The 67,963-nt window shown below is 58.0% G+C and overlaps 3 protein-coding genes across 6 annotated transcripts; 1 reads left to right on the top strand and 2 right to left on the bottom strand.

The window, feature by feature from the left end:
• Positions 1-10,101: 10,101 nt before the first annotated feature.
• Positions 10,102-42,417, bottom strand: PTPA (protein phosphatase 2 phosphatase activator). Of its 3 annotated transcripts, none has more exons than XM_046643853.1 (10): positions 42,195-42,417; positions 36,231-36,328; positions 32,991-33,077; positions 26,531-26,656; positions 24,702-24,819; positions 22,807-22,906; positions 21,782-21,906; positions 20,686-20,786; positions 15,584-15,691; positions 10,102-11,641 (listed from the first exon to the last, which is right to left on the bottom strand). In XM_046643853.1, the coding sequence occupies exons 1-10, from the start codon at positions 42,400-42,402 to the stop codon at positions 11,564-11,566; spliced, it is 1,149 nt and encodes a 382-aa protein (XP_046499809.1). In that variant the 5' UTR covers positions 42,403-42,417; the 3' UTR covers positions 10,102-11,563. The 3 variants fall into 3 exon arrangements, with proteins under 3 accessions (XP_046499809.1, XP_046499826.1, XP_046499817.1); XM_046643870.1 differs by lacking the exon at positions 42,195-42,417 and adding an exon at positions 40,920-41,180; XM_046643861.1 differs by lacking the exon at positions 42,195-42,417 and adding an exon at positions 39,483-39,610.
• Positions 41,647-55,118, top strand: CRAT (carnitine O-acetyltransferase). 2 transcript variants are annotated; one of them, XM_046643839.1, is made up of 15 exons: positions 41,647-41,891; positions 44,095-44,232; positions 44,926-45,189; positions 47,315-47,433; positions 48,661-48,714; positions 49,250-49,415; positions 49,799-49,973; positions 50,466-50,644; positions 51,177-51,277; positions 51,673-51,792; positions 51,941-52,063; positions 52,162-52,297; positions 52,663-52,725; positions 53,468-53,605; positions 54,232-55,118. In XM_046643839.1, the coding sequence occupies exons 2-15, from the start codon at positions 44,206-44,208 to the stop codon at positions 54,445-54,447; spliced, it is 1,881 nt and encodes a 626-aa protein (XP_046499795.1). In that variant the 5' UTR covers positions 41,647-41,891; positions 44,095-44,205; the 3' UTR covers positions 54,448-55,118. The 2 variants fall into 2 exon arrangements, with proteins under 2 accessions (XP_046499795.1, XP_046499785.1); XM_046643829.1 differs by lacking the exon at positions 44,095-44,232 and having other exon boundaries at positions 41,650-41,891.
• A 3,385-nt stretch (positions 55,119-58,503) lies between these two features.
• DOLPP1 (dolichyldiphosphatase 1) lies at positions 58,504-67,367 on the bottom strand. Its single transcript, XM_046644978.1, has 8 exons — positions 67,170-67,367; positions 63,949-64,049; positions 63,621-63,705; positions 63,424-63,523; positions 63,117-63,215; positions 62,438-62,566; positions 61,853-61,942; positions 58,504-59,979 (listed from the first exon to the last, which is right to left on the bottom strand). Exons 1-8 carry the CDS (start codon positions 67,243-67,245, stop codon positions 59,943-59,945), a joined length of 717 nt encoding a protein of 238 aa, XP_046500934.1. The 5' UTR covers positions 67,246-67,367; the 3' UTR covers positions 58,504-59,942.
• Positions 67,368-67,963: the final 596 nt, after the last annotated feature.

Raw genomic sequence — 67,963 nt, 5'->3', positions numbered from 1 at the left:
TCGTGTTTTTAAAAAGGTAAATCTCCAGGAAGGTGTTGGGCTATTTCAGGGCCTGGCTGTGCCTGCCGGTCAACACGGACTCCGTGCGTGTCTAACAATTTCATACAGGACGTCTGCCTAGCGAATGAAGGATGGATGAATGAGTGGATGGGTGGGTGGATGGGTGAGTGGACTACTTGTTTGTTCCGGGGAGTGGTGTAAAGGGGAATCAGTTGGTGAGAGATTGCCTGCCTGCTCTGCCATCCCGGTCAGGACCTTCCCCACCCCCAGCCCCCTGGGTCTCTAAGTCCTCCCCCTCCTGCCCCCAACCCAGCCATTTCCTGAACATTGCCAGGCACCCTTCCCACTTGCATTCCCCAGCTCCCAGCCACCCTCCAGGCCACTATACACACACACACACACACACACACACACACACGCACACACACAAACCATCCCAGAGTGGGATTGGAGGCTCTCCTTTGACACCCACATCAACCAGCCTGGAGAACTCTGGGAAGGCTGAGGAATAAAGCTTCCCTTTGTTTGGAGAAAGAACCGGAGGCCTAAGATAAAGGACCTGGCTGACAGCAGAACAGGTCCATGTGGGGATGGGGCAGTTAGATCTCCAAGTGACCTGCAAACATTCCGATTGGATGGACGGTTCCAAAATTCTTTGTCAGGAAAGGAAGCAGGGCGTCCGGATTCCCAGGCCTGGCTCCTCACCTCTGTGAGTCCTGCATTGTTCGGGCCTCAGAAACTCAAGGAAAGCTGGCTTAAGGCAAGAAGGGATTAATTGGCTCAAAAACTAGGAAATCCATAGTGTCTTAGCTCCAGGCACAGCTGGACTGTGAGGCTCACATGACGTCATCAGGGCCGCTCGCTGCCTCTCCTTGGCCTCTTTTTAGGTTTGCTCTGGGGCGGGAGCAAGATGGCCATCGGCCAGGCCTAGCCTCACAGGCATGTGACCAGAGCAGCCCACAGGCTCCCTGTTCAAAAGACCCCATGCTTGGAGTGGAATGCTCTGCAGTTGCTGTCTTCAAATCCATAATTCTTTTGTCTTTGAATCTGTGTTTTTAAGCGATGGCTGATGGGATGATGAGCCGAGGGGTGTGAGCCTCACCTCACGTGCCGTCCTGCCTCCTGCCACCTCCCCAACTCCCTGGGACAGGTTTTCTGTCGCCACAACCCTATCCCCTGGCACCCCAGCCCTGCCTGTCCTCCCCCTCCCCGTGACCACTGCCCCCTTTCACACTGGGCATGGACACAGGGAGGGTTATGGTCAGGAGTGCATGCCCAGCAGCGTCATTGGGTGTGGTAGCAGCCATCGCTGCCCTGTGTTGGCAGCACTACAGCCTGTCTGCAGCCAACCAGCGACTGTGTCTAGGCAAGGAAGGGTCTCACCTACCCTCACGTGTGGCCTGAGATCCTTGGGGATCAGCCCTCTGCCTTGGGCTGAGGTATGGGCCTGTGGAAAGAGGAGCTGCCTGGTCAACTGCCCCAGGCCCAGTCCTTGGGCCAGGGCTCAAGACATCAGGCTGGTGGTCGATGGAAGGGGTAATTCAGCAACTGGCATGTCCAAGGGAGTGAGGGAGCATGCACATGGGCATGCATGACAGGGGGAGGGGTGCCTGGGAGGGTCTGCCGTATCCCCAAGCCCAGGAGCACCCCCTTGGCAGCACCACGTGCCTGGGGACCCTCTCCTCCTCTTACAACCTTCCTGTATCTGGCTCGTGTTTATCTTCTCTGGCGAGTTCAAGGCACCCTCAGGGACAAGCCACAAAATACAAATTGTGTAATTTCAGTGATTCTGCACATGACTTAAACGCTCTGATATTTGCATTTAAAACCAATATTGCACAATATAAAGATGAATGATAAAACGTGTGCTAAACATTTAAAATTTTGATTTTTCTTTACTTGGGATGACATTAAATGGCAAATAAAAAACACCATGTCGAGTTGAGAGAGTCTGTGGAAGGAAGGAAAAGCATTCTGTATGCCTTTAATGGCTCTGTTTCCTGCTTTTTTGAGCAAGGGGCCCTGCATTTCCATTTTGCACTGGGCCCCACAATTACGCAGCTGGCCCTGCCACCAGCATCCCCAGGACAACACCCGCCCAGCTTAGCAACCCTGGCAGAAAGGGTATCTTCCCAACAGCTCTGACAGGAAGTACCAGGGCTGGCGCTCATTGGCACAGCCTGGCTCACATGCTCACCCCTGAACCAATCACAGCCAAGGGGGAGGCAGGTCTGGGCCTGTGTCCATCCCTAAGACTAGAGGGCCTGTCGGCTCACCTCACCCCTTCCAATGGGTTCTCCATAGAGAAGAGGGATTCTGTTCCCAGAGGAATGAGGACTGCACAGCCGCCAAACCCCGCTGTCCTTTCTCTACATACTCTTCATGCTTAGTTTAAAAAATAAGAAAGAAACCACTGGGCAGGGGAGCAATTTCGTTCCACTCTCCTGGTTCAGATCACCCCAGTCTCCTTTGCAGGGTCCTCCTCTCCTTCCTCTATGTGCCACGGAGGCTCCTGGCTCAGGCCTTGGCCGCCTTCTCCCTTCTGGCCTCCTTCTCCTGGACAAGCTCGTGCTGTGCATCAACCCGCAGACACCTCCATCTCCAGCCGGGACCTCTATGCTGAATGCAGCTCAGGGGGCCCGGCCCTGCTTGACCTCTCCTCTTGGGGTACCGGGCACCTCAGAGCTCACCTGTCTGGACCCAGACCCCTGAGAGCCACCCCAGCACCTGTTTCTCCCCCGTCTTTCCCATCCAGTCGATGGCATCACCAACCAGCAAGTTGCTGAGGTCAAGAACTTCAGAACATCTCCACTACTTCTTTGCCCATAAACCCAAATCTGGTCCCTGGGAAAATCCTGGCGGCTCTCCTTTGGGAGAGATTCACAACCCACCCTCTGGTCACCATCACGGCTTTCGCTCTCCTGGTCCAGCCACGCCGCCGCTGCCTGGGTTATGGCTCTAACCTGCTTGCTAGTCTTCCTAGTTTCACCCCTCCTACTGTCCATTCTCTCGCACGTGGCGGTGTGTAAGTCAGCTCGTGGCAGTCCCCAACTCGAATACTGAAAACTGATTGGGAGGCAGAGTTCAGTCGGAGCATTTGCCCATCTCTGTGGCGTACGTACTCCCACCTTGGCAATTTCAAGCTGCCAGTGTGACATCGCTGGACGTGGAGTGGGAAAGACCCACTAGGACCCATGTCAGACAAACCCGGTTCCACCTGGCCCCACAGGAGGAGCTGGTGGCCCCAGGCTGTCCCTGAAACCTCCAAGCCCCGATCCGTCATCCCCACCTGGAAGGTGATGCCGCTTTCTCAGCTCGCTGGAGGGACTCCATGAGGGAGCATGGAGAGCCTGTCCTGCAGGCTGGCACACGTGTGGCCATCACCCAGAATGGTCACCATTGTCCTTGCTATCCTGCTGCTTCGTCATCTTTGAGCACCAGCCCTGCCTCCCGGAAAGAAACCGAGCTCTGCGGGAAGGAGCCTCTCAGACAGGACACAGGTCTGGGGCGGGTCCAGCAGGGGGAGGACGAGGGCTCCCCAGCCATCTGAGGTGGGACAGCACAAGGCAGCCAGAGCCACCCTGAGGCTTCAGGTCAGGCCCCAGGGAGGGGCTGCAGGTGCGTGAGCTTCCATGGGAAAGAGACCAACGCCTCGCCTATCCAGCCACCTGGGCTTCCGTTTCCTCCTCTGTGGAACGGGGACACAGGCGGCCCATGGTGAGGAAGAGGCGAGACATCATTTTAAGCACTTCACCCGGGGCCAGACGCAAGGCTGGGCTCAGGAGCCCCCCGCACCCAGGTCTCTGGGGACACCCCCAGGGGTCAGGGTGCTGGCGGCTTCCGGGGCCTGAGCAGCGGTGGCAAATGAGGGCGCAATGGTGCAGGAATTTGCATGGAATGGGGCAGAAGCAGCTCCTAAAGGAGCTCGTTCAGCCCGGAGGGCTTACCAGGCCAGCACGGTCCAGCCTGGAGGCCGGGCCTGGGGGAGCAGCAGCAATGGATGCCCAGCCCCTGGCTACACCTCAGAGCCTTCCCAAGGGGTCCTCTCTGCTGGGGCCATCCCCCCGGTCCTCTGCAGTGCCCATGGCCCCCTGCAGGCCCTCTCATGTCCTCCTGAAATCTCCATGAGGAACCAGAGGCCATGACTGAGCTCAGTGGTTAGAAGTCTGTGTGGGGCCGATGGCCAGCTGTGAATACCTCTCACCAAGGCAGTCTTCACCTTGCTGTGCCTTGGGCACCACACGCCCACCCATAGGGTGGCTTGTAAAGAAGAGATGAGATCGTCAGGTGAACTTCTGTGGGTCGTGCAATAACCCTGTAAGGCTGTGTTTATTTACCCCAATTTCTATCTGAGGAAACTGGGGCCCAGACAGGTTGAGGAACTGACTCAAGGTCACACAGCAGGAGGTGCAAGAGCTGACCCCAGAGCCCACACACACCTTGACCATGACACTCCCCACCCCTTGCAGAGGTTGGGGGCAGCTCTAGAAGGGTCTTCACAGGCAGCAGAGCCGACCCAAATGTCCCCCACTGAAGGTCTGAGCAGTCTGTCTACCCACGGCCTCCCACTGGGGCTGGACTCTGGTTCTCCGGGGATGAGGCGTCCGCACTCTGCCTGCCTTTGCAGTGTCCTTTGGAAAAGCCCCAACCTCGTCCCAAGCAAACACAGAGGGAAAAGGGATTTGTCCACACCCAGGCTAAGAGATCTATCAAGAGGTCAGCAAAGGTCCAGCTGGAGAGGGGGCTAAGTGTCCTGGAGCAGTGGCACAGACAGAGGGGACAGCATCGAGACAAGAGCCAGGGACACGGTGGGCCGCCCTGTGGGAAGGGACCCACCTCCCACGCCTTTCCATGCATGGAGCGCCGACTTCGTGCCAGGCGCCATGGACACTCCAGCTCAGCGTCACGGTTCTGGACTGCCATCCACACTCGCAGATGAGAGAACAGAGGGGCTCAGAGAGGTGAAGGCCCTTGTCTGAGGTCACACAGGTCTGCCTGATTCCCAGATCCTTTCCACTATCACGTGCCCTAGAGACCTTGTGTGTCCCTGGTGTCCCTGGTCCTGGGCACAGTGCCCTCAACGCCCCCAGCTCAGAGGAGGGTGATGGATGAAGCAGGGACTCAGGAAACTACCCCCTGCAGTACTGCAAGCATTGGGAAGAATGGAACCACTTGTCCCTTGGTTTATAAGCTCCCCCAGTCCAGGCGATAGGCAGGAGAAAGTGCACCTCAACTCCAGGGTTGAATTCTGCCCCTCATTCATGTCTGCCGGGGTCCTGAGAGCAGGGACTGGCTCCCAGAAGTCACCAGCGGGGACCTCAACTCTCCCGGTCCGAAGGCTTTCTGAGGAAGCCCAGCTGCCTCCTCTCGCTGGGTGCGGCCTCTGGAGTCCCCATCACTGGTCCCACAGGTGCTTTACTCCCAGAAGCCCCAGCCCACATGTCTGCCTCCCTCTCAGAGAGGCTCTGAGCCAACCCCAGGCTGAGAGCTCCCTCCTGCCCTTTATCCTGATCCACCTGAGGAGCTCTCCCCTCCCCTCTCTCCCTCCTGCCTCCCGGCCAGAGGTATACCACACTCCAGTGCTCTTTAGGGAACATTTCTTTTAATCAGTTTCTCTTTTTTTTTCTCATTATAAAATAATATGTGGACATTGTAGATTTAAAAATCAATTACGGAAAACAAAAGCAAAGTTAAAACATACCACAATCACTTTCTCTTTCTTCCGGGGTTCAGGAATGTTTACCATTTTCACAAGCATCTTTGGGGAGTGGGAGAAGCAACAAGGATTTCTCAAAAACCCTCACATCCTCACCACCCAGAGATAATAAGCACATTAACTCCTGGAGAAACAGCCTTCTGGTCCTTTGTCCATGGAGATGGGCAGACAGACAGATAAAAAATGTAGATATTTTACCAAAAGGGGTTGTACTTTACCTACAGTCATTGTAGCTGTTATCCTTGCTTCACAATAGGTCATAAGCATCTTTCCAAAAGAGTAAACGGATAAGCGCGTCATCTGATGGCCCATTGTATGACTGCTCCATCCGGCCTCTAACAATCCCCAACTGCTGGACACATAGGGTATTTCCAATGTTTCATTAGGATAAGTCATGCTAGAATATGTGCCAGGAGGGAGGGTCCTGTCTGTCCTGTTCACCGTAGCATCCTGGTGCCTGGCACAGAGAGGGCTCCAGCGATGTCTGCTGGGCAAGTGAACCAATACGAGCCACAGTAAGCAGCCTCCCGGCTCAGCCCTGATGGTCCCCACGAGGACTTTGGGTCCTCAGCCTGCAGTTGCTCTCAGGTTCCCCAGGGCTGCTCCAATAGGCTGCCTTGGACCCTGCTTTTTCCTCCCTCTGCTAGTTTCTCTCCCCTCCGCCCTAACCGCACCCTCATCTCTCCCCAGCCCACTGCACTTCCACTTCAGCCTCAGAGCCCTCAGAACTGCTCTCTCTGAGGTCCCCAGCACACCCCAACTTCAGTGCTGGCGGTCTGGCCTCAGGGCAGCAGTGGACACACTGAGCACCCGCTTCTGCCGCTCAGTGGCATCTCTCTGCCTCCAGACGGGGTGCCACCGCCTCCTCTCCTCCACCGGCTTCTCCCGGGTGATCCAGCCCACTCTGTGCCTCCATCATCCCTCCACAGGAAAGGCCTCTAACTCTGTTACAGCCACTCACAGACTGTCCTGAGCATCTGCAGTGTGAGCACCCTCCTAGGGATGGCAGGAGACAGGACAGCCGTGCAGGGAGGAGCGGTGCTGGGTGCTGAGCACAGGGGGTGGGCCCCAGCCGCCCACCAAGGAACCCTAAGTAAAGAGAAGCTGTGTCTGCAAACAGCCCGTATCACACCTATCTTCCAATGAGGTGGCTGCACCTCTCCCCCTCCCACCGGCCCTGAAGATCCCGGAGCTGCCGGGCTGCACAGACACGTGCAGCTCCCATAGCTGGGTGCCACGCGCTCAGAGCGGGGACAGGCATGCGGCCATGTGAGCACATCCAGGACACCTGCCCTGGTGTGGGGGCCAGGTGAGGACTCCCAGAGGACGAGAGGCCTCAGCCAAGCCCTGAAGAATGACCAGTGGTTCCAGTGAGGAAAAGGGTTCTGGGAAGAGGGCCAAATGCTAAGTGTGCAGTGGCCCGGAGAGTCTGAGGAAGAGAGAGGAGGCCGGTGCACCGGAACCTAGAGCGCAGGGGGAGGGAGGGAGCCTGGTGGGGGTTCTGGAAGTCCCTGCAGCCCGGCCCCCCACTCCACTGGGGGTTGGGTCTCAGCAGCCCTGCCAGCCTCAGCATCAGCCAGGCCCAAAAGCCTACCCCACAGAGCTCCTCAAACCAGCTGAGCGACACTCCCGCTGAGCACAGCATCCTCCCTGAGGCCTGCTCCTGCCCCTCGGCTCCTCCCAGGCACAGACGGCAGTCCCCAGAGTCATTGAGAACTCCTCCCTCTCCCTCAGCACCAAATCCTACCTGGATCTCCCCGTTCCCAGCCCGGGGCCTCTCTGCCCTGCACAGGGCCGTCAACATCTCTTACCTGGGCCCAGGCACCAGCCCTGTCGCTGGCACCCAGCTTCCAATCCAGCACCCAGACAGCTGCCCCAGTTTCCTGAAACCCAATCTGGGTGTCTCTCTCTCTCTCTCTCTCTCTCTCTCTCTCTCTCTCTCTGTCACACACACACACACACACACACACACACACACACACACACCAGTTAAACATCCTCCCTGGTCACTGATTCAACGTGTACCGGGTGCCTCTCTGTGCCAGTCTCTGCTGGCACTGGGATACAGCAGCAAGCGGGTCCCTGCCCTCCTGTGGCATCTTCCAGCAGAGAAGACATTCCTTCAACGCATACATTCTGCAGGTAATTAAAGCAGTTGTGCTGTGTGTCGAGGGGATGAGCTGAGCGCTGTGGGCGCCCCTCACAGAGCCCTCCGCAGGCCAGCCTCCACCTGCCTTCCCAGCTCTGCCTCCTGCGGCAGCCCCCACACCTCTACTCACACAGCCTCCCACCAAAATGCCCTCTGTCTGTGCCCATCATTCAAGGCCCCGCTTGAATGCCACCTCCTCCACAGAACCTTCCCGAGCTCCCCCTGGAGTCCATCGTCCCCCTTCTTCCATGGCTAGTCCACTGTCTCTCTGTTTCCCCCACTAGGTTGGAAGGTTCCAGAAGGCAGGATTCTCACCTTTTTCATCTCCACATTCCCCCAAATGCCTGTGACATAATGCTTGTTGGACTCAAGAAAAACATGTCACCCGACTTGGGTGCAAGCCTTGGGCACACCGAGCCCTCACCATGTTCTCCTTCCACCCCCAACTCCTGCCTGGGGTTCCTCCCAGGAAAGGCCTCTGCCCTCACCTCCTGGGAGCACAGCCTGGCTGCGGCCCCTGCGAGCCAGGAGGGAACACAGCTGGAGCTCACCTTGCTCTCTGGGGCCTCTGGGGCCCGGGATGGCGGGAAGCCTCCAGCCCTGGGGAGCCACCCCATTCTTGGTTTCCCTTCGTGGCCCCGCTGACCCTCAGGGACGACAGCAGTGCAGCCATCCTGCAGCAAGCACAGCATGAGCAGGAGTGTGAACCCTCACCACGTCGCATCTCCCAGGTCCTGAGTGGGCTTCCCACCCAGGCAGCCCTCTTCTCTCCCTCATCCCCACTGCTCCCTCGGGGAGCCCTGCAGACCCCTCCCTGACCCCCCGGCTGCCCCGCTCTGGACAGCACAGCCAGCTGCCTCCTCCAGCCCCGAGCCGCCAACAGCAAATCCCTCTCGCCAGTCTGCCCAGCTCCGTAACCGGCATCAAGAACTGGGTTGCTCTTGGCTGCTCCTTTCCCCTCCCACCTTCCCTCCTGTGGCAATACCTCCCAACACAGCCTGAATGGGACCACCTCTCACCACCTCCACTCTGAACTCTAATCCAGGGCTCCTCCCACACGGTGCCCACCTCCCCTCTTGCCCCACACACCCCAAGCCCTTCTCAGGTACAGAATCCTCCAGGAGCTTCCCAGAGAACACTTAAGATGAGACCCCTTGGAGCCCGGCCTGCTCTCCCCAGCTGCCCCTCCCCCTGCGGCTCTCCCCAAGGCTGCTCCTCCTCTTGGGGGTCTCAGCTCACACGCTGTCCAGGGTGTCTTTCCTGACCCCGGTAGCTCCTGTAAACCCCCCTCACACCCTAACTGCTGGTATGCTCTTCATAAAATACGCACCACTACCTACCACTCTGGGATTCAGGGATTTACTGGTGTCGTCTACACTAGAATGAGGAATACACAGCCACCACTTGAGAAATGAATGAATCTCACACTCCGTGACCTAATTGTCGTCATGCCCATTTTTCAGATCAGGAAGCTGAGACTGAGTCAACCATCAGGGTCTCCTGCTACTAAGTGATGGGCCTCGGGTTGAACTCAGGTCCGCCTGACTGCAGAGGCCGGGCTCTGGGCCCCAGGCTATCCTGGGCCCTCTGCAAGGCCTCCAGGGCCAGGAGGAAGCTCTTGTTGTCTGAGGAGACTCATCCAAAGACAGAAGCCCAGGAACAGGAATTCCCAAGGAAGTGTCCAAGAGTCTTAGGCAGAGCAGCACGTCTCCCGACTCCAGCACGACAGGGACACAAGGGGTGGCGGGACAGGAGAGCACCCCCTTTAAGAACTGCTGGGACACGGTTCACAGCTAGGTCCAGGCCAAAGGCTCCCATAGGCCAGTCTGGGGCTGACTCCAGAGTCCAGAGGGGCTGCTGTCACCGAGGGCAGCCGCAGTGACCACGGGCCCTGGGCTGAGGACTCTGCACCCTTCACTCACTGTTGTAGTCACCCTGTGACGGTCCCCACTGTATCGATGAAGCTGAGGCTCAGAGATTCAGTGACTCACCCAGGACTTTGCAGCTCGGGGTGGAGACAATCAGGATCTGAACCCAGATCTCTGCTCCGAGCTCCTCGAGCAACATCACACATTCAGTTGAGTGCCTTCCTGGCGCCCAGGAAGGAACCAACCCAGACCCCACCGCAACCACCCAAGCCCCAACCTCAGGGCCAGGGAGGGGACTTGATGGAGGAACAAACAGTCATGCGGAGATGGAACAAGCATGTGGCATGAAAGGACGCATCTCACACAGGTAACAGGTGCAAAACAGAGGCTTTAATCGGAACAGCAATGAAGGCGCAGGGGCTGGGGGCCCGAGGGGGCACGGAGACAGAGGAGCCAGGAAGGCGGTGGTCTGGGTCCCGGGAGGGAGGCAGGTACTGGGCCTCTCCTCAGAAAACTGTTTCTGTGACTCTTGTGGCTCCTGTCCAGCCTCTGCGCAGGCCACTGGCCCAGATCCAAGGGTCAATGCCCTGGACTGTGCTTCTCGGGTGCTCCCCCTTCCCAAAGGGTGTGTGGACCCAGCTATGGGGAGGGGGCTAGAGAAGGCCGGCCTTGGCTTTGGCAGGGGAGAGGCTGCAAGAGCCAGGCCCGGGAGCAGCCCTAGAAGATTCTGGAACTGGCCCGCTGCCGCCAGCACCCCGTCACCCCTCAGGTGGGCCTGCCCAGCCTGGCCCCCGTCCATCCTCAGGGCCCAAGTCCAGGCTTAGGGCGCCATCACTCCCTCATCCTGGGATGCTACAGGGCGAGGTCGGGGGGCTGGAGGAGAAGGGCTGCTGCTTTCTGAGCCCTGCTGTGGCCTGCTCACCCACCGCCCACAGGGGCCGGGAAGCAGGGCCAAGGGCACTGGAAGCAAGCAGAGTGAGGAGGGAACAGAAGCTGCCGGATGTAAGACTGCCAAGAGGAATCAGGGTTCTCCACAACCACTGCTGGCCCCAAGCCCCTCCCCAAGTCCCGGCCCCCTCCCAGCCAGGGAGAGCTTCGGAAGGGCAGGCCTCACCCAGTCAGCCGGTGAGCAAGCCCTGTGGGGCCCTCCCAGGAGCCCAGCGGCCGCCCAAAGGGCAGCTTCCAGAGGCTGCCCTTGGGGAGGGAAACAGGTGTGGCTGTGGCAGGAAAGTCAGAACAGAAAAGCCAGGATGAGGCGCTGGACACAGGTGTCCAGAGGCCCAGGGCAGCATGAGGGGAGCTGGGAGGGGTCACCGGAACAGCTACTGCTTCTTCCTACCTGACCCCCGCCCCCAGGCTGGCCACCAGCCTCAGCCTCCAGCCCTCAAATCCCCCGATGCCTACCAAACACGGCTTGGGGACCCACCCATCCTGCGGGGAGCAACTGCTCCACCCCTAGAAAGACAAGGGGCCTGCGAAGGGAAAGAAGCAACAGAAACAGCGAAATAGCCCTCCCCAGAGGAGCGGAGCAGCCCAGGCCTCAGGGTGCGCTGCACCAGAGGGAGCGGGAGCCGGGGCAGGCCCAGGGACCCTGGCCCAGGCCCTCTCTTCTTGCCTGCCCACCACAGGAGAAGTCACTTGGTCACTTCTCCCAACTGGGGTCCTTCAGTCTCACGCCCTGAGCCTCCCTCACACCATGCTCACCCCCCACCCCAGGAAAGAGCCTCTTGTCAAACAGAAAGAACAGAGGGGGCGGGGAGGGGGCCATGGCTGGGGTCGGGGGCAGGCACAGGAAGTGCGGCCTGGATGGCTCTGGCTGCTCAGCCCCTCCTAGCTCGACGTGACAGGGTGGATGGGCAGCAGGCTCCCGAACTTGAAGTGCTGGATCACAGGGAACTTCTCCAGGCACTGTGAGGAAGGAGGGGGGAGAGCAGAGAGGTGAGGGCTGCACCACACCCCTGCCGTGGCCTGCTCGGCCTCTCGGGCCTCCAGGGGCCCCTGGACAGCCCCGAGGCTCTGTCCAGTGCAGTTCTAGGAAGTTTCCATCCAGGACCCAAGAAGTGGCCATCTCAGAACAGCCCCCAGGCTTTGGAGGAAGGGGCAGCTTCCTAGCTGTTCTCAACCACAGCCTCCCACCCAAAGACCCCACTCCATGACAATCAGATCCACCAAGTAACGAGCATGAGAGTGACAGAGGGAGGGGGAGAGAAGCAGCCCAACCCCACAGAGCAGAAGCCAAGAGAGGCAGCCAATGACATCACTTGGCCCAGAGGGAGAAGTTGGACACCAGAGGTGAAAAGAACCCTCCAGATCACTGGGGACCCTGTAGCCAGGTCCCAGGCCTGGAGAAGAGGTGTGAGGACACTGGACACAAGCCTGAGAAGAGTCCCAGGCCCGCTTTCTCCAATTTTCAGTTCTTTGGACTGAAAAAGGCATCTTGGCACTTCAGAGCGAGACAATAAGAACCAGCTGAGAGCCCCCACCCCCACCCCCGGCAATTCCCAGCAGCCCAGTGCGTGGGGCGAGGGTGGCAGAGCTGGGGGATGGCCCTACTCCCCAAACCCAGCCCAGCAGCGGCCTCAGCCCCAGGGCTCTGGCAGAGAAGAGGAGATGGAGAAATCGGCAGGGCCTGCACCCCAGAAGCTGGCCTGGTCCACAGGCAGCCAGACCCTAGACCCACACGCCTCTGCCCTCCGGCCCGGGCACGGCGTCAGCACCGCACAGGACCAGGAAGGGGAGGAGGGCCCAGCTCCCAGCCTCCCGCAGCAGCCCTGCTGTGCCTGCCACCCAGGCCCTGGTCACTAGCTGCTTCTCACAGGCAGCTGCCCCAGGCATGTGAGAATCTGCCCCTCTAACACTTTTGGCCACAAAACAACCAGAATGTGCTGGGCACCCCCTGGCTGGCATGGAATAAGACTTATGGCCTTAGAAGGGGTGACCGTCCCATTCTGTGACTGTGGTCTCAACTAACTTTGAAGGACAAAGGCCCGCCATGACCGGCCAGGCTCCCTCACCTCAACAACCGGCTGCAGAAACAAGGAGATCTCGGTCCAGTGTGTGTGTCAGGGTGGGGTCAGTCCACAAGGACAAGGGGGGCCAGGAGGGGAGCAGGAAAAGGGAAATCTTTGTGTGCAGTGGAAGAAGGACGGGAACCCAGCTCAGTGTGGGAGCAGAGCTCCGGGCCAGAACCAGGCTCGTGGGCCTGGGGCAGAGAAAGCGGGGCGCAGGAGCCAGGAGTGGTCCCTGGGGGAGGAGGAGCAGCAGACCAGGCCAGAGGCAAAGGCAGCTGCCATTGTGCTTATGTCATGGAGGAAGTGGTGGGAGTTGGTAAAAGGGGGGGCCCCCCCAGGGCCCTGGAATTCCAAAAAGGGTCAAAGGTCAACCTGCTTCTAGCTCTTATTCACAGAGGCTGTGAGGGCAGGAAGCTTAGGGGGAGGGGCAGGGGCAGAAGTTCTCTCCACTCAAGCTTCCCCAGGGCCACAGGAGAGGCAAGGAGCAGGGTCAAAGGCAAGAGGAGGTTTGGGGCAAAGCAAGTCCCAGGCTCAGGGGAACAGCAGAAGGGGGCCTCTGGTCAGGCCCTTTGCCCAGCTAACAGTGCCCACCCCACCCGCGTATGGGGCAGAGCAACAGCCTCAGCCTGTCGCCACACACACACACCAGGTCCCGGTGACTGCGGGGAGAAGGGGCCCTCTGGGCCCTGACAAGGCCTTCTGAAGGGAGTGCCAACACAGTGACAGCCCTCAGCAAAGACAGGCCCCAGCCCCAGGGGCCCCGAACACATCTGGCTCTTCATTCAGGAAGGCCAGGCCAGGCAGTGTGGAGATGCAGACAGCTGGGCCCAAATCTGGAGGCCACCTAATGCCAGGCCTGGTCAGGCCTCTGTGGCTGCTCAGGGACAAGGCTGCCCTCCAGCAGCCAACTCTGGCTAGCGGCCCTGGCCCTGCTAACCCCCTTCTAACCTCCTTCTGGACTTCAAGACTGGTGGGCCTTGAAGCGCCTCCCTGTGGGCTGAGAACGGGAACGAAAAAGCAAGTCCTCTCCTCACACCTTGGGCAGGGAGAATGCGACCCCCTGGGCTCTCGGGGACCAGAGACTATGGGCTACCCGCGGGAGGCTGTCAAATGAGTGCCAACACCCCAGAGACGTGGTGTTCCCAAACTAGTCAGAGTTCCAGTGCGGCCCTACAAAGGAGGCTGGCCGCCCCACAGCGCCAGCCGGGCAGCAAGCTCGTGCCGCGCCCACGTGCCCCGAGTGGGCTTGGCCCTGCTCTCAGGAGGGCACTGTCATCCACTCGTGCTCCCTGTCTGGTCCTGAGCTGGGGGAGTTTTCAGTGGAGCCCTGCTTATGTTGACCATCCGTAGAAATACAGACAGCGCTCACCCCAGGAACCTTCTGTCCCTGCCTTCCTGTCACCACCTCAGATCTGAATTTGCTCCTCCCTCCTCCTGTCAGCCTGGACCTCTCCTGCCTCTGGAAGGGGCAGGTAGGGAAAGGTGGCAGGGTCCCCTGTTCTGCCCTCAGGGGCCTGGGTCAACAGAAGTTTAGTCACTCAAATAAGAGCCTGCAGGAAGGACAGTGTTTAAGATCCCAGCGAGCTCTGCCTGGGACACGCTGGGTGGGGTGGGAGGCTGGAGGGCCGTGTGCAGGAGTAGGGAGGGCTCGGCAGGGTGACGGGGTTCCCCATCAGCACCCACTGTGAGCCTGTGGGAGTGGGGGTGTCAGGAACAACAGGACACCCAGAGGGCAATGGCCTGTGCTCTCCAGGCGGGACAGGGCCAGCGACTGCAGCGGAAGGGGCCTGCGCAGCCCCAGCAAACGCTCCTCTCCGATTAGAGAGGTATGTGGGCTGGAGCCTAAACACAGGATGTGAAGTCCAGAGGAAGGGACTGAGGGGGAGGGGCGGAAGGGAGAGGGGCCAGGCCGCCAGGGCCAGCGCCGTTAACCCCTTCAGGCAGGCAGAGGAGCTGGCCAACTGGAGGCACTTGTCCTACCAAGCCACACCCAGCCCTCTACCACCCTTTCCTCCCCGCTCCCCACCTCTGGAGACCGGGTCTGAGTGAGATCTGGGCGTAATGAAGCAGACCAAGCACCTCCCTCCCTCCACGGGAGAGGGATGGCCCAGGGTCAAGAGGTGGGCACCCACAGGGCATCTGAGACCACCAGCCCGAGGGCGAAAAGAGGGGACTTCGGGGACCCATTGCTCCAGGTGAGGGAATTCACACCCAGGCCCTCCCCTGGCCAAGGTGAAGCAGTTCCAGGACTGGTCTGCCCAAGATGTGGAAGGAGCTAGTGCAAGGGACAGGATGGAAAGAGAATGTCCCCTCCCTACTTGCAAGAGAAAAAGCCACGTCCTTGGCTGGGAGAAGAGTGCCAAGCAGGACAAGGAGAGAGCATGAGATGCCCCAGGAGCCCAGGGCCGCCTCCCAGCAGGGGGAGCTCTGGGAGACCAGCCTCTCCCTGCCTTTCTGAGGGGAGAGCTCCTGGGCCCACAGACCTCCCACCGCCCAGCGATCAGACACACCAGTGTGAGAAGCGCCACTTTGGATGAGGCATCCAAGGGACAAAACCATTTCCGAGCGTGTCTGGGTCTTCGTGTCCCCAAGAGAGACAGAGCTGCGGGGGACCAGGTGGGAAGAGAGATGATCCCCACCCCCACCCCAGCAGCAGGGCCCTGCTCAGTCACAGCGCAGAGCTGGGCCTCAAGCCAGTGCTTTTTTGACAGCCCATCCCACAGACGGAGACTGAGGCCTCCAGTGTCAGAGGGGCTGGCCCAAGATGCAGAGCCAAACAGCAGAGCCAGGGTGAGGGAACAACAGCCCTCAGACCAAGAGCAGCGCAAGCCCCGCTCACCTCGGCCTTGTACATGCGGATGAGGCCCTGGTTCACCTTGGACCACGAGGGGACCGCGCTGATGTTCCACAGCTGGTTGGAGTGCTCTGCAAAGGGGCCCGTCTTCATCTGCAAGAGAGAGTCCCTCTGCTGGAGAACGGGCCACCTGGGAGCCCAGCCCCTGCTCCCCTGCAGCAAGGTCATGCTTGCACACATGCACACACATGCACGCAGATTCACGCACACGCACACACACACACATGCATGCACAGATTCGTGCACACACACTGCACACAAGGGGACCAGGCTACAACACCTGCCTGTGGGGAGTGCACACGCACAGGCACACATAAGTGCCAAAGACATGGACCCTCCTGGCCTGTAAGACCCACCGGGAAAATGTGAGCCCCGCAGTCACCCTCTTTCTTCCACAGCCAAAAAAGGGAAATGATTCCCACTGTCCACCGCATCCAGCAGCCTCAGAAAAATCAACGCTCCACCCAAGCTTCTGGTGCGCTCCCACCACTCGCCAGAGCCACAGAGAGCCCGCCAGCACCGGGACCCCCTCCCACTCAGGTAAACAGCAGCGGCAGCAGCCTGGACCCTGACCCCCAGGCCCGCACACAGGGGGCTTCCACCATAGGGTACTCAGTCTGCATCTGCCACAGGGGGAGTGGGAAGAGCCAAGGGAGGGGCCGTTCAGGGGAGGGCCGAGGCGGGTAAGAGCAAACCACACATCCCACTGGCCTGTGCACTGCCCGCAGAGGGGAGGAGGAAGAGGGGCAGACATGGCCAGGGCCCTGCAGCAGGCTCGGGAGGAGGGTCTGCTTAGAAAGCCAGCCTGACCTGGGAAGGGGAGGGCAACCAGGTGGCAAGGGACAGGCAGGAGGAAGGACAGCTCCATTCCTGGTCCCTCCTCTTGCCAAAGAGTTTGAGTCTCTGAGAAGGAAGAGAGAAATTCTGCAGCGAGCCCAGTGGAGTTCCCATGACATCAGAAACCACAGCACCGAGACAGGGAAGCCTATGTGCCTGAGAGTCCCCGCAGACAGCACACCTGTATTTACTAACGAGCAGCTCACAGTCCCCCTCGGCACGTCCCCTCCCGGGCTGATAAGCAGCCCTGACGCTGGGGTACAGGGCTCAGCACCCCGAGCCCCAGAAAGCGTCAGAAGAAGGCGCCTGAAAAGCAAAGAGGCTGAGCTGGCAAGGAAGAGGAGACTTGGACCCAAGCGGGTAGAAGGTTCCAGAAGAAGCTGTGTGTGGAGGTGGGGCTGGGGGAGAGCTGGTCCAGGCAGAAAGGATGGGCCAAAGCCATCTCTCCATACTGGACATTTTAAGTGTAAAGGCCCAGAAGTAAATAAGCCCCACCCTTTGGCTGTAGTCTCTACCTGGTGGCCCACTCCTGAAGGCCCCTCACTTCTCCAGCAGGCCAACTCCAAAAATGTAAGACTTAAGTCAAAAAAAGCTGCCATTCGGGGCCAGCCCCATGGCCTATTGATTAAGTTTGACGGCCCAGGGTTCAGTTCCCCAGGTGCAGACCTACACCATTTGTCAGTGGCCACACTGTGGCGGCAACCCACATACAAAATACAGGAAGGCTGGCATGGATGTTAGCTCAGGATGAATCTTCCTCAATCAAAAAGAGTAAGATTGGCAACAGATGTTAGCTCAGGGCGAATCTTCCTCAGCAAAAAAAGAAGAAAAAAAGCTGACATTTACCCTGGTCACCTCCCTCCCCTAGTCCAAGTCCCCAAAAAGCCTGTCTCTTCCCATGGGTTCAGTAACAGGGACAACAAGTACTTTCCACCAACTTTGAGGCCACAGCCCAAGGTGCCAGAGACAAAACCCACTCTGGTCCCGGAAGGGCTTCTCCTGGGCTAGTCCCTTCACCCAGAATCTTTCCCCTCCTCTCTTTATCTAAGGCTCGCTCCTGGCTCTAAGGCTCCCTCCTCCTACTGGGGCCAGGCCTCCGCGGAGCTTGGTTCCAACAGTCCCACTCAGTCAGGCTCCACCCTCTGGCCACCCCGCCCCTTCCCCAGGATCTCTGCCACGGGGGCAAGCACCAGCTCCAGCTCTCTCTTGCACACTTCCAGGCGCTGAGGAGCTCAGGGACCACTGGAGCTGTGTAACCAGGTTCACTCTGGACAGGGCCCATGACACACTACCCAGCAGGGACCCTGACTGGCTTCATCCCACAGCAGCAGCTCCAGGGAGCTGCTTAGCAAGGTCTCCCAGGCCAGGGCCGGAGGGTGGACTCGGGGAACCAAGAGGTTCTGCTTCCTGGGCCAGCCTCACTCACTAGGGGCATGGAAGGGGGGCCCCAAAAGGCCCCTCTGGCCTACTGGCAGAGCCAGGGGAGGCCGAGCTCCGGCGGAGCCCCATGGCTGGGCCCCCACCGTGGAAAGGCCCGAGATGCTGTTTCTCCAGAGGGGCTGCGCACCCCCTTCAGGGTGCCAAGGTCTCCCTAAGTCCTTCAGAAGGAGACTGTGCAACTCTGGGAAAGGGAAACAGGGAAAAGAGGAATCAGGGGTGAAAAGACAAAAAAAATCTAGCTCATTCTAGCCACAAAGGGAGAAGAGAAAGAACGAGAAGGAGCAGGCAGCCGCAGTCCCGCAGTGACCCCAGGGGAATCGTGTGAGTCAGAGCAGCCATATTGAGCAGGAAATTACTCACAGGCGCGTTCCTGCCTCTCCACTCCCGGGAGAATCGGCCTTTTGTAAATGGCTCCTCTGTCAGTGACGGGGGATGGGCGGGGGTGGGAGGCTGCACAGCGCCTTCCTGTCAGCTCCTTCCCTTCCAGCTGAAATCCGATCCCTCCCTTCCCAAAACTCCAAATTTAGAAGCCAGATTGAGGCTGAAATTCTGTTCCTGCTGCCCTGGGCTCTTAAAGGCGCCAGGGCTGCGTTTCCCAAGGCGGCAGAAGCCCTGCTGGGGCGGCCATCCTCCGGGATGCCCTGGGCTCCCAGGGCGGTCCCGGCCGTCCCTGGGGTGAGACCAGGAGGAGAAGGCGGTTCCATTTCCAACTTCTTCTTGTTTTGTTTAGCCTCCTAGTGGCACGGGCCCTGGAGACCTCCGGTCTGCAGGGGCAACCGCCCCCTTGCCGACCCTAGCATGCAAGACTGCACGCAGGCCTCCAGGTCCCTGGGCCCCAGGGTCAGGCCCTCGGCCTCCCTTTGTCAGGGGAAGCCAGGCCAGGTCACCCACCCACCGACGAGGGGCTGCAAACGTGTCTGAGGTGGACAGGGGCGGGGGGGGGGGAGGGGGGGCAGACAGAGCTGAGAACTAGCGCAAGGTGTGCTGGCGTGGGCGCCCTGGCCAGGGGTGGAGGGGACCTCATCACAGCCACCCCGGCTCTGGGGCACACCGCCAGCACCCAGTGGCGGACCACCAAGCCTGAGCACCCAGCCCCAAAGAGAAAACCAGGCCTTGCAGAGAGGGTGCGGGACCCCCAGGAGCTCTCGGCCTGCCCCCTCCCAGTTCACGCCTCTCCCCAAGCAAAGGTCACAAAACCCTCTCCTGGTTCAACGTGCCTTTAACGCCACCTAGTGGCCACTGGAGGATTTCCTCGAGCAGGGGAACTGGGTCCCACACTTTGGGAAAGCTTTTGGTTTTTTATACCGGCACCATCAACCAACCAAACAAAAATACAAAGTTTTAACCTGGAGTCAGCTCCCACGTCCCCTGAGGCCCGGCCTGGCCTTCGTCCTTGTCAGTCACTGACGGGGACCAGGCGCTCGGCCAGCCACCAGAGGGAGCCAAACCAGCGCCGCCTTTCACCCCTACCGGAGCAGGGGTGAGGCCGCAGCTCCGCGCAGCACACGCACCCGTCCCCCTGCTCCTCCAGCTCCTCCCGGGGTCTCCCGGGGCTCCGCAGACCCCGCATCCCACTCTGGAGGGAGCGCACGTGACTGCGCTCCCGGCAGTGAGCCAGGCCGCCCTGGAGTCCTCCCGACCTTGGGCCGGCTACTCTGCTGAAGGCAGCAGATCTCGCAGAATGAAGTGGTGGCCCCCAGCGCCAGCCCCGCGCCATTTGCTGACTTAGAAAAACGTGTCATTCCCCTCTGGCCTCTGGAGTTTGGTGGAGGCCTGAGCCGAATGCTGACCAGCAGGAGCCTGGAGCCCCGGCTGCTTAACCAGGCTTCTACCCCTCTCCGGGGGCTCAGAATGGGCAGCGGAGAGAGCAGCCCCCACGGGGGAGGGGGCGAGGTCCATGGCTGTGCCAGGGCTGTCACTGGGCCAGCAGACATGCATGCCGGCATCAGGGAAGAGAATGGGGGAAGGACTTCTCCAGACAGCAGAGCTGGGGTGAGCTTCAGGAGTTGTGCGAAGGGGGGGCGGCACACACAACTGTATACCAGGAAGGGAGGATGAAAGGTCCCAACACCTCCCGAAAGAGAGGCCCTGAGAACAGTGGGTCCCCACCTTTCATGCACAGTCATGTGGCCAGTGTGTTTAAACATAGGTCCAGCTCTCGTTCCCTAGGATTCTGATCCAGAAAGCTGGGGTGGCGCCCAAGAACCTGCTTTTTAACAAGCTCCCCAGGCAATCTTGAGGAAGTGGTCCAAGGCCGCACTGTGGGAGATCCTGCCTTAGCAAGACAGCACCACCCAGTTAAACGACCCCCACGGGGTGGGCTGGGGGACCAGGCCTGCTCATTTTCACCTCCGGCACGTCCCCTGGCCCATGTCCTCCAGCACTGACAGAGATGTGTCCCTTCAGCAGAAGTCTGTCCTGTCCACTCCAGTCCCTCCCACTCCTGCAATGGGTTCACCCTACACATCCACACACACACACAGCTCCCAGACCTGTGGGCCCCCCCACAAGATGCTGACACCCACGCACCCCCAACAATACCCGCCCTCCCTTCAGACCCGCTCTATGGATAACCGAGTCCGCCTAGTGACTGAGTCTTAGTCCTCGGCTCAGGTAGGGACCCCCAGACCACTGATGCAGGAGGAGCTCTGGGATGGTCAGAAGCTGTTTAAGTTCCCGGAGAGGCTTCCTTGCAAGAAGCCGCCTCCTGCGGCCAGCCCACCACCTTTGGGCAGCAGCTCTGGCTCGTCTACCTCCTTTCGCCCAGCCCGGAGGCGGCTGGCGCTTCTTGCGCACCCCCTTGCCCTCACCTCAGTGATGAACAGGATACACTCCAGGAACATGTAGTCCTTGTGGTTCTCATTCACAGCCTTCTCGTCGACGAAGTGCCTGGGCTCCAGATACGGGTGGTCTGGGAACAGCACAAAGGCCTGGGGTTCAGAACCAGGCGCTCACACCTTCAGGGCGCCTCAGCCCAGGGTGGACCACACCCAGCCCAGGGCCACAGCCCGGCCCACACCCCTCAACACCTGGCCTTGCAGGAAGAGTAAATGGCCACGTGTGTACTCTAGTGTACTAAGCTGCAGCTCTGCTTCTGTCTAGCTGTGTGACTCAGTTTCCTCATCTGTGCGCCGGGGCTAAGAGCAGCACCTCCCTCATAGGCTGCTGGGTAGCACCTGACAATCACAGCCACCGTAAAGCACTGCCATGGGGCCTGCACAGGAAGTGCTGCTCAGTGGTGGCAGGGTCCCGGAGAAGATTCCGGGAGCCAACTGACCTGAAGCCGTCAGAGCAGCGCCTGGCCCAGAGCCAGGCCTCCACAAGCAGTCACTTATTAGCATTATTGTGAGGGGAGTTAACCTACCCCAAACCAGAAGTTAGCACCTGCCTCGCCCACCGGCAGATCCCTCCCTCGCTCCGGCTTGCCTGGGGAAAGTGGGGGGCAACCCCCAGAGCGGGCCCACAGTGAGCGGCCCACCGCGCAGCACTTGGTGGCAGCTCCCTGAAGGGCTCACTTGCTCATGGCTCCATAATAACAGCAGATGACACTGGTCACCGAGTCAAAGGAGCCCCTCATTTTCAACATTAAACCCCGCAGCTGCTGCCAGGAGCTGGGCGCACTGCACAGCAGTCCATTATGCGCCAGGCGAGCGCCCTGCTCCAGCCACGTCACTTCCCATTATCTCGGAGGCGCCCTGCCCCCACCGCCCCCAGCCTGCCACACTGGCTGGCAGCAGCAGGTGGACAGCGAGCAGCCCCCATCAACAGCCGGTCTAATGGCTGCTTTACAAGCTGTCACTGTCCGCGCTGAGCAGGAAGAGAAGGGAGGAGAGAAGAGAGAAGGGCGGGGCAGGGTACAGAACGCGCCCTGGGGGGCGCAGGGGTACGCCTTCCCCGCTTCAGTACCTATCAGCTGCGAACTGCCCCAGATAAAGGGCAGAAACTGGAAGTCATCCAGGCCCCACACGCCCTGGCTGCCGGCTGGCTCCATCCTGTATGTTTTCTGGAGTTTCCGCATAACCTCAAGGTACCTACAAAGGAGGAGGGGGGACGGGGGAGCAAAAAGGAAAAAGCCAGTCTCACCCTTCAGAGATCGAGGCCAGAAGGGCCCAACTCAGATTGGAGCTGGCCTCCACTGCAGCGACAACCCACGTGTCCAAGCTATGCCTCAGCTGGGACTCTCAGATCACGCAGCTGTTTGTCTCCCCTACTCAGCCTCCTCCTGGCCCAGGAAAGGGGCAGACACCGACTGGGATGGAGGGGGCGCGGTTAGTGCCGTCAACTCCTGACAACATGTAAGGCCCTGGGCAGGAGCCTCAGCCTCCCCCACTTCGGCTCGCCTGTTGGAGCGCTGGCGGGGCAGGTCACCTCCTAGGCCCTCGCAGCGCCGAGCTCCAGTGTCATCAAAGGTGCATCAGACTGCCCCAGGAGCCCCCGTGCTGGCATCGCCAGGGGAGCCCAGAACAGGCACTTGTCACTCTCTGGTGACTGAAACACAGCCGTGCTGCCGGGCAGGCAGTCTGGGCGGTGAGGGGAGCAGGTCAGAGCTGGACTGGCTGGGTTCAGATGGCTGCGTGACCTCAGGGAAGAGACCCGACTTCTCTGTGCCTCGGCCTCCCCATCGATAAAATGGAAACGAGAGCTGCTCCTTCCAGGGCTGCAGTGGGAATTACGTGAGCTGCACAGAAAGCGCTCAGAACGCGCCTCCTCATGGCATCCGCCACGGGAGCACAAGCCGTCATCACGCGGCGTTCCCTTCACTGTCTGGACTGGAAGTTGAACCTGTGAGGAGTCTGGGACACCTGTCCACAGCCAGAGCTTGATGAAGACAGGACGAGGGAACCCTGGCACCTGTCCCCAGCCGGACAAGAACAAGGGCAGAGCCCTCGCTCAGCCACCAGGTAGCCACCCCCCGCCCTCCCCGCACTCACCGATTGAACACCTTGAAGACGATGGCTATCTGGTCGTCCACCCGGAGCACCCCGATCTTGCAGAGACAGCAGAGGAAGGCAGCAAAGGCAGCTTCGTGTCCTGGGGAGGAACCGCCGAGCTTGACAGCCTTCCAGAAACAGCAGTGGGACATGCCCTGTCTCACTAGAGCCCAGGCCGCTGATAGCTGCCCTCAAAGGGGGGAGGCCGACATGGAGACCACGGGGCCTCCTCCTTATCCAGAAAGACCTTTTAGGAGCTTTTAGGAGCTCCTAGCACTGTAATTCTACTCCTAAAAGGGCTGGGCTGTTGACTTCTTTAAATAGGCATTTTCTTGAATTTTGTAGATTTAAGTCAGTCATCAATGCCACCCTATTTATTGAGCACCCACTGTGGGTCACTGTCCACGTCAGGCATTAGGGGGACAGTGGGAAGAAGTCCCTGCCCTCGTTTGATAGTTTATGATCTATCAGGATGACAGACATTAAATATACAGTCACTTCTATGACCCCAGCTCTGAAGGAGAAGTATAGGGTGATAACTGGAGGATATCACAGGGAGATCCTGATATAAGGGCTCAAGAATGTTTCTCTAAGGAAGTAATATTTAATTTGAAATCTGAAAGATGAATAAGACTTGGCAAGGCACAGAAGGTGAGGGGAGCAAGAAGAGCCTTCTAGCCAGCAGAAACAGCATGTGCAAACGTCCTGAGGCAAAAAAAAAAAAAAAAAAATGATATATTTGAAGAACCCTAAGAAGGCCGGTATGGCTAAAGCAGAGCGAGCAAGAGAGAAAGTGTAACAAGATGAGGCTGGAGATCAGATAGGCCTTCATAGCCAGAGTAAAAAGCTCAGATGTTTTCCTTAGAGCAATGGGGAGCCACCAAAGGCTTCTAAGCAGGTCACCTTCTAAGCATGGTCACATTACAGGGTCAAAAGGCACCCCCTTCCTTTCCCAGTCATGTCAAATAGGAACGGTCAGCAGTACAGAAACCACCAACTGGACTTTGGACTGAATCCCACGGTTCACGGCATCATAAAAACACATTTCGAGAGAGGTGGGAAGAGAATCTTTCAGTGAGTTCCTGTCCCATTTCTGCAGAATGAAGGCCCCTCCAAGGGCCTAGAAACCTGTGAGCTGTAGCTTTCACCTGCACGGCTTCTGATCATGAGCAGCCCAGTCCAGGCCACCCTCGCTCAGGGGCAACCTCCACTCCCACACCCGGGAGCGCCTGAGGGCAGAGGGAACCCACCCTGCCGGCCGGCTCTCCTCACAGGGCGCCCGCTGGCCTGAGTCTAAGCCCCACCATGGAAGTCTCAAAACCCTTCACACCCCTGCTCCCCAGCAACAGGGGGAGCAGACGACAAACCTCCCCCAAGCCAGGCCGTCCGCCCCGGGTCCAGGCGCCTCTTGAGGATCCTGAGCCCCAGGCGAGGGGCGGGCCCAGAGCAGCAGGTCTTGTGCAGCCTGCTGTGGGTGGAGGAAGGAAAGGCAGGCCTCCCATGCAGGCTCCTCCTCAGCACCCTGGCCCGGAGAATGCTCCCTCCACAGCCCTCCGGTCCCTCCCTCTCCCTCCACGGCTCCACCCCTGCCTCCCCACAAGAGCTCAGGAGCACAGAGAAGGTGGCCAAGAGCAAGGGGCCCAGGGAGAGGGTGCGCCGCAACGCTGCCAGAGGCTCCCAAGCTCTTCCATTTCTCAAGGCTTCTGAGAGCGGTGGCCTCGAGACATAGTAAGTGCTCAGTAAGCTATTGTTTGGGTGATGATGAGCTCACAGAGCATCTTTACAAAGAACAGAAATCAGCTCTGTACAGACAGGCACCACACGTGTGGTGCCAGCGCCCCCTGGTGGAGCCAGCCAGAGCCGCAACCCAGAAAAGACCACAGCAAGGCAGGTACCTGTGCCGTAGTCAATGCGCGTGGAGTTCCCCACCGACTCCTTTAGGTAAACAGCCACCTCAGGCACAGCAGCCGCCAGATGGGTGGGGACCACCGTGGCCACCAAGCTTTCTGCTTCCTGATAACACAAGAGACACAAGGTGGTGGCAGCAGATTAGGCAGCATCCGATGGCAAGCGCCCAGGGGCAGCATCTGGCTGGAGCCCAGGATGCCATGCGAGCTGGGCCTGGCTCCCTGCTCCAACTGGTCACAGAAGGAAGAGGAGGGAGAGCATTTATGTGTACACAACAGAGGGACTACCCTGGGGTGGCTTTTTGTCTGCTGACACTTTCTCGAGAGGACAAGGTTCCAGGGGCAAGACAGGAGGGATCTGAAAAAAACCCACTCAGCTCTCCTATCACGTAACTCATTGACACTCCATAGAGGTCATCTTTCTTCATACTTCCAGCAACAGAATTTGTGCCATATGTCCACCAAAAGACGTATGCAAGGATGTTCATAGCAGCATTATTTACAGTAGCCACAACATGGAAACAACCCACAGCTGAGATGTCCATCAACAGTAGAATGGATAAACTGTAATATGTTTGTACAATGGAATACTACACAGCAATGAAAAAGATCCACTGCTACACAACTATGTGGATGAATTGCACAGACATAACATTGAGCAAAAGAAGCCAGACATGTATATGATGTTCGAAAACAGGCAAAATCGATCTATGGAGCAGAAGTCAGAGAAGTTTGGGGATACCAGCTAGGAGGGGCACAAGGGCCCTGCTGGAGTGCTAGAATGTTCTGTGGTTTAATACAGGTGGTGGGTACAATGGTAAAAACATATGTTAAGTTCTATCAAACTATACAGTTATGATTTGTCAACTTTAAGTTATAATTCAATAAAAATCTTTTAAAAAACCAAGAGTATATGCCATCTTAGAGTCCAGAGGCAGCCCCAGGCCGTTCTTAGGCAGGGACAGCATTTTTCTGGGTCCTTGGGACTCTCCTCTGCTCCATGTGAAAACACGGGGCCAGAGAAATTAGGACCCAAGTTTCTCTGAGTCCAGTCTGTGGTGGCCCAGGCATGAGAGTGTCTTGGAGACCTGGGGAGAAGCTGGACTCCCAGGCCCAGCCCAGACCCACAGACTCGGCCTTTCTAAGGATGGCATTGCAATCCTGCATTTTTATTTTTTGTTTGCTTTGAACAGGTATCACCTTCCTATGATTCAGAAATAAACATATTCTAAAAGGGAGGCATGAGAAGTCTCACTCCACCCCGTCCCTGTCCACCCCCCTCCCCTGCCCTCAAAAAGAAACTGCACCTGCCCATCGTGTGTCCTTCCAGTGAGGCTTCTCTGGGCAAACTGACAGATACAAACACACCTCTTTATCTTTCCTCCCTTCCTATCAAAAGGCAGCTTGCCGTGCGCATCCTGCCCTGGCTCCTCTGACCTAACAGTAAATCGCAGAGCCCTTCCCTGACTTCCCTAGTCGGTCTCCTTATTCTTTCTTACAGACCCTGGGGGGAGAGTGGCCAGCTGGCTGGATTTTATTTGACTGATCCCCTATCAGTCTATTTAGTTCTTCCCCTGAGAATGGACACCAGGGACACTTCCACCTGTTGTGAATACAAACGATGACCTAATGAACAGCCCCGAGCAGAGGACTGTGCATCCACATGGTGATTCCCAGAAGACGGCTGGGGCAGAGGGTAAATGCATTCATACTTTTGGTAAATGGAATTGCCATTTTCACAAACCCCCCAGTGATTTTGATCCGCCTGCAAGCTTTCCCCCTGCCCCGCCCCCAAGCCTGTCCTGCGGCAGCCTCACCTGGTCGAGTTTGGCATACCAGGTCCTATAGGCCTTGTTCCCAAACCGAGAGGGCTGGTCCACCGGAGGGGTCTCATCAATCCACTTGTCCAACGTGTTGAGAAGAGCAACCAGTTTCTCAATGGCCTGTGGAGGCAAAATAGAGGGGGCCAAGCCACAATGACCAGGGGCCCCGAGCCAGAGCCACAGAGGAGTCCCAACAGCTGCTGGCCAATGACCCCAAGCCACGGCACTAACTCGCATTCTCCTTGCTCTCCCCTTTCTTCCCAAACGTCCTGAATATGAAGGAGGGGCTGGGGGAACAGAGGGAGCTTTACAGAAAGGGACAGCACTAGGCTGAAGGGACAGGTGTGGCTTCAGCACCTGGTTTCTCCAGCCAGCCTATCCAGGAGGAGCTGGACAGGCGGAACGCAGCCCTGACCTTCTCTAAGAGATTTTATTGAGGTCTGCTGTTCAGCACACAATATCTACGCATCCCAGAAAACAGATGAAAAAGGAGAAAACAAAAATGACCAGTAATCCTGTCCCAGAAATAAACACCACTAACACTTTCACATCCTCTTTTATTTCATCTTTTTACAGTGTTTTCTCTTGCTCACCATGGTAAGAATTTTCGAGGCAGCTGGACCTGATTCAAAGCCCAGCTGAAACACCATTTAGTCGCTGCGAGACCTCGAGCCAGTGACTGACTCTCAGAGGCTGCTCCCCATTTCAAAAATGGGTGTGATGATAAGGACTTCGCAAGGCCCCTCCACGAGGCGCGCCGAGGCGGCGGCTCGCAGGCCTGCGTATCCCGGTGTGTCCACGCCCCCACCACACAGGGTGGCAGTGGGTCACTCCGCGCCAGTCCGGCCAGGCGTGGCCACTGGACGCTTTGCGCTGCAGAGCTCTTTGTTGTTCATGGTTGGGAATGGAGACTCGGTGTCCAAAGAGTTTAGGACGGGCCCCAGGCACACAAAGAGCAGGCCATGGGACTGTGCCACTGCTGCCACTGCGTCAGATGGGAGGTGACCCGTCCAGGGCCCTCCTATAGAGTCCTCCCGCCACCACCCACCCTCTGGGCTGACCCAACTCTGGGGTCGTGGAGTCCCGGCGCACCCATCTCTAACACAGGGAAGCGCCGTGGCCTGGGGGTGGGCAGTGAAGCTCCTGTCCCTTTGTCCCTCCAAGTCCCACGGGCCCCTCTTGCTCAGAGCCTAAGGACATTTTTGAAAATATAGGACATTTAGAAGCAAAACTGAATGTGAGTGTGTGATCACTGGAGCAGAGACCGTCTGTAGTCCTCTCTCTCGTCGGCCCTTCTCACCACAGAGCCTTTGCATAAGCTGCTCTTTGTGACTGACATGCCCTCGTTATGTCCTGGTCTTGGGCCGATGCCCCCAGCGTGCCTACTGAATTCTTCTCAGTCTCTTGCTACAGTGTTTCTTCCCTGAAGCACCCCCCCCCGCCCCCCTGCTGTGTCCCCCCCCCCCCCCCCCCCCCCCCCCCCCCCGGCCCTGCGCTTGTCACAGAGCCTGCAGTCTTCTCACCCATCAGAATGTCAGCTCCCTGAGAGCCAGGGCCCCACAACACAGCACATTCAAAGCAACTGCTTACAGTTGGACAAAAACGTTTTCAGATACACAGAGGAAAAAATTCAGAGTACAAAAGGGTGTGGGGAAAAACTCAGTGTCTTCCCACCCCTGACCTCCACGGCCTGGCTCCCGTGCCCTGGGGAAGAGAGAAGCCAGTTTCTCGGGTGTCGACAAAGAGAGTCTGTGCGTGTGCATCTAACGTGTTGATGTGTGAGCCTTTTACTCGGCACAGGTTGCAAAGTGTTCTCCATGCTCCCAAATCTAGACCAGACTCATCTGTTTGAACGACTGCACTGTACTTCGCTAGCACTCTAATTTATTTATGTTTCCCTTTGGTAGAAATTCGGGTTCTTTCCAGTCTTTCGTAACAAGCAGTGCTGCACTGCCTATCTTTGTACAAATGTCTTTGTACCCAAGCAGGCATATTTCTGTAGGCTAAATTCCTTAGGGCAGAAGTGCTAGGTCAAAGGGCTTTCCTTGGGGCGGGCCTTGTGGCCGAGTGGTTAAGTTCAAGTGCTCCGCTTCAGCGGCCCTGGGTTCGCCCGTTCAGATCCTGGGCGCGGACCCCAGGCCGTGGCAGCGTCGCACACAGAGGAACTAGAAGGACCTACAACTAGGATGTACAACTATGTGCTGGGGCTTTGGGGAGGAAACAGAAGGCTTTCCCTGGATCTCTAAACGGGTAAGTGATCCCTAAACAGGTTGTACCAAGCTACCCCTCCTCCAGCAAAGGAGGGAGCTCATGCCCCCATTGCCAATCAATGCTCGATCCTGCAGGCCTGGGAGGCGTGAAACCACACTTCACTGTAGCTTCATTTGTGTTTCCTAGAAGTGTAGTCGAACATCTCAATGTCTTTCTCTGATTTATTTTCATGGTGATCATCTCTACCACTAACATACTCATTTGTAAACCGGAAAAATCTCAATTTATTATAAACATGTATATATTTAAAAGCCATTCGTATTTCATATTCTTTGCCCATTCTTCTACTGGGTTGTTGATGTTATTGTTTACTAGGAGCATTTTACATACTAAGGAAATTACCCCATTGTCTGTTCAAAGTGTTTTTTTCCTAATCTGTCCTTTGTCTTTGACTTGGATTGTGTTTTTTCGTTTGTTTGTACTTATTTATTTTTGTCAGGTATTTAAAATCGCTATTCATTATTACTTTTTTCATTTATGGCTTCTCCATTTTGTGTCATGCTCAGAAATATCTCCTCTACTCCAAGATTATAAAACGTGATGTTTTCTTCTGGGAAAAAAAAAAAAGAATGCCTAGTGCAGCACCTGGCAGAGGTGATAGTATAAATTTATACACATCCGGACTCAAAAACATAGGTCACGGGGCACACACTGCTTCGCAGCCTGCTCAGCTTCCTCACGAACCTCGTTGCACGTGCACACGCAGACACAACGTCACGATAGCCTGTAACAAGTGAACAGCACTTCCTGGGCCGAAGCGCTGCCGTTTACTCACTGACTCCCTCTCTGGTCAATGTCTGGGCTGCTTCCGATTGTTCACCACCACAAACAGCACTGTGATGAACAACGTGGCATCCCAGCCTCTGTGGAGAGGTCCGCTCAGAGGAAGGGACGCGGGAACGCTCTGCGGGTGTGACAGCCTGCTCTCGCCTCACTGACACCTTTCCCACAGAAGGCAGGACAAAGGAGTGGAACCAGTGTCACAGGCCGACTCGTGCATGCGCACACAAAATGTCACTCCATGAGGAAATCAGGGGACACTGTCCACCCAAAACACAGGTCTGTGAGGGCAGCTAGGAAAGCGTTCCTCCCAGAGGAGGCTTGCAGCACGGGCCAGGAGGAAGGGCAACGGAGGGCTCGGGGAGCGCACGGTGCAGACGCAGGGACACTGGGAGTCAGGCAGCCGTGGGAGGAGAGACCCTGCCCAAAGCGGACCTGGCCACATTGACTGGCACAGATGGTGCAAGGAGACACCTCCAGGAGCTGCCGACGCTGGTAGGACCCAGCAGGGTGGTGCCCACAGGAAAAGTCGTGACCAGCAGGGCCATCATGGCGGGCCTGCCATTGCAGAGACTCCGCAGAGAAGTGGTCTGAGAGCCGGCCGCATATTTGTGGGGAGGGGAGAGGAGCGCTCGAGCTAAGGAATGCATGTCACCCCCGGCTGCACAGCTCCAGGAGGCATAAATCACATCGCAGTCCTTGTACAGCCCCCCTGGAATTGTGCCACAGGACAACGGCCCTGAATGCAGCCCGTCCTCACCCCTCTTACCTATCAGAGGAGAAAGGTCCCTCTGCGTCTGGCTGAGGCAGGCGGTCAGGGGACATAAAGCCGCCATGATGAAATGTGACAGAAAGTGCTGCCAAAGCCTGGTTTTATGAAGAACCAGGTCACCAGGAACGGCTGACAAGGACAGAGCAAGCCCAACGCCACGCAGCAACTAGGACTGAGGAGGGCTGGCCCAGCAATCCTGGCCCCAGGAAGCACCGGCAAGGCCCGAGGCCCTGGAGAGCTCAGTCTTTGGTGACACCGAGGGCACAGAGGTGGCGCTCCAGAGGCTGCCCCAGCTGCTAGCTCAGCTGGGCCACTGAATCATTAAAAGGCTCCCAGCTCCTCTTTCTGGAGAGGGCTTTCTGAACGCAAGGGGCTGCCTCCACTTTTGGCTCGCTGGGGCAGAGGGGTGGGGGGACTGTGGGCTGAGACCGCTAGGAGGCCGAAGCATCCTCTGAGCTCCCCTCCTTCTCCCCAGACCAGGGCTCCTTTTTGGATTTCATGGACCAGCAACATTTTCTCCAAAACTTTACTTGCCAATTTTTCATTTTGCTCTCACTTAAAAATTCAAACAGAACAACAACAAAAAATAAGCCTCCTACTGCCTATCACTTTTATGTTGCAAAAACTTTAACCCCCAAAGAACAGGTCAGACACAATTTCAAAATGAAGGAGAGCCTTCTACATATGGGCCTAGGCAATATCACTACACCGCCCTTCCTTGTTCCCTTTGCCGCTGGTCCGGAAGCCGCCACCCGAGGCCACCAGAGGCACTGGGCCCTCTCTGCGGCCACAGCTGCCATCCCTGCAGGGAGGCCCAGCAGCTGCACAGGCGGGAGGAGGCCCCCACCTGTGGGCCGAGGCCCTGCTGCCCCTGCCAGCTGTGGGCAGAAGCTGTAAGACCTCTGGAGACCAAACTAGTCACCTCTGTCCACCGAGTGAGGAGGAAGCCACCACCCGGCAGTGGGAGGAGCCCCAGCTCAGGAAGAGCCCCAGCTGAAGGAACAACAACGCTGCTGGAAATTAGAACTGAGGACAGTTAATGATAACAACAGCTAATAACGATAATGCCATCTAGTGTGTGCCAGGTGCTGTGCTAAAGAAAAACTCAGCGTGCAGGAGCTCAGCGAATCTCCCCAGGGGCCATGAGCAGGCCTGCGGCTCTTCCCACTCTACAGATGAGGAAACAGAGGGTCAGAGGGGACAAGGCGACTCAGCTCAGAAGTGAGAGGTCATCAAAACCAGTCAGCCTGCCTCTGGAACCCAAGCACTTAACCACGCTGCAACTCTGCCAAAAGAACAGCTCCTGAGCCAAGACAACACCTGGTGGGTGTGGACCGCCTGCCATCAAAGCCTCAAGGGCAATTAAGGGACCTGAGAGGGACCTGGCAGCTCAGGATCGGCTGGGGTAATTACAGTATTCTCCTTTAATTAGCCGTCCCACACCACATTCCCCAGCCCACTGAGCACAGCTGGACATCCCTGCCATGGGCTCAAGGAGGAGCCCTCTCCCTCCCCAGACATCTGTGCCAGAGCCAAAGTCCCAGGGCGCTGGGTGGGCCCAAGAGGAACCCAAGAAGTCATTGGTGGGTCAGCTCCCAAAAGAAAGCTGTGAATGCCCGGCTCGCCAGAAGTGACAGAACAGAACCTCAGCCACCCAGCAGTCAGCTAGGACCCAGGAGCAGGAGGGCTAAGAGGGCACTGCTAGCCTCAGGACAGACGGAGGCACTGGGCCAGCACAGACCTTACCCAACAGGCCGAGGCTAGGGCTGGAGAGCCGGGTGGGACAAGGAACTGCGAGAGGCCCTGATGTCTGAGATAAGAGGCTCAAGGTGGCTCTGGGCCAACTGTGACAGGAACCCATGAGGCCACTGAAGGCCTGGGACCCAGCCCTGGGAGATGGCAACCAGCCAGAGCAGACGGCCTGCAAGCGCACACTTTCCCCTGGGTATCGGCCTCCTCCCAGCTCCGCCCTCCCTCCAGAAACAGGCCCCTCTCTGCAGCACGGCCGTGGCCACGGAGCAGCACAGCAGCATGCACCCTGCCACTCAGTATTTCCGCTTCTGGGAAGAATCCTCAGGAAAGGACGCCCACAGATCTGTGTGCAAGGATGTCCAGAGCAGCGATGTCTAGGGAAACAACCTAAAAGCCCACAGTTAGGGGGCAGTTTAAACAAATAAGGGCTGGCTCAATGAGGCAGCCATGTACACAGCAGGAAAGGCACTGGGGGGCAGGTCTGGTGGCACTCCGCACACCACGAACGGGACTGCCCCTGGGAGTTAGGGAGGAGGGCTGTACGGGAGGCTAGTGTCATGCACGTCGCTGTCAGTCATCTCTTCAGTTAGCACATTTACTTCTTTGTGATCTTTTTTAATTTAAAAAGTCATATAAAGACATCAGTGAGCAAAAATGCAGGCTATAAAACAGTATATTTACTTTGATTCCAATTTTATAACTACCCACCTATTTGCAGATAAGACAGGATTAGCAATAGAGACACCAAAATGTCAACTGCACATGTGTTTGGGCAATCTCATTTTCTGCATTGGCCCCGTTGTGGGCACGAGCACACGTGACCCTGGAGCTATTTTTGGAAAGACCCTGCCCAGGAGGTGCCCGCCCACACCGGCCTACCTCAGAGACTGTGTACTCGAAGGTCAGCTTCTTCCCCTTCACGCCTTCGTTGAGGGTGAGGATGAATCCGATGTAGTCAGCGTACGCCTACCAAATAGAGCGGGTGTGGGGATGCGGAGAGTGGTGTCAGAGCCGGACTCTATGCCCTGGCCAGCCCCCAGCGCCCCCCGGTTATCAAAGGGCTCCAAGCTACCCCTGGCTCCCAAGCCAGCAGCAGGGGCCGTAGAAAGATAATGCCGAACAGCCCGCCCCCACCCTCCCTCCCACACTGCTGGCAGGCCGGGGACCACAACGACACCGGGACCTCCAGCCAGAGTTTCCTCTGTGCTCACTGATGCTGCCAGCACTTGACACAACCACCCCACAAGGCAGCCACTATCACTGGCCCCATTTTACAGATGAAACCAAGACTGCAGGAGAAGAGACTTGCCCAAGGTCTCCTAAGACCAAGATCTCATCAGACTGGAGCAGGACCCAGCCAGCCAAACTCCAAAGCAGAGTGGCCAAGTCTTCGGCCATTACTACCAGCCCACCCGGAGTCCAAGGAATACTACCAAGGGTCCCTCCCCGGGCATCTCCCGGATGTTTCCCCCATCAGACGGGCCAGACTGCCTGCTTGCAGTGCAGCTGCCATACTCCCAGGAGAAATTGTCTTCTGTGCATGACCAGGTCTCCCAACACACCCACCAGCTTCCAACAGGGCACTCTCCCCGCTGCAGGGCTGTAGGTCACACACAGCACAGGGTGAAGAAAGCACGGAGGTGCAGGCCCCTGGAGAGGCGGGTCTGGGCGCACGTGACTTCCCTTCCATCTTGTTTCTTCTTCATCCCTTTCATCTCTCGCTTTTTCCTTCCTCCTTATCCAAGCCTTACGGGTGCCAGGGGCATCCACAGCCAGCCCTGAGATGAGCCCTGAGCACCAACCCCCAGTGTCTAGAAGGGAGCATCCTTCTCTCATGGTCCTCCTGCAGCCCATGGAGTGGCCGCAGGGGAAGGGGGCGTCACCTGGCCGCCGGGGGGCACCCACAGCCACTCTCCTAGCCCAGGGCAGTCTGAGCCCTCGTCCTGACTGCAGCCAGGCTCACCATCATTCCTGCAAAGTACACTGGGGCGCAAGGAGAGGGAGCAGCAGGGGCTGCGTCACCCTCCACAGCGCTGGCTCCCACACAGGTCTGGGGCTCTTGGTGACTAAAGCTCAGGACGTTCCTAGGAACCTGACTGTGGCGAAGTCTCCACTGACACCATTTCGTCACCACGAGAGAACGACGGTCACGTGTGCTGCTCAGTAGGGCTCCCTGGAGGCCTGGCCCTGAGCCGCGTGCTTTGCGGCCTTTCAGTCATTTAAGCCCCCAGACGATGTTATGGCAGCGGGAACTGAGGCTTGGTCAAGTTAAGCACCTTGCGTAAGTCACAAGAAGAGAAAATGGAAACCCTGGGCTTGAAGCTCTGACCTCTCTGACCCCCGGCCCTTGTTCTTGACCACCGCACAGAGTCACCTGCATGGCTGCAACAGGTCCATCCACTTGAACGATGAGCTTCCCAGCGAGTGAACACACAGGCCAGAAGAAAACGTGGCTAACACTCCCTAAAGCGCGCTGGCCCCTGGAGAGGGCTGGCCAACTCTGTAAATATGTGAGGCTCCACAGGCCACACAGTCTGGCGCACAGGTCCTCACCTCTGCCCTCGCGGCCTGAAAGGCCATGGACAACGTATCAATGAAGCAGTGTGGCTGCACTCCAGCAACACTTTCTTCACAAAAACAGGCCCGGGCCAGGTGAGGCTGACAGGTGCTCCTCTGCTGACCTGCAGCCTCTGGCACAGCGGCTCCCCCGACGGGGCTCCAGAGCCAGGCCACCGGGGCGTGAACCTTTGCCATGTCACACTCACTTGCTCAACCACTCGTAGCCTTGCCACCTTGCTAAATTTCTTGGCCTTCTGGCCCAAGTTTTCTCACCTTCAAAATGGAGCTGAGTAGAGAGGCCGCCTCCCACGGTTCTGGGAGCATGAACTGAGCTGAAGTGCTGGCACAGCCCAAACACCCAGTCCTCTCCGGAGGACGTCCGGGGGAAAGCAAGGGGCTGAAGCCACGTCTGCATTCAGACAAACCTGCAAGCTCAGGGCAGAGCAGTGTTCTCCGCCTCCAGGGGACTGCTGACAACGTCTGGAGACATTCTAGGTTGTGCTAACCGGGGGCAGGCGTGCTACTGACATCTAGCGGGTAGAGGCCAGGAGGTTCCTAAACATCACGCAGCGCACAGGCCAACACAGAATCCTCCGCCCCAGATGTCAGCAGTGCTGAGGTTGGGAAACCCTGAGCTACAGCAACAGGACGACGAAGTATTCAAATGATGTGCTTTGAGCAAGAAAAGGGGCTAAAGTGTTTACCCTGGTGAAGCCTCGGCGAGGAATACAACTCAGAAAAGACAGGATAACCATCTCTGAAAGAGAAGCCAGACAGGCTCCACGGCCCCCAGGCCCAACAAGGACAAGGCCTGGCAGCTGTAGGGTTTGGGCTCGAGGCAAGCACAGCAGACTCCTGAAAGAGAGCCCACCAAGCTTGCTGGGACCCTGAGCCTGCCCTTCTGACAAGTGACAGTCCCCACCCCAGCTGACCAGACCAGGCGGAGGCACCTGGCTGGAGCGGGACCCAAGGCCTTCCCTGGGAATTAGAAAGTGGCTTTCTTTTTCTTAGTCCCAGTCTTTCCAGAAGCCTGGGAGCTACAGGCTGTTATCTTCTGCCCACCACGTGGACAGAGCAGCACAGAAGGCTGGTCCGCCCCCAGTGCCCTCAGTCCCAGTTCCCTGGCATCTCTAGGCTCAGCCCCCTCCCTGGCGAGGCTTCCATATGATACCCTCTCCCTTTGATACGCTGGCTCCCAGACTTGCTAGTACTTGCAACCCCAAGAATCAAAGGGACCCACCCTGTGACTGAGGACACTGGCGTTCAATCAGTACAACACTCAAGGAGCGGCAGCTTATGAGAGCCAGGAGCAGAACCCTCCGGGGTTACTCCGGCCCCGGCCCCAGAGAGTTCCCCACTAACGCGTCTCTGAGTTCTGCCCTGAGGAGGAGGGACAGCCAGCTCCCCGTCACCTCTCTCCCCAGCTTCTAACAGCTCTGCACCCAAGAGCAAGAAGGGGCAGGAGCTCGCAGCCCCAGTCATGCCCAGAAAACCACAGGCTTTGAAAAGCCTAAGCTTCTCATCCCAGTTGCGAGCCCACAGGGCAGACCCCTCCGGCACCTGAGAACGCTTCCACTTGCCCATGTCAGGAACCGTGTGGATCTCCTTCTTTGGAATGATGAAGTTCTGAGTGGCTGCAGGGGCATCCTCCGAAGAATCTTGATAAAGAAAATGCAAAGGCAAACAGATCAATAGAATCCTCCCCCCAGCACGCACACACGCACACACACACACGCACGCACGCGCACACACACACACACACACACTTTTAAACCAAGACTCCAACACGCAAGGCCAGCATAAACGAGATCAAGCTCCCAGGACAGAGTAGTGACTTGTTAAGCCAAACCCACCGGCCTCCTGCCTCTCCCTGCCCGACAGGGGCCAGGCAGTAGTGGCAACCCCTCAACAGCTGATCCATTTGGGGGCTCTGCCATGCCCTCACCTCCTGCTGCCCAACCGGCAGAACGGTTAGAAAAATAGAACCAAGTTGATCTTTTAGACAGAAACAGGCAATTCAAAGAAGAAAAAGAACAACAACAAATGGCCAATAAACATTTGAAAAAATTACCAACCTTCCAAATAAGCAAAGAAATGTAAATTAGATGAGATCACTTTTCCAAACCAGGTTGGCAGATCAAGAACATCGGGCAGTGGCTGCAGAAGGGGGAGCAGGAATTCTCCTGCACTGTTGGGGGGAGTCTCAGGTGGCAGAAGCTGCTAAGGGGGCAACTCAGCCCCGCCTGCATTCACCCACTGAGCCGCCAGTTCCACCTCCAGGAATCAACCCTTCAGATGTACTCGCAGAAAGAGACACACGTGTAAAAAGGTGCTAACTGCATCGAAAACATCAGAAACAACCCAAACGTTAGTCGATCAGGCGATGGGCAAATAATGATATGCCCACATAATGGAAATCTTCCTAGCTTTTAAAAAGAATAAAATCTAAATTACTGACATAGGAAAAACAGCCTAGATCTTCATAAGTGAGGAAAGAAAATTGTACTATATCAAATGTAATATAATCTCGCTTTTGTAAAAACAACTCTACAGGGGCTGGCCTCGTGGCCCCGTGGTTAAGTTCATGTACTCTGCTTTGGTGCCCCAGGGTTCGCCGGTTCAGATCCTGGGCAGGGACCTACACTCCGCTCATTAAGCCAGGCTGCGGCAGCATTCCACGTAGAACTAGAATGACCTACAGCTAGGATATACAACTCTTTACTGGGGCTTTGGAGAGAAAAAAAAAAAGAGGAAGATTGCCCACAGAGGTTAGCTCAGGGTCAATCTTCCTCACCAAAAAAAACTAAAAAAACAAAACCCCAACTCTACATACTAATATAAACAACACATATACTTATTAGCATATGCCTTGGGAAAACCTAAAGCATTAACCACCAAAGTTAATAATACTTGTCTCAAGGAGGTGAAATTTATAAAGGACTTCTGTTTTCTAACCTACATATTACTATTCAAAACTAGCATATAGTACTTTTATAATCAGAAAAAACCTTCTTCTTCTTCTTCTTCTTCTTCTTTTTGCTGAGGAAGATTGGCCTTGAACATCTGTTGCCAATCTTCCTCTTTTTGCTTGAGGAAGATTAGCCCTGAGCTAACATCTGTTGCCAATCTTCCTCTATTTTGTATGTGGGACTCTGCCACAGCATGGCTTGATGAGTGTTACATAGGTCCACACCTGGGATCTGAATGTGAACCCAACCACTATGCCACCAGGCCAGCCCCCACAAAAAAACCTATTTTAAGTGGAGTTTCTATATATTCAGAAGTTGAGGGAAAGGAAAACACGGGGCAGTTTAATGAGCCGTCCTAGACACACACTTGGCACCAAAGCTGATTGCTTACTCCGAATGGCCTCCCTAGCCAAAAATATCTTCCCCACACTGCAGGATCCCTTCACGCCGTGACACTGGGAGACGCAGCCCTCAGTCTCCTATCCAGAATTCCAAAATCCGAAAGGTTTTAAAAACCCAAAGGTTTTTTTTTAATAAGTTTGGCACAAAACCATTTGGTACTAAACTTAAACCTAAAGTGACATGAGAACATTTACAGGCTTTGTGTATCCCACGTAGGAAACTTATGTTTTGCTGCAGAATATTTTTGTTTGATTACGGGGCACTGCTTTCTGAAATCTGAAAAACTCTGAATCCCAAAATGCACCTGACTCTCGGGTTTGGGGTTGGGATTTGCGGACTGAATCTACTATTGGAGATTTGTTAGAGTAATAAGCATCTTCCTCTAAAAACGAAAATCTCCCGGAAGAGCAAAGGACTACCAGTCACTCACAACATAGTATAAATTTGTCTCATCCCCACCGTCTTCCTAAAACCGAACTGACATCAGGTGCATGGAGAAAAGGGGACAAGGACCTAAGAAGATTCTGGAACACATGACATTTGGGGGAATAGAGCCTGCCTGGAGAGGCCCTGAGGAAAGGAAAAGTGCCAGGAGACCTCAGGAGACAGACAGAGAATCTGAGATAAGAGCCATGCAAACCTCTGCCTAATTCAAAACTCAAACCAGGGCCCCAGAAAGAGACCAGAAATTCTCTTCCTCCTCCCACCTGTTCTGCAAGTCCTGTTCCCAGAACCCAAAATTGAGGACGCTGCTATTAGTAAACTGCTACTCTAAGTAAGATGCTAAATAAAAAACTTTATTAGGCTGGGAACCTAACCGCATTGTTTTTATGGGAAAGCATGTTCCACATTTCAACTAATCAACTTGCAAATGATCTTTGGGAATGCCCTTTCGGGAACTCGCTCTTTCTCTGAGAACCTGCAAGGGGATGTTTCACAAAGAGGAAGACCTCCAGGCCATACCCAACATGGTCCCAGGGGAGAGGCCACCTTGTAAGAAGCAATGTAACAAATCACTGATGAAACACACACAGGTCCCCAGAACATATAATCCCAAATCAAAAAAGAAAAACAAGCCTTCAAACTCGCAACTGTGATAAATGAAGTCAGACCCACAGTCTCTTCAGCCTCAGACTCGGTCTCTGACAAAGGTGCCGCAGGACAGCTGGATCCCCCTACGACATCTCAGTATAAGATGGAAACCTGCAGAGTCTTAGAGATGTTCCTTAAAAACCCCAGAGAGGATAATGTGTTATCATCTACCATTTGGGATCTGGTCTACATGTTCACCCTGGACCACCTCTGAGAAGGGTAACAGTAAATCCGCCTTTACTGACTGCCCACCACGCCCACGTTTCAGCCACATCAGCTATGGAACACACACTACAACTCTGAAGAAGGTATAGTCGCCCTATTTTAAGACAGAAGAAAACAGACTCACAGAGGCTGCGACTTGCCAGGCAAAGCCAGGTCTGTGTGACTCCAAAACCGAAGATTTTCACCACCACGCAGTTAAGTAGCTCTTTCCATTTGTTCCAAAACATCCTGTTTCAAACTTCACAGACAGACCCCCTCCAGGGAACCTGAATCTTCCCAGCCATAGACAGCCCGCCTGAGCCTTCGTCTCTCTGCAGATTCTCTCCCGCCACCACCCATTATCAGAGACAGTCACCTCCCTGATAATTCACCTTGCCTTGTATCTCCTGATGTCATTACCAGGATTTCTAAGGGGACACGCACAAAAGTTTTTGAACCACATAAAATAAACGTGTGGTTCCGAACGCAGTAACAGACCATAACAGACCTAACAGACTGGGCCGGCCCCCTCTGACAAAATTTTAAAACTGATCTGTGATCAGTCCTTTTTAGCTCAAGATAGGGGGTGGGCAAATAGCTTGTCCCTTCTCCAGGTTAAGGATCTCTATGAGACCCCTTCCCTAGCACCTCCACCAGTCATTTGAAATGAATTAAAAAGAGGCCACAGGGGCAGGCCCGGTGGCCCAGTGGTTAAGTTCCCGCGCTGCGCTTCAGCGGCCCAGGGTTTCACTGGTTCGGATCCTGGGTGCGGAAATGGCACCGCTCATCAGGCCACGCTGAGGCGGCGTCCCACATGCCACAACCAGAAGGACCCACGACTAAAAATATACAACTATGTACTGCAGGTGCTTTGGGGAGAAAAAGGAAAAATCAAATCTTTAAAAAAAGGAAAAAGAAAAGAAAAAGGAGATTGGCAACAGCTGTTAGCTCAGGTGCCAATCTTTAAAAAAAGAGGCCACAATGTAAATGAAAGCTACAGATGGTGATGCCAGAGGCTCTCGTATCTCCTTGCACAACCAGCCTTTTTAAACTACTGGTTTAGACGAGCAGGGGCAGTTTCTCTCCATAAATTCTCAGCCCCGCAAACTCCAGAGCCCGGCCTCCAAGAGGGAGAGAGGGGAGGCGGATGAGGGGTGGCAGGACGTGCGGGAGGCTGGAAAGTGGGTCGAGGAGGCCCAGGCCCACGGAGCATCACCCCGTACCCCGGGGGTAAACGGTCTCATAAAGGCGGCGGCCCCATCCCGGCAGCCTCCCCACCAGGTCAAGAGCTGACTTAGGCCCGAGCAGCCCAGAGGTGGACAAGGCCCCCCTTCTGGCCTCGGCGCTGCCCACCCGGCCCCGGGCAGCCCGGGCTCCCAAGTCCACCCACCAGCCCTTCGCGGCCCCGGGTCTTGCTCCCCCGTGAGCGCCCCTCAAGCCCTGTCCCGCCTCGGGGCCCGCGGCTCTCGCCCCTCCAGCTCCCGCGTCTCCCGACCCTCCCCTGCCGAGCCCCCACACCACACCCCTTCCCCGCCCCACGCCTGGCGCCGCCCCCGCGCCCCCGGCCCGCAGCCCGCCCTACCTGGCGGCGCCTGCCGCTCGCCCTCTGCCATCTTCCTCCCGCCGGAGCCGCCCGGATGCCTGCAGTCCCCGCTCACCTTTCGCCCTGGAACCCACCCTTCCTTTCTCCGGCCCCACGACGCGCTCACAGCTTTGTGAAGCGCGATGAGCACCGGCCGGCTATAACCGAAAACCGAAAATTAGAGTCACCCCGCGGAGACGCCCGCCATGTTGGTGCGGGGCACTCAGGGAGCATGCCCGGCAACGGCCGGCGCGCGCGCGGCCTCGCTCACGGGGCGGCGGCGGCCATGTTGGTGCGGGGCGCCCCGGCGCATGCGCGCTGACGGCCGGCTCGGGGGGGGGGCCGCCCCCCCCCACCGAGTGCGGCGGCCATGCTTTTGCGGGGCCGTCCGCGCCTGCCATCTTTGTGCGTGGCTCTGACCCTATCTCGAGGAAGAGCAGAGGACATTGCCCTGTCAATCTGGTTGTGCTTTCCTATCACTGTGAGAGTAACGGAATGAGAGGGGCGCACACCACTGCCTCCAACGGCTTGGACGGCGCTGGGAGGTGGGAGAGAGCGAGCTGGACATCACTCCGCCCGCCCCTCGCCCCTCGCCCCTCGCCCCTCGCCCCTCGCCCCTCGCCCCTCGCCCCGGGCCCCACCGCCTCGCGCGTCCGCCAACTGTTCTCTGCGCCGGGCCCCGGCCCCGCCCCGCGCCCGCGGTCAGCCGCAGGGTTCGCCGCCAGCGGGAGGCCCCGCCCCGAGCGTCCTCTGCCCCGGGACTGCCAGTCCGCCGCCCTCCGGGCCCCGAGGGTGGGCGCGGGGCCGCCTCTCCTGGGCGGCGGCGGTGACTGGGCGATCTTGGCCCGGAAGCTCTAGCGGGGACCCACCGACGGCGGCGGCGGCGCGGACTTTGTCCCGTGCGAGGGGCGGAGCGGACCGTGTGTCCGCGGGCGGGCCGCAGGGATGTTGGCCTTCGCAGCCAGGACCGTGGTGAGTGCGGCCGGGAGCCCGGCCTGGCTGGCCCTGGACGGGGCGGGCGGGTCGCGGGCCGGGCCAACCGTGCACCTGCGCCCGAGTGGGGGAAACGGGCCGTCGAGGCGACGCGGCCGGGCAGCTGCCGCGCAGCCCAACCTGCAGCCGCTGGGGTGGAGTCGACAGGTGGGCTTCCCCCATTTGGCCGGGCAAGAGGCTGAGGCTCAAGGTCAGAGGCCGGATCGAACCCACGGCCGATGGCGCTAAATTCCAACGACCCGGAAAAGACAGTGGGCACCTTGGTCTCAGGCAGCATCTCACCTTTAGACCCCGAGCCAAGGAGCAGAGAGACGGGGAGTGCCTCTCTCACGGTTGTTCTCTGACACACACCCTTCGCACGCTCAGCCTGGGCCGTTTCTGCCAAGGCTAGAGCCACTTCTCCAACCCCATCCAGCTGGTCAGCCTCCTTTGGCTTGTCAGATGGCTCCTGGGGAACTGTGTGTGGCCAGAGAAACTCACGTGGAGGCATCGGGCTGGGCTGCTCAGACATCTTCAGCACTGGCGGGAGGCAGCAGGTGGCAGCTCCATGCCCTCCCTCTCTACCAGTCTCTCCCCGAACCTGGCCACATCCAGCCTCCAGTCCTCCTCCGAGGGCAGCCTGGAGCAAGCAGTGCTGCTCTCCTGATTTGGATTCCTGCTCTCTCTACTCCAAGCATATCTCCGCTTGTATCTCCCTCTGGGCCAAGAAGAATATTCCGGTCCCAGAGGGCTGAGAGTACCCATCTGGGGCCAGTAGTGGAGAGCCTGTTGCAGGTCTTCCAGGACCCTAAGGCTCCACCTCGCCCTTGCCACTGCCACCTGGGTTGTGTCCCCCATCCCACAGACAGCCTCTAGGCCATTGTCCAGGACCTGCCGGGTGGCCTGATCACTTGTTCTGTTGTTAATACTGTCAAGCCAGTTTCACCTCCTGTGTACAGCAGAATGGGACACTGGCCCATCTTTCTGCACCATCCTCTCACCTTCTGGGCTTTATGAGGCAATGCTCCATTGCTATTGACAGGGTTTTCATGGCCAATTTTTCAGAAGTGGGTGGCCAGGTCCTTCTTCGTAGTTTGTCTTAGTCTGGAAGCTCTGCTGAAACCTATCCACCGTGGGTGACCCTGCTGGTATTTGAAATACCGGTGGCAGAGCCTTCACCATCACAGCAACATGCAGCCACCACAGTGTCACAACCGACAGATGGAGGGTGGAGTTCCCTGACCGGGAAACGATCCCCAGCTTGAGAGCACCAAATCTTAACCACCTAACCAGGGCTGGCCTGATCACTTTACTGCCAGGGAAACTGAGGCAAGGAGAGACTTAGCCAGAATCCCCTGGATCTGGTGACTCAAATCTAGCCCGATCCCAAAGCCAGCATCCTTTGGTTTATTTTGTTATTTTTTCCTTCTTCTTCTCCCCAAAGCCCCCCAGTACATAGTTGTGTATTTATAGTTGTGGGTCCTTCTAGCTGTGGCATGTGGAAGGCCGCCTCAGCATGGCCTGATGGTCAGTGCCATGTCCACACCCAGGATCTGAACCGGTGAAAACCCTGGGCCGCGGAAGTGGAGCGCGCGAACTTAACCACTCGGCCACGGGGCGGCCCCTCTTTGGTTTATTTTTAATCCCCCAAGTCCTCTACTCTTGGTGCCCAGCTGAATAAGCCAAAGTTCGAGAGAACCAGGCTTTGGTGGAAGGGTAGCCTGGAAGGACCCCCAGGAGTCCTAGAGGGAAACGGGGCGTGGGCAGGGCTCTTTGCAGCCACTGTGCGCTTACGCCCTTCCCCGTGTCTGCTCCCCTGCACCAACCCCAATTTTCAGGACTGATTTCAGGGTTGTGGTTTAACTTCAGCAGCCAGGCAGTTTCTGCTCTCCAGCCAAGTTTTCCCTCATCAAACAGACCTTGTAGATTCCAACAGGTGGACTTTTTAATACCTCTTGGCTTGTCTCCCTGGCACTGGGCCCATCCAGAGAAGAAAGGAGAAAGTTTCCCAGGTTTTCTCCTATTCCAGTGCCTATAGCCAGCCCTCTCACCTGTTCCTGATTCCTCCGCTTCTAGAAGCTGGGGCGGGTGGAGCAGCTGCTCCTGCTGCTGCCACAACCCTGGATGCCACCACAGCCACCAGAGTCAGTCTCCACTGCCGTCTCTGCCTCCCCCCTGAATCTTGACTCTTTTCTCTTTCCAGCCGGGGCAAGTGGCTGTCTCTTGCTAGGTTCTGCTCGCCCACTTGGTAGCACAGTTAGTCTTAGTGATCCAGCCGAGGCAGACAGACAGGGCTCAGAACCTCAGTCCTGCCATGGAGGACGGGCAGCAGAAAGAGAAGGTATGGAACGGAGCCTCTGCTACTTGCCTCTCCACTGCTGCCAGCAGCCTCAGACCCTCCTGCCTCTCTTTCTGCCCGCCTCCAGAGTCTCCTGGATTCTCTCGCTCTGCCACTTCTCACCCTCCTTGCCAGGCCGCTCAGCTCTCTCTTGCTGCAGCGCTGTCCCCGTGGCACCCCTACCCCTACCCCACAGACAGGAGAAAGGCCAAGGCCTCCACCCTCGCCGAAGCGTGCTGTCACCATCTGGCTCCCTCTGATTTTCTCTTCTTCCTTCTTATTTCATAACCTGGCAAGGGTGGGAGAAAAGGAAGTGGGGACCTCTGGGAGGGAGCAGTCACCTCACTGCTGGCTGGCTCGTCATCCCAGGATGAGAAAGGCAGGGCCCTGTGCATCCAGACAGGTGAGAGATCCCTCACCTGTGCCATCCACAACAGGTGCCATTCGTCCTGCCTTAGTTCCACTGAGCCCTGCCAAGATCAGTGGCCACACTCCCCCGCCCCCTCCCCACCTGCATCTCCAAGCCCCTGAGAGGCGGGGACAACTACCGCTTCTGGGCTGGGAAGCCAGGGCGGGCACCACCCAAGAGGCTGGCCCTGCCCCCAGGGATGGACGCATAAGTGCCAGGACTGCAGCTTTGGGATTGCCAGGGCCTCCCAGAGCCGAGAGAGAATGATCAAGATGTTCCATCTGCAGGTGAAGCCCCTGGGCTTCCTCAAGCCCTCCTCCTTGACGCGGGTTTCCGGCCGCTTCAAGGCGCACCAGGACTCCCTGCCCCGGCTGCCCGTGCCCCCGCTGCGGCAGTCCCTGGACCATTACCTCAAGGCGCTGCAGCCCATCGTGAGCGAGGAGGAGTGGGCCCAAACCAAGCAGCTGGTGGAAGAGTTTCAGACCTCGGGGGGCGTGGGGGAGCGCCTGCAGAAAGGGCTGGAGCGCAGGGCCAGGAAGACGGAGAACTGGGTGAGTGAGAACAAGGGAACACCGTGGACAAAGGTGCCAGCAGCCCGGCCTGCTTGGGGACAGAGGCTGGAGTGGAGAGCAAGGGCAGGGGTGCCCGGAGAAGTCACTTGGGCTTGAGCTCAGAGGGGGCCACAGGCTGGCTTCAAGCCGGGCATTTGCGGTGTTTGTGACAGATCGCCCTGGTTCTGTGTCTCAATCTGTCCGCCAGTGCGTTCAGCTTGTGGAAATGTGTCTACACTGATGCTCCATGCACTTTTCTGTATGCGTCTTATGCCTCAACATAGAGTGAAAAAGACCACCCTGGCTGCCGGGAGGGAAGCGAAAGTGGGGTGGGAGGCAGGTGGGGAGGCTGGTGCCATCGCCCGAGGGAGAGGCTGGCGCGGACAGGGTAGAAAGGCGTTCGGGCCAGGACGTGTGTTAGAAGCAGCACCAGTGGCCCTTGCTGCTGGGGGCCGGGGGCGGGGGGAGCAGTTCTGGCCTGACTTAACTGCACTGGGGGAGGGAGAGATGGGGATGGCCGGGAAAGAGCAGGTGCGGGAGGGAACCGAGCCAGTTCTGGAACAATAAAGTGGGAGGCGCTATGAGGGGAGTGGGGGCTGCACAGAGGAGGGTGGGCCATGCGTTCTGAGCCTCGGCAGGTCCGGGCCTCAGTCTCCGGAATCAGGCAGCTGGCCCCAGAAGGTGCTTAGAGAGTCTGGGGTCCGGCAGTTTTCCAACTTTGTTTAGCCCAGAACTCCTCTTCAAACAGAAGCTTCTGGCTAAAGGGGTGAGGTCCCACCTTCCACACTCACAGGGCCCCTTAAGGGGCTCTGCCACTGCCCAGCAGATTCTCTTTGGGAGAATGCCCACATCTGCAGGGTTCCCCCCATTTCCTGAACTGTGGCCAGAAGCTCTGAGATCCCTGGTGGAGGGGGGCCCCTGGCTAAAGGGCAGCCCAGCTGTCCCCAAGGGGAAGAAGCTCCTAGCTGCCCCTCTCTGATCTATAGATGAGGAAACAGAGGCCCAGAGAGGTAGATTGAAAGCCCAGAGCCACACAGCAGCTCTCAGGGAGGTCCCAAGCTATAGAGGAGATCTGGTTGATCAGGGACCATGTCCTCTGGCCACAAGTCAGCAGACAGCAGTTGCCCAGTGATCTGCTGTGCAACCTGGGCATGTTGCCCTCCCTTGCCTCTTGCCAAAGGCTCAAGACTAGTGGCCTGGTGCCACAGGCCATCAGGTCCCCAAGGGGAATCTGTGGTGAAGAGGCACGTCCCACTGCTGTTTGAGATGGGATGAGGAAACACAGTGGGAGCCCGGTCTCCAGGGATTGAGGGACCTGCCAGAGAGGCCTGTACTGGCCCTGTGCTCTGGGGCACAGCGAGGGGATGTTGCAGTCAGCACATAAGGCCCAAGGGTGAGTTACACAGCCCCAAGACGGGAGCCTGTCACAGCATGTCCATGGCTGGTCCCCAGAGAGACACTGCTCACCTGGTGGAAACAGCCTCACCTCTGGCAAAGGCCAGACCGCTGGGTGGAGATGCAGAGTGTGTCACCCACATCTTGTCACTAGTGCGATGATTTATGCTCACAGTGAGCTTCCTCCAGATCTCCCTGACCTTGAGGTCCAGGCGGGTGTCCACTCCCCACTCTGCCGCCCACGACACTGAGGCCACAGAGGACCAGGGTCCCAAGGGCCGCACTGAGCCCTGGGCTCCTGTCTCCATGGAGACGCCTTCTGCAGACTTCCTTTTTATGTATCTTTCTTTTTTCCTTTCTGTCTATCAGACATGCATTTTTATTTCTAAAAGTAGTAAAATCATTGACTAAAGATTTGTAAGATAAAGCAAAAGGATTCACATTGCTGCCTCTTTCCTCCTGCCCGCTCGCCCTCCCCACCCGGTTCCCTGACAGCCCTTTTCCCTCACTGCTTCTCTTGCTAATGCTGGTTGGCTCAGGCTGAGGGGAAGATGATGGAATGCTGCTGGTGGGTTTAGGCGGGTGGGGGTTCTAGATCTGAGCATTCACTTTGAGAATCTGTGCTCCATAGAGAGGCCAGAGGGGGCCCAGCCTGGTCCCCTGGGCCTGGTGGCTATGGGGCACCAGGTCCCTGCCCACCCCTCCTCACAGGCTCTGGTTCTTTGCCCAGCTGTCCGAGTGGTGGCTTAAGACAGCCTACCTCCAGTACCGCCAGCCCCTGGTCATCTACTCCAGCCCTGGTGTAATGCTGCCCAAGCAGGACTTTGTGGATCTGCAGGGACAGCTCCGGTGAGTGGCCGAGGCTGGGGCAGGGCCAGGGGGCAGCAGGAGCAGGGCTCCAGGCATTTTCAGGGCCCTGAGGGCCACTTCCCCCAGGAGACTGGAGGGGCCTCAGCCCTGTTCATTGTCTTTCATCCCCACAAACAGCCTTATGAAGTAGGGAACATCATCCCTATTTTACAGATGGGGAAACTGAGGTTCAGAGCAGTGAAGGGACCTGCCCAAAATCACTTCTCAGAATTAGCCAATCCGGGACAGGCAGCAAGGTTTTCCCGGCTCCAAAGCTTCATAACTGTTAACCACCAAACTGGGGACCAGGTCCCTCCCCTCCCCCTATGCCTGAAGCTACCCCTCTCCCCAATTCTGGCCCTTCACCCCTCCTTCCCTCTCTTCTCAGCTGGCTCCAGGGTGACCTTTGTACACAGTCCCTTTTTCCACATTCGGCCATGTCACTTGCCCTGGCCTCTGTTCCAGTCCTACCTAGGATAAAAATACCAGTGACGGGGATCTCCTGCCCAAGGGCTAGCCACTCACAGCCACCACCTGCTTCTCTTAAAGGGACCAGGGCTCCCCGGGAAGGGCCAGGGGTTCAGGGCCAGGAACTCTAGCCCATGTTCCCCATGTTGGGGGTCAGGGGCAGCCCCAGGCATTAGGCATGGTTGGTGTGGCCCAGACAGTCCAGGGAGGAAGGCCAGCTTGAGGGAGGTGGCCTGGGGGACACAGAGGCCCAGAAACAGGAAGGGACATAGCTAAGGGGACACCACAAGCCACTGCCCTCCCATTCCCACTCCCCCTGCCCCGAGGTCCCAGGTCCCTCCATAACTGATGCTTCAGAGCTGGGTGACCTCCTTCCAGACTCTAGGCTATATGGACCAGAGCCTCAGGCCCTTTGGGGTGGACTCAGCCAGTACTGACTCGTAATCCAGCCATAATCATGCTGCCATTTATTAGCACCTAAATCCTGTTAGGTGCTTGGCCACCAGCATCTCCCTGAGCCCTCCTGACAGTCCTCCCACTAGAAATTAGAAGAAAGCAGGTTCAGAAGGGTGAGCTGGGACTTGAACACAGGTCCTGCGCCTGGACTTGGCCCAGCATCCTGCAGCAGCACCTGAGGAGTGGAGCAGTTCGTCTCCTCTCCTGCCTCGGCCTCTCCCTTCACCCAGCGGGCGTCTGACTCAGGGACCTCCTTTGGTTGGAACGTTCACACAGCTTCTGATCTCTGATTGGTTTCCCCAGGTTCGCTGCCAAATTGATCGAGGGTGTGTTGGATTTCAAGGCCATGGTTGACAAGTGAGCAGCCCTGCCCTGCCCCTCCCACCTAATTATTCACCCAGTGACAGCCCAGCCCCGAGCCCTGGCCCAGGACGTCAGCCCGTGTGCTGGGCAGACCCAGAGCCCGGTGCCTTTCTCTTCCTGTTGGCCTGGCCTCTTTTGGGGTTAGGGAGACAGAGCATGGGCATTGGGATGCCTAGGTACTCTGCTCCAGCTTCTGGGACCTCTTCCTGATGACATCCCGAGAGACCCTGGAATTGGCATCCCAGCCAAAGAGGACCTCGGGAGTTGACTCGCTTCTTCATGTCTTCTGTGTCAAACTGAAGTGCAGAGAAGGGAAGGGAGTATCCGGGGTGACTCACAAGCAGGGCCTGTCCAGGGTGGAATGCAGGCCTCCTGACCCCAGCCCAGCCCTGACAGACCCCCTGCTCATGCTGAGTGGGAGTAGGGACGTGAGGGGCGCGACACTGCTATGTGAGCCCCCGCGGCCTGGCCCAGCAGCTCCCTGTTGGTCCTGCCCTCCTCCCCGCTGACCATGCCCCTGCCCCCACAGCGAGACCCTGCCCGTGGAGTACCTGGGGGGAAAGCCGCTGTGCATGAACCAGTACTATCAGATCCTGTCCTCCTGCCGCGTGCCGGGCCCCAAGCAGGACTCGGTCATCAACTTCAGCAAGACCAAGAAGCCGCCCATGCACATCACCGTGGTGCACAACTACCAAGTGGGTAGGCCCCCTGAGGCCTCATGCCCACGCCGCTACCAGGGAGGAGGCCGCCAGGCCAAAAGTCAGCTTCCCCAGTTCGCCTGCCCCTGGACTCCCCAGGATAGGCATGCCCTGGGCGTCTCCACTGGGGCCCGGCGAGGCCCTGGCCTGACGGAGGGCAGGAGGGGCTGTGGGCCTACCCCACAGCCTGGGGAGAGCAATGCAGGGACGTCCTCCCCGTCTCACCTTTGGCCCAACCCCATCCCCTCCTCGGGGCCTGGGACGGTGCTGGCTGTGACCTCTGGGCTGCCAAGGCCAGGAGGCGGCTGGGGTGGGAGGTGACTGCTGCCAGTCTGAGACCCCACCAGCCCCCTTCTCTCCACCTGCCTGTACCCTGACAGTTTTTTGAGCTGGATGTGTACCACAGCGATGGGACGCCCCTGACTTCCGATCAGATCTTCACGCAGCTGGAGAAGATCTGGAACTCGTCACTGCAGACCAACAAAGAGCCCGTGGGCATCCTCACCTCCAACCACCGCAACTCCTGGGCCAAGGCGTACAACACCCTCATCAAAGGTGCCCCCGGGAGGGCATGGGGAAGGGAGGGAGGCCCACATCCCAGCCTCTGCCCACACTAGGCCCGGGGCGGCCACATTTCTCACTGAGTCCTCTCAACTCAGGTTGGGTGTTGTCGGCTCCATCTCTCAGATGAGGATCCTGGGCTCAGTTGGGTTAATTTAGTTTCCCTCTATTAAGTAGCAAGTTGCAATGAGAGTCCAGTCCTCAGACTGAGGAGCCCACCTTTACCTCCACATTCCCCCCAAATCCTCTGTTGGTCACGGGCGTCATCCCCAGAGTCAGACTGCCGCACTGACCCTGGGCTTCTGTTTCCTCGCTTCTAAAATGGGTCAGGTGTTGGGCCCTGCCTCACGGGGTGCTGCAGGGCCCTAGTGAGTATCCAGCTCTGAAGCCAGCTCTTAGCACTCGGTGAATGTTCTGGAGGCCTCCGAGGCCTCCCCAGGCCTGACACTCTCCCCGTCTTGCGTCTCCCCCACCATGCCTCCACAGACAAGGTGAACCGAGACTCGGTGCGCTCCATCCAGAAAAGCATCTTCACCGTGTGCCTGGACGCGCCCGTGCCTCGGGTCTCAGAGGACGTGTACCGCAGCCGCGTGGCCGGCCAGATGCTCCACGGCGGGGGCAGCAAGATCAACAGTGGCAACCGCTGGTTCGACAAGACGCTGCAGGTGAGGACCAGGCTGGGCCATGACTCCCACCCCAGACACACACCCAAATTCAGCCCACTGCAGCCTCGGGACTTCCTGCCCCTCCACCTGAGCATCCCGGCCTCCCAGCTTGTAAAGCTGGTGGGAAGCCAGCAGGTGAACGCGGCTGTAATTACCAGACCATCAGCATGTCATTACTGGGCCTGGCCCAGAAACTGCTGTCACCCCCAACTCACCCCTGCAGCACGTCAGAGAGAGTCTGCGATGTGGGCCAGGCAGAGCAGTGCGATCTCAGCCATGACTTTCCGTCTCTGCATCTGTGAAATGGGGTGGTGGTAGGACTCCCGGAAGGGTAGCTGCAGGGACTCAGTGAGGTATGTCAGCACGGGACGTGCGTGGCATGGCCTGGGATGGGCCCCCGCTGAGTGTTAACTGTTGTTCATAACAGTAATGTCAGCACAACCCCTTAGGTGGCTTTAGAGAGGCTCTTCCCACTGGACCCAGCCAGAGAGCGGTTCCGGGGGCCTGGCTAATGCCCCGTTTCCCTCCGCAGTTCATCGTGGCCGAGGACGGCTCCTGTGGGCTCGTTTATGAGCACGCAGCAGCAGAGGGGCCCCCCATCGTTGCCCTTGTGGACCACGTCATTGAATTCACGTGAGTGTAGTTCTGCCACTCTCCACCCAGGTCCCCAGCTTCAGTGACAGGTGACACATAGGCAACAGACTGGCTCCTCCCTTACACCTGGGAATCTGTTTCTTCCAAGGGAGCCAGAAGAGGGCCTGGGTTTTAGAGTCAGTCAGACCTGGGTTGGAATTCTGGCTTTGCCACTTCCCAGCTCCGTGACCTTGGACAAGTCTCTTCCCCTCTCCTGGCCTCCTCCGTTTGGCCACTTGAAAGCTGGAGTGAAACAGTTTTCAGAAAAGCAAACCCAGGAGTCTCCTGGGGCTGGCCCCCTCCAGCTTCAGGGACGCATCCTCCCCACCCCAATCGCAGGGGTGGGCTAGGGACCCAAGCACCAGCACGAGCCTGAGGCCCTGTGTCTCCTGCAGGAAGAAGCCTGAGCTCGTGCGGTCTCCCATGGTGCCCCTGCCCATGCCCAAAAAGCTGCGCTTCAACATCACCCCTGAGATCAAGAGCGACATCGAGAAGGCCAAGCAGAACCTCAGCATGTAGGTGCTGGGCGCTGGGCCGCAGGCCTGACAGCCTCCCGTCGGGGCTATCGTTATACCTGGCTCATTCTGAGACCACTCTTGGGCCCTCCCTGGGGTTGGCAGGGCCACCAGGTGCCTGCTCCTCACCTGCCCTCTCCCGCCCCAGCATGATCCAGGACTTGGACCTCACTGTGATGATGTTCCATCACTTTGGGAAGGACTTCCCCAAGTCGGAGAAGCTGAGCCCAGATGCCTTCATCCAGATGGCACTGCAGCTGGCCTACTACAGGTGCGCCCTGCCCTGCCTGCCCGTGAGGGAGGGCTGAGACCTGGGGCAGAGGTGGGGGCGACCTGCCAGGGGTGTGCTTAGTGCCGTCTCCCACCCAGGATCTATGGGCAGGCCTGTGCCACGTACGAAAGCGCCTCCCTGCGCATGTTTCACCTGGGCCGTACCGACACCATCCGCTCAGCCTCCACAGACTCGCTGACCTTCGTCAAAGCCATGGATGATTCCAATGTGGCGGTGAGAGGTCTGGGGGGAGGATGGGGGCGCTGGGCTTGAGCTCTCTCCCTTCCTGTTCATTCTGTCGACACGTGCATTGAGTACCTACTATGGTGGGCAGTGGGAATCTAACAGAAAAAGGAGCCATGAGTTTAGTCCTGAGCTTTCTGGCAGCCAAAGAGAAAAAGGAATTATTCGTTCATTTGCTCATCGGCAATGAGCATCTGCCCTATTCAGGCCTTGGCTGGGGACTGACTAGAGAGATGGCAGTTCCGGTTCCTGCTCTCAAGGAGCTCAGCATCTAGGTCCAGGTGGGGAGTGGGCTGCTGAGGTGGGCAGCAGGGACAGGGCAGGGACAGCAACTCCCTCCTACCCTCACCCCCCAGGGGCAGCAGAAGGTGGAGCTGCTGCGGAAGGCAGTGCAGGCCCACCGAGCCTACACTGATCGGGTGAGTAAGCCCCTCTTGTCCCTACTTGCTTGACCTGTGACATTTCCCACCTGTCTGTCCATCTGTCTGTCCATTCCTGCAGCAAATGGCTGCTCACCCTCTCAGCATCAGCCATCCCTCCCCTGAGCTTTGGTGCACCCGGAGTGAGGCTGAATATCCCCATTTTTAAGTTGGAGAAACAGAGGCCGAGCCCAGTGGCTGCCCTGTCCTGGCGTGGCCTCTGGCTCTTGTGTCATGCTCTCTCCCCAGTACCCCTGGAGCCGGGAAGCTGAGGGTGTGCACGGTCTGGCAGACAGTGGGGTTCCTGCCCTTTGACAGCTTGTGCTGCAGTCAAGGGGATGCAGGGCTGGGCTCCCATCTGCTCTGGCTCCGAGCACCTGTGTTTGCCAGGCTCTGCCCATCTTACATGCAGACATCCCATGAGGGGAGTTCAGTGACAGTCCCCATCGTACAGATGAAAACACTGAGGTTCCAAGATATAAGTGACCTGCCAAGATCCCACAGCCGGGATGGGGCCAGGCCACCCAGCTCCAGGCCTATGCTCTTAAATCTTGCAGTGTCCTGCCTCCCTGGGCCTCAGTTTCCCCATCTGTGAAGTGAGGGCTCTCCTGCCTGGATGCTCTGGTCTCATGCGTCCAAGGGGCCAGTGGATGAAAGAGGTGTTGCTGCCACGGGTTCTGAGGAGGGCAGCAGCACCCTGTGGGCCCGCGGCCCCTGCTCCTGACAGCTCCCCCTCCTGCAGGCCATCCGCGGGGAGGCCTTCGACCGGCACCTGCTGGGCCTGAAGCTACAGGCCATTGAGGACCTGGTGAGCATGCCAGACATCTTCATGGACACCTCCTACGCCATTGCCATGCACTTCAACCTCTCCACCAGCCAGGTGGGCCATTGCCCCAGAGCCATCTAGGGGTCCCTGCCCTCTGGGCCTCTGCCACTGCCCTGGGGGGATGGAGAAGAACCCACTGGAGCTAGAGCTGGACACAGGCTGCACTGAATGGAGCCCCGGTCCAGAACGTGGTCAGACCTTAGTGATGTGGCCCACCCAGGCCACGACAGGCCCACTGAGAAGAAGCTGAGTTCTGGCAGAAGAGCTAGGGTCAGGGGCTTCACTGGGACCCCCCCCCTCAACAGGAGAATCAGCTTCATTCATTCACTGGTCAGACATGAAGGAATGTGTGATCTGTGCCAGCCTGTACTGGGCACGGGACACATCAGGGACAGACCACTGGCCCTGCCCCAGGGGCTAGTGACCACCCCCCCCAGGAAGTGCTGGGGGGTCCAGGGAGTCCCAGGGAGGGAGCAGTTGAAGCCCCCTGCAGGAAGGTCAAGGAAGGCTCCGCAGAGGGATGACACCAGAACTGCCCCTAAAGGATGAGCGCGAGTAACCAGGTTGCTGGAGAAGAGAACGGGGCACCTGAGGCAGAGCACAGTTGGAGCAGAGCTACCGTGGGGCTGGGGGTAGCCGGCGGGGTAAACATGAGAGCCTTGGTCCTGTGCTGTCCCCAGGTCCCTGCCAAGACAGACTGTGTCATGTTCTTTGGGCCCGTGGTCCCAGACGGCTATGGTGTCTGCTATAACCCCATGGAGGCCCACATCAACTTCTCCGTGTCGGCCTACAACAGCTGTGCCGAGACCAACGCTGTCCGCCTGGCGCACTACCTGGAGAACGCACTCCTGGACATGCGTGCTCTGCTGCAGAGCCACCCCCGGGCCAAGCTCTGAGCCTCCCCTGCTCAGGCCTGCCACTGCCACAGCCAAGCCACCTTGGGGTGGGCCACCCACCAGGGCTCCCCTCCTTTGCTCCTTCTCCCCCGGGCCCTGCAGGTCTGACTGAACCAGGGACAGCACCCCCAGCAGGGCCTGCAGGCCGGAGCCAAGTGCCTGTGGTGGGTCATCCCCAGTACCTGCAGGGCCAAGTTCTGGGCTGAGTTCAGAGGCTGAGCAGGACGTAGGCCAGGAGCCCAGCGAGGCCACCGAGGCCTCCCCCGGGGAAGGAACCCGCTGAGCGTCCCTCAGGCTGGGAGACTGGGAGGACCTTTTTTCTCCAGCTCAGCTCTGGCCAGTCCCTACCATCTGCACAGCCGGGGTCTATACGCCAATCCCCAAGCTCCCGAGGACCTAGAGGCAGGATTACCTGGAGCTGGGGGCTCCAGGCCCCGCCAAGGCTAAGATGCCGGGATGTGAGGTATACTGGTGAAGGGCTCGCCCAAGGCCTCGCCTCAGCCCCACCCTGCATCGCGCTGCCATCTCCATTGTGGCTGCCATGCTCTTTTGAATAATGTGGCTCAAGAGCTCCCGCTCGCTTGCTTTCACTCAGCTCGGTTCCTGACCCACGTTCCTGGTTGTATCGTAGAAATGTGAGGTGATTAATAAAGGGGGAAGTTTTTGGTGAAGAGGTGTTTCAGCCAAGGAGGGGGGCAGGGTGGGGGCGGACGCCTTCTACCGGCTTTCTCTGCGTCTGGGAGCTGGTGTCCAAGCAGCCAGTGGCCCAAGGGCTCCCAGAGGAGCCAAGAGGAAGGGACTTCAGGCCTGGGTCAGGGAGCCAAGGGTCAGCTCCGACCTCAGGGCTCTGGGCCAGAATGGCCCCAGACTCAGGGCTGTGTTCACAGACAGCTCCCTCCTACCCATGACTTGGGCCTCTCCAGTCCCATGGGCTGTGGGTGGGGACAGCTCTCCCAGGGGGCTGTGGGGCCCTGTAGCCTCGGGTCTGGAGGGCTGAAGTGTGTGATGGATACCCAGGGCCCAAGGCCTCATCCTGCCACCCCCAGCTGAGCCCAGCAGGAGTGGTGGCTGAGCAGGCACACACCCCCAGCGCTAGCCACTGCCTGGGGCCACCTGATCAGAACCCTCTACCTGCCCCCAGCCCCATGCACCTGGCAGAGGCAGGGTGTCCCCCCAAAGTCAGCTGGGCTGTTTGTAGAGAGAAGAGTCTCCCTCTGAGGGACACTCTGGCCCTGAGGAAGGCACATGTGAAACCCAAGAGCAGAGGCCAGGGCAATAGGGCGGGAAGGTCACCGAGCCTGTGAGCCAGGTGCTTCGTGGCCTGGCTGACCTGCAATGGTCACGAGTTTTCTCCATTTTTCAGATGAGGAAACTGAGGCTCCAAGAAGGCATACCACTTACCCAGAGTCCCAGGGAACAAGAAGTGGACCCCAGACCATGGGGGTTGGGGGGTGTTGTCCTAGGCCTGGTGGCTCCTCGGGACCCCAGCAAGGCCAGCAGGGTGGGGTAAAGCCAGGGGAAGGGGGATGTGAGTGCCTGTTCAGGGGTCACGAGCATGGGGACCTGGCAGAGAATTCCCCCACGACAGCAGGCGCGCCTTGCCCCGCTTAGGCTGCCCTTGGCGTCCCCCAGCCTGGGTCTTGTCTGTACAGTGCAGGTACGCTGCTCCCTCTGCAGCGCCTGGGAGTCCCGGGAAGCAGGGCCCATGGCAGGAGTTGGAGTGCTGTGTGAGCAGTGCTGGGGAGGGGAGAGGGACCCAGGCCAGGCCGCCACACGGCCAGACACCAGGACTCCCGGAATTCAGGTTCTAAGAACCCTATGGGTCTGAGTATAAGGCAGAGTTTTTTCCCCAAAAAATCTTTCAGAAGTGAGAGCATCCTCTTGCATTTGAGTTGTTACACATCTCGTGATACGGAGGCTCGCTCAGTTCTTTAGAGCTGCCCAGTACTGTTGGGGGAAGACACGCTCAGACCTAAACAACCCCAGACAGTGTCGATGGGACGTTTGGAGGTCCCCTAGTGGAACAGGTAAGGGAGAAAAAGGCAAGGAAACAATAAAGAGTTAGTAATTATTCCTTGAGGGTGTGACGTGTGACCTGAGACTTTGCAACGGTGGGATGCGGGGCAAGCACGGGCTCTAAGGTCTCAGCACTGGCAGGGAAGCGTTGGGGTCACACACTCCTACACCATTGATTTTTAAAACCCAGCTGCCTGAATGTTGTGCCAATGGCACTTGTGGCTTTGGATAAACTTTCCAGTGACAGCGTCACACATGGAACCCAGAGGTGCTGCTGTATCTCAAACTGTTTAGCCAGTGGACCCACGATAATCGGTCAGCTGACCCAGAGGTGGTCCCTTGGGCAACCAAACCCTGATGCCAATGACACACATGAAGAACTGATTTAATTTTTTTTTGCAAAAGGAGTGAAAAAGAACGGTTCTAAATTAATATATTTTGTGCAATACATCATTTGAAATTTGAGAATGTAATAAAATTAATGAATTAAAGATTACATGGCCTTTACCTAGATCCTCTAGAAGTGTCTCTATGCAGGCTGGCATGAACTTGACTTTGGCTCTTCGCTGGCTCTTCGCGGCCGGGGCCACGGAAAGACTTGGGCTTTATCCCAAGACATGGGAGGCTTTCAGGAAGACGCTGAGGAATGGATGGAAGGGGCCTGACTGGGTGGGGATGACAGAAGCCTGTGGCGAGGCTTGGCTGCCCGCAGGCTGGGACTGGTGGCACCTGGACCCAGAGTGGCCTGAGAGGTGGAGGAAATTGAGTATTTCACAGATGCTTATGAGCCGGAGTGCAAGGAGACTTGGCGACCAACTGAACTGGAAAGGCTGGATTGGGTTACCCACAGGTGAGTGTGCTGGGCGGTTCTTCAAGAGCCCAAGTCGGAGGGTAGGGGTGCGGGTGTGTGCCAATCGGAGTGAAAGCAGTGAGCTTGGCTGAACATCCCACGGCTCACCTGACAGCAGCCCGCTCCGCACCGCCTTGCAGCATTTTGGACTCTTCTGAGCTTTCCTCCAGTCCTCTTCAGCTGTGTCAGCCTCCCTACTGAACTCTGACTTCAGCTATTATATTTTTCAGTTTTGATTCACTGTAAAATCTGCCAGGGCTCATTCTAACGTTTCCTGTTCCCTGCAGATATTTTCAAGTTTGTCTTTTCATTCTTTAAAACGGTAAAACAATGCACAGTCTGTGTCTGGTCATTCCAGGATCTGAGGTACTTGTGGGTCTACTATCTGTTTTCTGCTGGTTCTCAATCATGCTGTCATTTCCTTGGGTACGTGGCCATCTTTGTCTATATTTTGTTATTGTAATTTAAAAACTATACAAATAACTGAAGTCCAGGATGAAGGGTCCTTCCTCCAGAGATCTGTGCACTTCTGCCACACACCTGGGGCGGCCGCCTAACTGAACTGCGAGGTTCCATGGTCCACTGTGGCCCCCAAATCCAGCCTGCAGCCCAGGTGAGGATGGGATCACTTCTGGTTCACCCTCACCCTGAGGGGGCAGCCGTTGCACATCTCGGTTTAACAAATCGGGGAAGGATTAGACTCCCTGCCTTGGGCCAGGCCCTTGAGTTTGACATTTCATCTCTTTCGCCAAGGCCTCCAAAAACACAGCTGTTTAGAGTTACTTCTTCCAAAGCAAGACACTCCCCTGTCCACATACTCACGAAAGACTGAGTTCAACAGGGAGCGGAGGCCTTCAGCCGGGCGGAGGCTGTGCCCGGTCCTCGAGTGTCACGTGGAGGAGGAACTAGGCTTAGGAGGGCAGAGCCGGCCAGGACCACACAGGGAGCTGACTGGGACTGGAAAAAGGGGAAACTTCCTAACTCTGAATGGCGCTGAGGTCTCCCCAGACTCTCATGGAGAATATGCAGTGGCATTCAAACCCCGGTTCTGGGGGCTAGAAGGGACTCGATGTCTTGGAGATGCTCGTGATTTTATGTGCTTAACCATATCCTTGCCCCTCAGGGTCACATGTCCCCACAACGGCCCCCAGCCTCCTCCCATGAGCTCAGTCAACATGTGCTCAAGCCGCCAGAGTTCAAGATTTTATTTTAAAACAAGAGTAAACAATTTCATTGATTTTTCTTAAATCACCTCACACCTGGCTTGTCTCAGGCAAAAAGTAAAAAGTAAAAATAAGAAGGGAAGGGGAGGAAAATGTGGGGACTGACCAAGCTTCCCCAGAAATAGGCCCCTGGTCCTGGCATCTGGAATGGCTTTTGGACACTGTCTTCAACAAATGAGAAAAGAAAGCACCAAAATATTGTGCTTCAGCAGCAGATTAGGAACCTCCATAAAGAAAAAGGCGGGGCAGGAGAGGGATTCAAACACAGGACCCAAGCAGCCTGGTTCAGTTCGAGAAACTTGCAAGAGTCTCGAAGCATCTCCTCTCCACAACTCCATTTCAGAGCAACTGAGAGACCAGCTCCCTTGAGGAAGGAAGAGGCGTCTTCCGAGCTGGACAGCGGGGATCTGAGCCTGCCTCCCGGGCTCAAGGGTGACCCCGAGCAGGCTCCCAGCGTCTTGGAGGGGGGTCAGGAAGGACGAGGAATGTTCAGAGCATCCAGAGGGAGGGGAAGTGTGGGGACGTCAGGCACCCACTGCCCCACTGTGCTCAGCGGCTCCCGGTTCCTTCACGTCTTGTTCGACTGGAGATGAAGACTAACTGCTCCGGATGGCAGGACGGAAGGGCTGTAAACAGCCGGGGTGTGCTCACCCACATGTGCAGGCTCTTTTGTCAGAAAAGGACCATTGTCTTGGGGACAGGGGACCAGAAAAAGCCCTTATGGTGTAGGGTGGATATGGGGTAGAACGCAGTGATAGCAGCCTCCAGATGCGTGCTCTCTGGGCCCTGGCCCCAGACAAGGAAACACTGAACGAGGTTCTGGAATGGCAATGGTGGCAGGGAGGGCATAGGGGTGCTCCCATCCTCCTGGGCCCCCAGGCCACCTCTCAGGCCCAGGGAGAGGCAGCCTGCCCCTGGGCTCAGGGCAAAGGGCCTGGGAAGCTGACCTGGGCCCCTCTGTACGCAGGGCAGCCACTGCCGAGCAGGCTCTTCCAGCCCCATCTCCAAAATCCCGTGTGCCTTTGACAAAACCAAGAAATAAATAGTATTTTTCACGCTGCCTGGATTTCCTGGCCCCAAGACCAGAGGTGCAAGCCCTCTTCCTGTACCCCACACCCTGGCGCCCACAGCAAGGGCACTTTCCGCCCGACCGGGGGCTGGCAGCAGCACAGCGAGGCTCTCTGGCCGTGTGGCCCCCTGGCAGCAGGCCCTCCAGGGTCCTGGTGGAGGGGCTGGCTTGGCCCTTTGGTCCACCTTGTTCATTAAAATTAAAATAAGAAAAAAAAAGGCTCCACTTGGTGACTTGGGTCTGTAGAGGTCTCTGCTTTGTCCCTCTGTCATTCCGTCCATCCTGCAAGGCATCGTGCAGGCCAGATCTGTAGGCTAGACCCAGCCACACTCACTGGTCACTGCAGTTTCGTCCCCAGCTTGCGTTGTCTGTTCCTGCAAAATGGGCAGGGGGTGAGATGGGAGAATGCCTGGGGGTCAGATGAAGGGCCTCCTGGCTTTCGGCAACCTGCGCTCTCAGCTGTCCCTCCCCATCCACAGTCCCTTCAAGATGGGTGAATGCCCACCCCCAGGAGCCCGTGATTGACTCGAGCTGGGTCAGTCAGAGCTCCTGCCCTGGACTTGGGATCTAGCGAGGGTCAATCTCTCTGGCTGAGCCTGTATCGCAGATTTCTAAGCCCTGGAGTCCAGGAACAGAGCCAAGAGATTAGGGCAGGAGTGGGGGCCTGGATGAGAGAACAAGAGGGCCCTGGCTGGGTTCCAGCTAACGATGGGGCGTTCCCCTTTACAGATAAGCCAGCACAAGCAGGCTCTGTTACCATCAACCAAAAGAGACAAGGAAGTAGTGAGCCCTCCGGCTGGGAGGGATGTAAGTAAAGGCAGGAGATTACTGATAGAGGTTACAGAGGGGACTGGATACCTGGTTTGGGGGTGTGGCTACATCCACGATGGGCCAGGATTATCCTTGAGGGAAGTAGGAATAATCACCCCATTTTCTAGAGGGGCTGGCTGAGGCTCAGAAAGAAGAATGGGGCTCATCTAGGGTCCCAGGTAGAATCCAGAAGCCTAACTGTGCCCACAGGTCCTGCATGATGTGGCCCAGCCTCACCCACCCCCAGCTACCTGGCTGCAGCCACACAAGCCTGTCTGTCGGGTGGACTCACCAGCTTCCCACGTCGCAGCTCTACACATGCTGTTCCCTCTGAGTGCACTCTCCCTTCCAAACCCCAGCTCCAACAGGCCTGTTCTTTCTCCCCACTCAGGTCTGTCTCCCCTGGACATCAGGCCTGACCACCTCCCCCGACAGCGGGTTCCTCTCACGAGCTCCCGAGCACAGGGCACTGATCACACGGGTAGATGCCTCTTTTGTGTGCCCCCTGCCTGCTGTGGCTGTCTCACTCTGTGCCTGCACCCAGCACACAGCCAGGCACAGAGCAGATGTGCACAGAGATTGCGGGAAACGAAGGCAGGTGGCAGCCAGCCAGGTGGGGAGGGCAGGGCCAGGCGGGGCCAGGTGGGGCAGAGACACTCCGGTAGCCAGGTGGAGAGCTGGGCCTGGGCCAGCTGGGCCCTTTCCACCAATAATGGGATTGCCTGCCCTAACCCCCTCAAATCCCCTTTCTTCACGATCCAGGACTTTACCCTTAAGCTCGTTAGGATAATTTGGACCATGATGCACTAGACACATTTCCCGGCTGCTCCGACGCCCTGCCCACCATGGCTCCTCTCACCAGCTCCTGGGAAACCTCCCAGCCTTGCTTTGGAGCCCGACGACCCCTCAGCTCCCTTCTGAACCTGGGGAGGAGCCAGGCCTAGCCCCACCCTGCAGGCACCCCACCCAGGATTTGGGGTGAGTGGAGTGGGACAGCCGAGTCAAGAGGCTCCAAAACCCCTCTTTGCCTCGACTTGCTGTGCAACCACAGGCAGCCTCTCACCCACTATGCCTCGGTTTACCCATTTCCAGGAAAGAATCTGGGCTAAACAGCCCCAAGGGGAGTCCACACACAGGCGCCCTGGGAATCTCGGCTGCCCAGCTCTCTGGTTCTGGGCTAGACGGCCTGGGTCGCAGCCCAGCTCCCCTACCCACCATCTGTAAGTTCTCAGTCAAGTGACTCCTCCTCTCCTCTCTGAGCCTCAGTTTCCTCATCTGTAAAATGGGGTGCAGGGGAGGACTCAATGAGGCAGTGCGAGAACAGTGCTTAGGCAGGTGCCTGGCTCTTGGGGAGCCCTCCAAAAATGGAAGCAGTGGCTGCCCTGGGGCTGTGCCCCATGGAGCCAGGACCCAGTGACTGTCGTCCCCTTAACTCACCTGGCTTCTGCTCGGGTTACTGTGTACTCAAACCAGAGTACGTTGGGAATGAGGCTCGTGTCTCGAATTAGGAAGAACTCAGAGATAGGCCTGGAGAGACAGACACCCAGAAAGCCAGGGCCACATCAGGACCTGAGCCCGTCACCAGCCAGACTCCTCCACCAGTGCCTGGGGCTGGCGCTGTACCCTCCCCCACTGCTCTGAGTCTCTGCCTGGCCATAGACCCCTGAGACTGAGAGACCCAGATGTGTCACCTGTGTGACTCTAGGGCAGGGGCACCGCCACAGGATACAGACAGCCCAGAAGGACTCAGCTTGCTTTCTAAGTCCCAGAGAGCCTTGACAAAGACAGAGGATGGCACTCGGCCTCTGGGCCGGGGACGGCACCCCTGTGGGGGGGAAGGCAGCCAAGTGAGGCCGGTAGCCTTATGCCCTTCAGAGATCTGGGCACTATTGTCATCCCAGGGAGACTGAGGCTGGGGTCAAGATGCCTGGGTCCTCCCACTGATGGCTCCATCTGCAGGAGGGGGCAGAGGCCATAGTGCCCAGGAAGGCGGGAACAGCAACAGGGACAGGAGACAGTTACCAGGCTGCTATCCTGGGGAACAGCGGTGTGAGGACCTCCTGGGTGAAGACAAACCAGGCGATGGCCATGAGGCTTCCGGCAATGCCCCCATAGAGCACCTGGCTCCAGGTGTGGTACAGCAGGTAGACCCTGGGCCAAGGACAGAGGGAAGCTCATGAAAGCAAGCCAGAGGCAGGCCTGCACAATCCCCTGTGCCAAGTGCCAGCTTCCCAGGGACCTGTTCATGCACACGGGGGACACACACAGACAGGACAGACTCCTGGGAACACAGAGCCTCAGATCTACTTCCAGAAGGAGGCAGGGGGTTGGACCCCACCAGGGGCTCCCCTGAGTCTAGAAATGAAGGGATGGCTTGGCTGGGATTTTCCTCCCTTCTATCCAGCCCCGGAACTCTGAGTCCGTCTACAAGGGGCTCCTCCAGGATGCTGGGAGCAGCTGGCTGACGTGCGGAGGTGCCCCTAGAACACTGGGCTCAGCCGTGAGGAGAGAGAAAGGACTAAGCTGGAAAGGGCAATTGGAGCCCCATCCCTTTAAAACTAGAGGCCTGGGACCCCTTTCCCCGCCCTGCCCTCTAGGCTCTGCGATGCGGGTCCACAATGGGGCTCAATAGGGACCAAGAATCCAGCAAGACCCCAGTGGGTAGGGTGTGGGGGCGGGGGGGCTCTCGCTTCCTCCATACCTGCTGTAGGAGACTAGAAAGGCCGCGGTGAGGAGACCCAGGGAGAGCACGTGCCTCCACAGCAAGTCCAGGAACCTGGCATTGTTTGTTTGGTGCATTCTGGGAAAACAAGCCTGTCAGACAGCCTCAGCCCTCCCAAAGAGCCCCTGGTCCCATCCCAAAGCTCCATGGGCACCTTCTGCCTTGGCTGCAGCTACTCCCACCCCCACAGAGGCCAACCCCAAGAGGCATCCAAAAGGCTAGCAGTGAGCCCCACAGAGCTGGCTGGGGCCAGCGCAGGGCCGCCCCAGCCAGACCAGAAGCTCACCGTAAGTACAGGAAAAGGAAGGAATAGACGGAGAAGAACCACATAAACTGCGAATGACTGGAGGGCATCCCGTACTTGGTGCCCACTGCCATGTGGGGGCCTGGGAAAGAGAAGGAACAGGGAGTGATGGGAGGACGCAGGCCTCCCAGGGAAGCCCCGACCTGGGGCACCCCAGACCCCTGCTGCCCAGGCCCTACCTCCACAGGGCCGCGGCTCCTGGATGACGTGTTTAATCAGCCAGTTGACCCCCTCGTTCAGTGCCAGGCCCCCGAGGAATGAGATCTGCCGGGAAGATGTGCAATGAGCTGGGACTCTGCCTGCTGGCCGCCGTCCAGCCCCAGAGATGGGGCCTCCACCTGAACCTCCCCACCCAAGTGGTAAACCTGGGAGCAGCCAGGACCCTCCCCACATCTCTAGAAAGGTGGAGGCACGGCAGGGATGAAGCGGTGCGGCCCCTCCTCCCAGTGCTGGGGACACTGGGGAGCAGGGGGGGCGGTGAGGGGTGGTGGGGACAGACTCACTCACCGTGTGCAGCTCCCGCTTGAATATGATGAGGGTCACAAAACCGACGATGACAAACACAGGGCTGAGGCTCAGGTAGGCAAGGAGGTGGCCAGAGAGATCACCTGGGAGAGACAGAATAGGAGGTGGACGGGGCTCGGGCATCAGAAGGGCCTGAGCCAGGAAGGAGGTCCCAGCAGGCCCGGGAGCAGGGCCAGGCTGCTGTGGCAGCCTCCGTCGACGAGCTGGCTGGAACAACTCGGTCACGGGTGCAACGTGCCGGCGTCTATTTCCTGAGCTCAGACTGTGAGTTTAAAGCAGGTGCCTTCACTGTTCCTACTCTGTAGATGAAGAAACTGAGTCCCACAGGGGTTGTGTGACTTGCCCAAAGTCACACAGCCAGAAGGAGGTGGGATCTGGACTAAAATCCCAGTCTGTGGCCTGGCCCGATACTCATTACCCCGCTGGAGCAGGAATTTCAACCCGGCTTCGTCTGACCCTTGAGCCCAAGCCCTGTACCAGGAGGCAGCCGGGCAGGTGCATGGGCTGCCCCAGCCCAGCCTCAGCCTCCAGGGGACCCAGGTATTCTCTGGACACCACACAGACTTGGGTTGACCCAAGGCCAGGGTTGGGTGGAGGGTGCATAGCCCAATATGGCCACCTGGCACCACCCCCGCTTCTCACTGCCTTCCTACTGGCAAGAAATGGCTACCTATTGACCTCTCGCTTCTTCCCCTCCTAACTGGCCTGGGAGGGAGGCAGCATGGGGACCACCAACCCTTCTGAGAGATGAGGACACTGAAGCCAAGAGACAAGAGCCACTTTCTCCTTTGCCCAAGGGCAAGGTGATGCCGAGTCCAAAGGCCACCCCCACCATTTGAGACAGGGCAGCTCCGTGGCCACACTGGGATCAGAGGGCATGGTTCAGCTCTCGGGCCATCACTTGCAGGCCTGCTAGGTGACACTGGGTGAGGCTCTTCCCTCTTCTGGACCCCTGTCTCTTCATCCACACAGTGGCCTGGTCCCTTGTAGCCCTGAAATTCTGGGTTTCTCAGCTGCCCAGCTGATGCCCAGGGCACCGGGCTGTGAGGACAGGGCGTAGCTGGTGCCTCCAAACCTTTGGCCATCTCCATGGCCTGTCCCACAGCCAGCAACACCCTTGGGCCTTCCTACAGATGCTGTCAGCGACTCTGGCCTCGCCACTCTGATCCAAGCCCCTGTGTGGCTCCCTCTGCCCAGCTCATGAGGCCCTGCACTCCTGGGCCTGCTTCCCTCCCAGCCTCTGCTCCAATTCTAGGGACCGAACTCAGGTTCCCTGAGCGCACGTTGCCCTGCCCTACTTCTGGACCTTCGCACACACTGTTCCTCCACCTGGGATGCTGCCCAGGTTAACTCAACATAAATTATTTACCCACCACAGTGGCAAAAAAAGATATGCTCCTGCTGTTGTGGAGCTCTCCATCTGGGAGGAATCAGTAATCAGGCATCACTCACGATATGCTTGTTAGTGTAGATATTGGGCCAGCGTCTGTCTCTCCCTCTCCACGGTAGGCTCCGTGAGAGAGCAAGGATGGGGCCCCTCAAGCCCAGCAGAGCTCAAAAACGATGTTAAGTGAATGGATGAAGGAAGCAAGGATCAGTGTGCTGAGGGGTACGAAGGAGAAGCGCAGGGGGCCACAGAAGAGTTAGCCGGGGGTCAGACTTTGCCAGATGCCCCAGGGCACAGCCAGGTCCCTCCTCCAGGCACCCACAGTTCCTGCAAAGGTCCCTTGTCACAGCCTGCATCATACTCCTCACAACTGCCAGGTCTTTTCTTCTTGCTGGTTAGACTGTGAGCTCCTCTGAGGCCAGAGGGTGGGGGGCAAGTGACGAAGGTGCTGAGGCCTTAGCTAAGTCCCTTCCATCTCCAGGCCACAGCTTGCCCCCTGTAAAGTGGGTTTTTTTTCCACAGTCCAGGACTGTGGGGACATATCTGCCTGTTCACCATTCTAAACCAGAGCCAGCCCAGGGCCTAGCCCTCAGGAGGCGCTCAGTGGATACTGGCTGGCTGGATGGATGGTGGGTGAGCAGGCAGGCAAGTAGGGCCCAGGACCTGGCAGGGCCGCCCTAGCCCCAGTATAACTCAGAACACCCAGTCTCCCAGCCTAAAGCTCCCTGGCATCCCGCCCTGGGGTCCTCAGCAGGGCCAGGCTCTCACATCTCTGCCCATGAGCACAGCACAAGCAGGCCCTTCCTCAGACAACCAGGTCTCAATGAGGGGCTCCCCCGACACCCAACCATCCTACCCAGGGAGGGTGGGGCGGACTTGAGAGGGCCCTGGGAAAGCGGGATAAAGTATTATCAGTCATTATTAAGCTGCAGTTACTCATTAAATGTTTACTGTGTCCACGCACTGCACTCAGCATTTCTCATGCTTCCTGTTATTTGATTCTCACACCACAACGAGAAGGAGGCACTGCAATGAGTCCCACTTTAGAGACGAAGTAACTGAGCAGAGAGGTGAAGTCACCTGCACAAGGCCTCTGCCTGAACTTGAGCCCAGATACCCCTGACCCCAAGGCCCAAGCTCTGCATCACTCTACTAGACCGTCTCCAGAAAGGTCGCTAAAGGACCTCCCAGCTGGAAAACTCTGCGCTTCTAGAGATGCATCTTATGGAAAGCTCCAGAAGTCAAGACCCCGGGGGCTGCCTGTCCCCTCACCGGGTCCCCACTGTTGTGGAGCAATGCCCTGCTCAGGGCGTAGCACCAGAAGTACTCAAACAACGAACAGTCGCCCGGTCTCGCTTTGCACACTCCCAGCAACGGGGAGCTCTTTCTCTTCCAGGCAGCCCCAGAGCACTGTTTGAAGGAAACAGGCACTCCCTGCACGCCGAGGAGGGAGTCCGGCCTCCCTGGCTCCGGGGAGGGCGGGGAAGAAAGCCCCAGGTCCAGGCCAGTGATCCTTTCCCGCCTCACACAGACCCCCGACCCACTACAGACCACCCGCGCCACGGGACCCGGGGGAGCGCCCCGGCCGCGCAGCCGCAGAGTGCGCGAGCGAGCCGCTCACAATTTCGCCCAGCTCATCGCCGCGCTACTGCGCCTGCGCGGCGCGCGAGCCGGCCGAGCCCCTCCAGGGCTCACTGTTTGACAGTTCCCACTCCGGCCCCCCGGCGCCCCCTCCGAGGGCTCGCGCGGGCCCGAGCACCCAGGGCGGAGGGGCCGGCCCCGGGAAGGAAGCCTCGGAGCCGAGGCCGCCTTTTACCTGCAGGATATTCGACGTGGGTGAGGGTCACTGGCCGCCATGAAGCGGGGAGCGAGCACTGTCCGTCCGCTGCCATCTTACCCGGAGACCGGGCTTCTCCGAGCAGCCAATGGGGAGTCAGGGGGGCGGTGGTCCTGACCTATCACGCCGGGGAGGCGCCGCGCACCCAATCGGAGGCCGATACAGGTAGCGGCGCAGCCATTCAGCGTGCAGGCCGTGGGGCTGGCCCGAGCGGCGAATCAGAGAGCGGGGCCCCTAGGAGCCTGCGAGCGGCCAAGCCGGCGCCCAATCCGGGACGAGCGCAGGTAGGTGCCTAGCCAATCAGGGGAGAGGAGGGTTCCAGCGCACAGCAGAGAGCAGAGCAGCCAATCAGAAGGTGATGCCGGCTCTCAGTGTGGGCAGGGCGGGCCAATCAGGCGCTAGCCTGGGGGACGTGTAGAACTTTGGTGGGAGCTTTGGTTTGGCTGAGACCTGCGCCGAGTGAAGGCTTTCCCGGTACCCGGAGCCCGCCTCGGGTCGGCGGGACCTGGGCGCTCGTCAGAGCGCATGCTCCAAGCGGGGACGCATCCTTGGTACGATGGGGTCTGAACCCACCTACTTTTAGTTATGGGTAAACTGAGGCCATAGGGGCCCGTAGGGGCCTTATTTTTCTCTGCCCATTTACTGACTGGCGACAGGGCAGGTCACACAAAGCCGTCCACCTTTCTGTTAAAAGTGTGTGGGATGGGAGAGGGAACTCCCGGGGCGGGGCGCACAGTTGGCGCCCTAAACGCCTTAAAAAATGGAAGCTTAAG

The sequence above is a fragment of the Equus quagga genome, chromosome 1 (assembly GCF_021613505.1).
Source record: "Equus quagga isolate Etosha38 chromosome 1, UCLA_HA_Equagga_1.0, whole genome shotgun sequence".
Taxonomy (NCBI): Eukaryota; Metazoa; Chordata; class Mammalia; order Perissodactyla; family Equidae; genus Equus; species Equus quagga.
This window is presented reverse-complemented; position numbering and strand designations above follow the sequence as displayed.

Excerpts from the sequence above, each read along its gene's own strand:
- PTPA (XM_046643853.1), bottom strand. The coding sequence starts at position 42,402 with ATGCCTCCACGTGAGTTTCTCTGGCCACACACAGTTCCCCAGGAGCCA. Across the intron at positions 15,692-20,685 it reads GTATCCTGTTCATCACTGAG|ATGAAGACGGGCCCCTTTGC; the intron begins GTGAGGGCAAGG and ends TCTCTCTTGCAG. Across the intron at positions 11,642-15,583 it reads TCCGCATGTACAAGGCCGAG|TGCCTGGAGAAGTTCCCTGT; the intron begins GTGAGCGGGGCT and ends CCTTCCTCACAG.
- CRAT (XM_046643839.1), top strand. The coding sequence starts at position 44,206 with ATGGAGGACGGGCAGCAGAAAGAGAAG. Across the intron at positions 48,715-49,249 it reads TTCAAGGCCATGGTTGACAA|CGAGACCCTGCCCGTGGAGT; the intron begins GTGAGCAGCCCT and ends CTGCCCCCACAG. Across the intron at positions 49,416-49,798 it reads CCGTGGTGCACAACTACCAA|TTTTTTGAGCTGGATGTGTA; the intron begins GTGGGTAGGCCC and ends GTACCCTGACAG.
- DOLPP1 (XM_046644978.1), bottom strand. The coding sequence starts at position 67,245 with ATGGCAGCGGACGGACAGTGCTCGCTCCCCGCTTCATGGCGGCCAGTG. Across the intron at positions 62,567-63,116 it reads TTTCTAGTCTCCTACAGCAG|GGTCTACCTGCTGTACCACA; the intron begins GTATGGAGGAAG and ends TCCTTGGCCCAG. Across the intron at positions 61,943-62,437 it reads TTCCCCAGGATAGCAGCCTG|GCCTATCTCTGAGTTCTTCC; the intron begins GTAACTGTCTCC and ends CTGTCTCTCCAG.